The 72,089-nt window shown below is 35.4% G+C and overlaps 1 pseudogene; it reads right to left on the reverse strand.

Moving 5' to 3' along the window:
* Window positions 1-21,416: 21,416 nt before the first annotated feature.
* On the reverse strand, window positions 21,417-59,529 carry LOC149235429 (O-fucosyltransferase 23 pseudogene; annotated as a pseudogene).
* Between the last annotated feature and the right edge of the window lie 12,560 nt (window positions 59,530-72,089).

The following is a 72,089-nucleotide window of genomic DNA, read 5'->3' on the forward strand; positions in this document are numbered from 1 at the left end:
TATTGGCGATGAGCACCACTAAGCCAACTATTCAACTTAGAGGCACTCAGAGGTGGTTTTGTACCATGTGCATAGTCTGAATTATTACTAACCCACCAAAACCACTCATAGGCCCTAGGATGATAATGGTGTTTCTCCTTAGATGATGTCCCACACCCCAAAAAAAGCCATCCTTTTGGGGCAAAATTATCCTCACATTAACACCCATACAACATCTATATACCTATGGTTTATAATGATGGCAAATAGAGCTGCCCATCACCTAATTGTGCAAAAATCCCCAACTAACCTAGATGCCATGTCAAACATGTCCTTGATATTAGCATATCATCCTATATTATCCATTATCTCATGGAGATAGAGGGTTCAAGGACTCTCACATGACTGTTGGCGACTATAGTCCATCGAGAGGTCAAATTTCAGGCTAACTGTATTAAGGACACCTCAAGATCAACCAACACCAATGAAATGTATTAGTTGTTGGTACATTGACCTATTAAAATGTCACAATATTGGGTAGTAGACATTAGTAAGTAGGACACTAGCCACCAACAAGAAACCTTGATATTGGCGATGAGCACCACTAGGCCAACTATTCACCTTAGAGGCACTCAAAGGTGGTTTTGTACCATGTGCATAGTCTGTATTATTACTAACCCACCAAAACCACTCGTAGGCCATAGGATGATAATGGTGTTTCTCCTTAGATGATGTCCAAGGCCCCAAGCAAGGCCATCCTTATGGGGAAAAATTATCCTCACATTAACACCCATACAACATATATATACCTATGGTTTATAATGATGGCAAATAGTGCTCCCCATCACCAAATTGTCCAAAAAGCCACAACTAACCTAGATTCCATGTCAAACATGTCTCGATATTAGCATATCATCCTACATTATCGATTATATCATGGAGATAAAGGGTTGAAGGACTCTCACTTGATGGTTAGGGACTGTAGTCCATCGAGAGGTCAAATTTCGAGCTAATTGTATTAACGACACCTCAAGTTCAACCAACACTAATGCAATGTACTAGTTGTTGGTACATCAGCCTATCAAAATGTCACAATATTGGGTAGTAGACATTAGTAAGTAGGACACTAGCCACCAACAAGAAATCTTGATATTGGTGATGAGCACCATTAGGCCAACTATTCACCTTAGAGGCACTAGGAGGTGGTTTTGTACCATGTGCATAGTCTATATTATTACTAACCCACCAAAACCACTCGTAGGCCCTAAGATGATAATGGTGTTTCTCCTTAGATTATGTCCAAGGTCCCAAACAAAGCCATCCTTGTGGGACAAAATTATCTTTACATTAACACCCATACAACATCTATACAACTATGGTTTATAATGATGGCAAATAGTGCTCCCCATCAACTAATTGTGCAAAAAGCCCCAAAAAATCTAGATTCCATGTCAAACATGTCCTCAATATTAGCATATCATCCTACATTATCCATTAGCTCATGGATATAGAGGGTTCAAGGACTCTCACTTGATGGTTGGGGACTATAGTCCATCGAGAGGTCAAATTTCGAGCTAACTGTATTAAGGACACCTCAAGGTCAACCAACACTAATGAAAAGTATTATTTGTTGGTAGAATGACCTATCAAAGTGTGATAATATTGGGTAGTAGACATTAGTAAGTAGTGCAGTAGCCACCAACAAGAAACCTTGATATTGGTGATGAGCACCACTAGGCCAACTATTCACCTTAGAGGCACTGGGAGGTGGTTTTGTACCATGTGCATAGTCTGTATTATTACTAACCCACCAAAACCACTCGTAGGCCCTAGGATGATAATGGTGTTTCTCCTTAGATGATGTCCAAGGCCCCAAACAAAGCCATCCTTGTGGGGCAAAATTATCCTCACATTAACACCCATACAACATCTAGATACCTATGGTTTATAATGATGGCAAATAGTGTTGCCCATAACCTAATTGTGAAAAAAGCCCCCACTAACCTAATGCCATGTCAAACATGTCCTCGATATTAGCATATCATCCTACGTTATCCATTATCTCATGGAGATAGAGGGTTCAAGGGCTCTCACTTGATGGTTGGGGACTATAGTTCATCGAGAGGTCAAATTTCGGGCTAAATTTATTAAGGACACCTCAAGGTCAACCAACCCTAATGGAATGTATTAGTTGTAGGTACATTGACCTATCAAAATGTCACAATATTGGGTAGTAGACATTAGTAAGTAGGACACTAGCCACCAACAAGGAACCTTGATATTGGCAATGAGCACTACTAGGCCAACTATTCACCTTAGAGGCACTCAGAGGTGGTTTTGTACCATGTGCATAGTCTGTATTATTACTAACCCACCAAAACCACTTATAGGTCCTAGATGATAATGGTGTTTTCTCCTTAGATGATGTCCAAGGCCCCAAACAAAGCCATCCTTGTGGGGAAGAATTATCCTCACTTTAACACCCATACAACATCTATATACCTATGGTTTATAATGATGGCAAATAGTGCTCCCCATCACTTCATTGTGCAAAAATCCCCAACTAACCTAGATGCTATGTCAAACATGTCATCGATATTAGCATATCATCCTACATTATCCACTAGCTCATGGAGATAGAGGGTTCAAGGACTCTCACTTGATGGTTGGGGACTATAGTCCATTGAGAGGTCAAATTTCAGGCTAACTGTATTAAGGACACCTCGAGGTCAACCAACCCTAATGCAATGTATTAGTTGTTGGTACCTGGACCTATAAAAATGTCATAATATTGGGTAGTAGACATTAGTAGGTAGAACACTAGCCACCAACAAGAAACCTTGATATTGGCGATGAGCACCACTAGGCCAACTATTCACCTTAGAGGCACTAGGAGGTGGTTTTGTACCATGTGCATATTTTTTATTATTACTAACCCACCAAAACCACTCATAGGCCCTAGGATGATAATGGTGTTTCTCCTTAGATGATGTCCAAGGCCCAAAACAAAGCCATCCTTGTGGGGAAAAATTATCCTCACATTAACACCCATACAACATCTATATACCTATGGTTTATAATGATGGAAAATAGTGCTCCCCATCACCTAATTGTGCAAAAATCCCTGACTAACCTAGATTCCATGTCAAACATGTCCTCGATATTAGTATATAATCCTACATTATCCATTAGCTCATGGAGATAGAGGGTTCAAGGACTCTCACTTGATGGTTGGGGACTATAGTCCATCGAGAGTTCAAATTTTGAGCTAATTGTATTAAGGACACCTTAAGGTCAACCAACACTAATGGAATGTATTAGTTGTTGCTACATCGATCTATCAAAATATCACAATATTGGGTAGTAGACATTAGTAAGTAGGACACTAGCCACCAACAAGAAACCTTGATATCGACAGAGTAATGATGTGGTGAGTGGATGTGGACCCAGGGATGCCGCATGTCAATTGTTTGGCAGTCGATTTGACATGCTAACATCTCATTATGATGTGGCACCAATGTGGGTCTAGATACAATGGCATACTAGTGTGGCAAGTGAAGTGGCATGTTGACATGGCAATAGAAGGTTGACTTGGCATCGAGGTGATGTTGAGGTGGTAACCATATAGCGACGACATGGATGTTGGGTTTTTGGATGTTAATATATCAGCTAATTAGTATCAATAACACTCTTTAACCTCTTCTGAGGGCCTGGTGGCTTGATAGCCCGACCATTGGCCTTTCAAGATATCAGGTATTGAGACATTAGGGCTTCAATCTACAAGCTCATCTGTATGTTCGACCGAGTAAGCAAGTTTTAAACTAATGTGATATTTCCCAAGTGGCTGATAGTGGATATCATAGCCAAATTAATTGACTAGGTAAGCTACTGTGGAAGTTGATAGGCCATTTTAAAATGGTGACATGTGGGCAAAGGGCTGCCATGTCCTTGACAAGAAGCAAATAAATATATATAGGAGAGAAGTTACAATATAAACATAAATAGTACCAAAGTTCAAATAAAACACCTTTTATTAGACTATCCAAAATGAGAATTTCTAAAGAATATACTAGGATCCCATCTTATTGTTTATATCATTGCTAAAATGAACATGGCTTGATTATTCAATATCTCTTGTATCGAACCAAAGTTATGTATCACATGAGTAGTTGTAGATAAGAATTCCCATAAATGATCTTGATTACTATGTCACATATTGAAATATTTAATTTGACAAATAGTTTCATTATTTGTAATAGATCAAATAACTATGACTTTAGGCAACACTTTTGATGGATTTTACTCATTGTTAACTAGATTTATTATTTCTTTGTGACTGAAGTTGAAAAGTGGAAATACAAAATATTTAATAAATGAGAGTAAATATTATTTCAAGGGTGTTACCAAGCGTATTCCTTGAGGTTTTATATGAGACAAGTATATATTGATAGAAAAATAGAGATAGAGAATAATTAATAAATTTTTAAATTCCTTATTTGAAATAAAGAAAAAACTCTACTTTTAGTTTTTTTTAATAATTACTAAATTATTTATTTGAACTAATTCCTTATTTGAAATAAGGAAAAATCTCTATTTTTTTTTTCTTTTAGTAATTACTAAATTCCTTATTTGACATAAATAAAAAATAGAAAATTATGTTTTTCATTGCATGCAATCAAATCGAACTTTTACTTACAATTCCATTCCAAATACCATTTTTTCCAAAAATAGAAATTATACATGATTTTTTAAAATTTCTGATTTGTCATTGATATCATTTACAAATTCACAAGTAGGATATCTACATGCATGATTTTGTCAGTAAATACATGCATGATTTTTTCAGTAAATATAGGCTGTTGAAGTAGGTGAAAGTAGTTAGTAAGAGTAAGTCGCTCATAGTAAACTAAGTTTTGACCCCTCCCCATCATCTGATCTCATCAGTCAGTATAAATAGGGTAGTTCTGATCCCATGATTGATCCCACCACAAATGAGCTGTTAAACTTACTTTCATGCATGATATTGTCTGATTTTCACAAGAACAAATCTTCAAATTTACAAGCAGGACAAGTTTTTGGTTCATATTTTTATCTTTTGGAGGCTAGAGTTCATGCAAAATACAGGTATTTTCCTACTTCTAATTTTAATTTTGATTACCTTTGTGCACTTCCGCCATGCCTTTTTAATATACTCTCTTTTTTTGTTAATGAAAAATACCTTTAGACAAAATTTGTCCATCCTGGGCTGTAAGTATTTGCAATTTTCTTAGTTGATATAGGTTGGTTTGATCGCTTTGTTGATACATTAATTATCAGCTCAGATTGTGTTTAATCCTCAAACAATACAATACATATGCACAAAAAAAATTTGTGATTGGTTCGAGTCTGTTGTCAAATTATCACTTGGCTATAGGCTTGTAAGTACATTGTACTGGGGGCTTTCCTCTTATTTCATCATATGCTTTAAGGCTTCCACTCCACCTTTTTCATTCACAAACACCTATGAAATCCCCCACTCAACTTGTTTGAGTGGTATTCATTTCCTTCACATACATTTGTCCTATCTGTAGATGAAGTCCTCCCTGATTTATTTTGTTTCCAACAGGTATCCTAAGTTCTTCTAGGTATTTTATTTTTCTATCATGGTGTAATTGATCAAGTTATTGGAGCCATATTACACTAGAGAACATCTGATATAGTTGATTGTACAATGACTGGCATTTTACAGACGTGATGTCTTAATTTTGGTTGATAAATGCTCTTGTTTTTGGTATATATATCATCAATTTGTGTAGTACGTTTGATAATTTCATTGAAAATTGATTTCACATTGGTTGGTTAGTTGCAAATTCATTTTCCTACAATATGTTTTTTTTAGGAGTGGACTGAAGCTGTCTGAATTTAGTTTTTGTTTGACATATACTGATATAGATCATCAGTTCGAGTAGTATTTTTTATAGTTGCATTGAAAATGCATGATTTTCTCATTAGTCATCTTGTAACAAGTTTGTTTCCCTACAAAGTAAAGTTGTTCCACTTTGGAATCTAAATTGAGTCTCATTTATCAAATAATTTCACATTGTTGTACAGGAAATCATATATTCTAATGTGGCATGACTAAATGGTTGAAAGCAGACCCGTTTTTTCTCACAATTGAGAGATCTCAAAAGGATGCAAGTGCTCGTAGAGGCTTCATACATATCATCAAGAATTTGGAATCTTTGGAAGATTTTTGATCTAATAGGGGGCTCTAGTATGTATTGTTTGAAAAGCTAACTAGGATTTCCTCTATTCATGATGACTATTTCTTTGAATCTTTCAACTTATCACCACAATAACCTCATAACACAGTTTCAAACAAATTTTTTCACAGGATATGCATGACAAATGACTATGATACACCAATGCAGGAAAGGGAAAATTCACTTACAAACACTGATGGGGGGCATTTTCTGTTTGGACCATTGGAAAGATATTGACAAGGTCTACAAGGTAGGGGTATTCAAGGCATGCCCCCATATTTGTCGTTTAATTCAATGATGAATATTGACTATAGCTATAAAAATTCAACATGTCAAGGGAATTATTTAGCAAAGTTACAAAAGAGAGAGAATTGGCATGAGAATGATGATAATCCCTCATCTTTGCCATGAATATATCTATCTAATTAGTGAAAAATGAGTGATCAATTTCCCAACAATAGGCATCTACTGTAAATGCCACCCCCAAACTAGGTTATGAGACCACAGGGATGAAGGATGGTTGTTGGATTTATTTCTCATACATACCAACCCACAATACTAAAAAATATATCCACAACTAGACACCAACAATGTTTTCCCTCATTGAAAGCTTCTCTAGGTATCTCACCTAACATTCAAACAATGACAAACCTCTTCCACTTAGGAAAACATAATGCAAGGTAATGATCTCCATTGAATCCATCCCCTCTAGTTCCATAGTGTTGGCATAAAGAATTTTAGCTATTGGCTTCTCTTTGGGAATCCCTTAAATTTGTATACCTCGGCTCATTATAGTGATGAATCAGACAAGTGGATAATGTGATTTCAAAGATACCTTAGCTCATTTGCAGTGAACATTGATTTAAACAACTGGGTAATGAGATTTCATGTTGCTTACTCTACAACTCTCTCTTCAAAGTTTAAACATAATGCTTTCCTTCCATTTCTACCACAACACCTCTAGCTTGGCACAGACTCACACATCTTTCAAGATCAATGGCTTCTTGGGTTGGTTATATGGAATGGCAGCTATGGAGGCATATGTTATTTCAACATGAGGAAGAATGTAAGAATGACAAGGAAACAACCTCTCCAAGAAAAAACATATGTTATGCCTCCGATGCATGAGGATCATGTGTCTTCCATATAACATTTTGAGTTTGTACTTGGAACATATGATCAACAGGGTAGGTGAAAGAGATTTTAATATTGTGTGGTCAAAATATAGAACCTTTGCAAGGGATACAGGGCAGCAATGATATATTGGGTTATGAGAGGAAGCCCATCCTTTGATAAGAAAACACATGTGATATTTTTGTATGGGGTTTCTAGATAACTCATGCTAGATCTTTCAAGTAACTCCCTTCTACTAGCTCCATGCAAAGGACCCTCTTTTCCTTATAGAGAGACTTATCCTAGACCAAATCCATCTCTTTTACCCATCTTTCTATCCAGAGCCTGAGATGGTAGGATAGCTTCCGTTTCGGCTTTAGAGGAATACCCTCTGTTTAATAGTGGGAATTTGATGCATTGAGGATTCTCTTTTACTTGGCTCCAAATATTTGTATTTCTTCTTCTTAGCATTGTGATAGTCATGCTTAGATATTTTTGAGTAGGACTGGTTCTTGCTTTTATAGGGGCGACCTTTGAAATCCCACTTTGTACTGCCACTTATGAACTGAGAAGTCTCGTTGATGTAATTTTGGTCATTTGTTGGACATTAAGTAACCTATCTTACCTTCCAAAGACTCCCTTTCCTCTTCCTCTCTTGGATTCAGCTCCTGTGTTGCTTCTCAAGCAATATTTTTAGTGCTTATTATGGTTTTATAACAGTTAAGCATAACATTCAACATTAAAAAAAGGACAAACCTCTTCCACTTAGCAAAACACAATGCAAGGTCTTGATCTCCATTGAATCCATTCTCTTTAGTTCCATAGTGTTGGCATAAAGAATTTTAGCTACTGGCTACTCTTTGGGAATCCATTAAATCCGTATACCTCCGCTCATTACAGTGATGAATCAGACAAGTGGATAATGTGATTTCAAAGATACCTTAGCTCATTTGTAGTGAACATTGATTTAAACAAGTGGGAAATGAGATTTCATGTTGCTTACTTTACAACTCTCTCTTCAAAGTTTAAACACAATGCTTTCCTTCCATTTCTACCACAACACCTCTAGCTTCCCACAGACTTACACATATTTCAAGATCAATGGCTTCTTGGGTTGGTTATATGGAATGGAAGCTATGGAGGCATATGTTCTTTCGACATGAGGAAGAATGTAAGAATGACAAGGAAATAACCTCTCCAAGAAAAAACATATGTTATGCCTCTGATGCATGAGGATCATGTGTCTTCCATATAACATTTTGAGTTTGTACTTGGAACATATGATTATCAGGGTAGGTGAAAGATATTTTAATATTGTGTGGTCAAAATATAGAACCTTTGCAAGGGATACAGGGCAACAATGATATATTGGGTTATGAGAGGAAGCCCATCCTTTGATAAGAAAACACATGTGATGTTTTTGTATGGGGTTTCTAGATAACTCATGCTAGATTTTTAGGTAACTCCCTTCTACCAGCTCCATGCAGAGGACCCTCTTTTCCTTATAGAGAGACTTATCCCAGACCAAATCCATCTCTTTTACCCAGCTTTCTATCCAAAGCCTGAGATGGTAGGATAACTTCTATTTCGGCTTTAGAGGAATACCTCTGTTTAACAGTGGGAATTCGATGCATTGAGGATTCTCTTTTACTTGGCTCCAAATCTTTGTATTTCTTCTTCTTAGCATTGTGATAGTCATGCTTAGATATTTTTGAGTAGGACTGGTTCTTTCTTTTATAGGGGTGGCCTTTGAAATCCCACTTTGTACTACCACTTATGAACTGAGAAGTCCTGTTGATGTAATTTTGGTCATTTGTTTGACATTAAGTAACCTATCTTACCTTCCCAAGGACTTCCTTTCCTCTTCCTCTCTTGGATTCAGCTCCTGTGTTGCTTCTCAAGCAATATTTTCGCTGCTTATTATGGTTTTATAACAATTAAGCATAACATTCAACATTCAAAAAATGAAAAAACCTCTTCCTCTTAGCAAAACAAAACGTAAGGTCTTGATCTCCATTGAATCCATTCCCTCTAGTTCCATAGTGTTGGCATAAAGAATTTTAGCTACTGGCTGCTCTTTGGGTATCCCTAAAATTCGTATACCTTGGCTCATTGCAGTGATGAATCAGACAAGTGTATAATGTGATTTCAAGGATACCTTATCTCATTTGCAGTGAACATTGATTTAAACTAGTGGGTAATGAGATTTCATGTTTCTTACTATACAACTCTCTCTTCAAATTAAAAAAAAATAAAAAATTCCTTCCTTCCACTTATGCCACAACACCTCTAGCTTGGCACAAAATCACACATATTTCAAGATCATTGGCTTCTTAGGTTGGTTTTATGGAATTCCAGCTATGGAGGCATGTGTTCTTTCAACATGAGGAAGAATGTAAGAATGACAGGGAAAGAAACTCTCCAAGAAAAAGTATATGTTATGTCTCCCATGCATGAGGATCATGTGTCTTCCATATAGTATTTTGAGTTTGTACTTGGAACATATGATCAACAGGGTAGGTGAAAGAGATTTTAATATAGCATGGTCAAAAGATAGAACCTTTGTAAGGGACACAAGACAACAATGATATATTGGGTTATGAGAGTGCACCCAAACCTTGATAAGAAAACCCAAGTGGTGTTGTCATATGGGGTTTCAGGATAGCCATTCGAGATTGGTAGGAAATTCCCTTTTACCCAGATTTCTATCTAGAGAATGAGATGGTAGGATAGCTTCCCTTTCGACTTTAAAGGAATACCCTATATTTGACAGTGGGAACTCGATGCATTGATGCTTCTCTTGTACTTGTCTCCAAAGCTTTGTATTATTTCTTCTTAGCATTGTGATATCCATGCTTAGATATTTTTGAGTAGGTCTAATTCTTTCTTTTATAGGGGTGGCCTTTGAAATCCCACTTTGTACTGCCACCTATGAACTGAGAGTAGATTCCTAAGTATGAACTACTCAACCTTCATGATAAGGCCTCAGCAAAGTATGAAGCCACATGGTGAACTGAACTCCCATATGGTGAGAAAGCTCATAAATATAGGGTAGGATATTGTTTTCCTCTTCATGATTGTCCTCTGAAACAGCCTCTACACACTGTAGAAGAAGAGCTAGAAGATGCAATCCTTCTTCTTCAAAACAAGAATTTGTAGTTGGACTATTAATGTTCCTGAAGCTTCCTTCCCTGTTACATTTGATTCATTGAATCTCTCATCCTCCCTTCTTACCAGAGTTTCTTGCATTTTGCTTATCTATATATATATATATATATATATATATATATATAATATTATATATATATTTAGATATATATATATATATATATAATTATATATATCTATATATATATATATATATATATATATAGATAGATAACTCACCTAATCTATAAGTAAATTTTGGTTGAATGTTTATCTAATATCATATGGAATGTAAATAAAATTTGAATTTAACATTTTGCAAAGCATATTCATTAGAAAACACTATCCATCAGTTAAGAATCATTCAATTAAATTTGCATAGGTGAGGTATACCCCTAACTCACGTTTTGATTGGGTAATACAAACGTTTTTTTATACATCGATTGAAAAACCAAGAGTTTACCCACCCCTTATAAAGTGAACATCCAGAATAAAATGTTGAATCCTCAATGGTATAGGTCAGACCACTCTAAATTATTGGATAAGTCTGATTAACGTTTCTGAAATTGATGATGCAATGGAAATGATGGCATATTTAGTCTTTGTTCTTCTGTCGAATGTTCATTCTCTTTTGAAATCCCACTTTGTACTGCCACCTATGAACTAAGAGTAGATTCCTAGGTATGAACTACTCAACCTTCATGATAAGGCCTTAGAAAATTATGAAGCCACACCCTTTGAAAACCCACTTTGTACTTCGACCTATGAACTGAGAGTAGATTCCAAAGTATGAAATGCTCAACCTTCATGATAAGGCCTTAGCAATGTATGAATCCACACGGTTAACTAAACTCCCATATGGTAAGAAAGCTCATAAATATAGGGCGGGATACTATTTTTCTTCATGATTGTCCTCTGAAACAACCTCTGCACACTATAGAAGAAGAACTACATGAAGCAATCCTTATTCTTCAGAACAAGAATTTGTAGTTGGACTATGAATGCTCTTGAAGCTTCCTTCCCTATTACATCTGATTCATTGAATATATCATTCTCCCTTCTTACCAGAGTTTCTTGAATTTAAAATTTTGCAAAGCATATTCATTAGCAAACATTATCCATCAGTTAAGTATCATTGAATGTTGTAGCAAGCTAGTTGTTCACCATTCAATTAAATTTGCATAGGTGAAGTATACCCCTAACTCATGTTTTTATTGGGTAATGCAAATGGTTTTTTATACATCGATCGAAAAACCAAGAGTTCACACACCACTTATAAAGTGAACATCCAAAATAAAATGTTGAATCCTCAATGGTATAGGTCATACCACTCTAAATGATTGGAGAAGTTTAATTAACATTTCTGAAATTGATGATGTAATGGAAATGATGGCATATTTAGTCTCTATTCTTCTGTTGAATGTTCATTCTCTTTTGAAATCCCACTTTGTACTACCACCTATGAACTGAGAGTAGATTCCTAAGTATGAACTGCTCAACTTTCATGATAAGGTCTCAGCAAAGTATGAAGCCACACCCTTTGAAATCCCACTTTGTACTACCACCTATGAACTGAGAGTAGATTCCTAAGTATGAACTGCTTAACCTTCATGATAAGGCCTCAAAAAAGTATGAAGCCGCACGATGAATTGAACTCACATATGGTGAGAAAACTCATAAATATAGGGTAGGATACTATTTGCCTCTTCATGATTGTCTTCTGAAACAACCTTTGCACACTGTAGAAGAAGAGCTAGAAGATCCAATCCTTATTCTTCAGAACAAGAATTTGTAGTTGGACTATTAATATTCCTGAAGCTTCCTTCCCTATTACATTTGATTCATTGAATCTCTCATCCTCCCTTCTTACCAGAGTTTCTTGAATTTAACATTTTGAAAAGCGTATTCATTAGCAAACACTATACATTAGTTAAGTATCATTGAATGTTGTAGCAAGATGGTTGTTTACCATTCAATTAAATTTTCATAGGTGACGTATACCCCTAACTCACATTTTTATTGGGTAATACAAATGGTTTTTTATACATCAATCGAAAAAGCAAGAGTTGACACACCACTTATAAAGTGAACATCTAGAATAAAACATTGAATCCTCAATGGTAGTGATCATACCACTCTAAATGATTAGAGAAGTCCAATTAGCATTTCTAAAATTGATGATCCAATGGAAATGATGGCATATTTAGACTCTGTTCTTCTGTTGAATGTTCATTCTCATTTGAAATCCCACTTTGTACTACCACCTATGAACTGAGAGTAGATTCCTAAGTATGAACACTCAACCTCAATGATAAGGCCTCAGTAAAGTATGAACCCCAACCATTTGAAATCCCACTTTGTACTGCCACTTATGAACTGAGAGTAGATTCCTAAGTATGAACTTCTCAACCTTCAAGATAAGGCCTCAGCAAAGTATGAAGCCACACGATGAATTGAACTCCCATATTGTGAGAAAGCTCATAAATATGGGGTAGGATACTCTTTGCCTCTTCATGATTGTCCTCTAGAACAACCTCTGCACACTATAGAATAAGAGCTAGAAGATGCAATCCTTCTTCTTCAGAACAAGAATTTGTAGTTGGACTATCAATGTTCCTTAAGCTTCCTTCCTATTACATCTGATTCATTTAATCTCTATCCTCCCTTCTTACCAAGTTTCTTGCATTTTCCTTAGATATATATATCTATATATATATATATATATATATATATATATATATATATAATATAGATATATATATATATATATATATAATATATATATATATATATATATATATATATAACTCACCTAATCTATAAGTATATTTTGGTTGAATGCTTATCTAATATCATATGGAATGTAAATAAAATTTGAATTTAACATTTTACAAAGCATATTCATTAGCAAACACTATCCATCAGTTAGGTATCATTGAATGCTGCAGCAAGCTTGTTATTTACCATTCAGTTAAATTTGCATAGGTGACGTATACCCCTAACTCACATTTTCATTGGGTAATACAAATGGTTTTTATACATCGACCGAAAAACCAAGGGTTGACCCACCACTTATAAAGTGAACATCCAGAATAAAACGTTGAATCCTCAATGGTATAGGTCATACCACTCTAAATGATTGGAGAAGTCCGATTAGCGTTTCTGAAATTGATGATGCAATGGAAATGATGGCATATTAGTCTCTATACTTCTATTGAATGTTCATTCTCTTTTGAAATCCCACTTTGTACTGCCACCTAAGAACTGAGTGTAGATTCTTAACTATGAACTGCTCAACCTTCATGATAAAGGCTCAGTAAAGTATGAAGCCACACGATGAACTGAAATCCGATATGGTGAGAAAGCTCATAAAATAGGGCATGATAGAGTTTGCCTCTTCATGGTTGTCCTCTGAAACAACCTCTACACACTGTAGAGGAAGAGCTAGAAGATGCAATCCTTCTTCTCCAAAACAAGAATTTGTAGTTGGACTATTAATGTTCCTGAAGCTTCCTTCCCTGTTACATCTGATTCATTGAATCTCTCATCCTCCCTTCTTACCAGAGTTTCTTGCATTTTGCTTATATATATCTATATATATAGATATATATATATATATATATATATATATATATATCTATCTATATATATATATATTATATATATATATATATATATATATATAATATATATATCTATATATATATATATATATATATATTTATAAATATATAACTCACCTAATCTATAAGTATATTTTGGTTGAATGTTTATCTAATATCATATGGAATGTAAATAAAATTTGAATTTAACATTTTGCAAAGCATATTCATTAGAAAACACTATCCATGAGTTAAATATCATTGAATGTTGTAGCAAGCTGGTTGTTTACCATTCAATTAAATTTGAATAGGTGATGTATACCCCTAACTCACGTTTTCATTGGGTAATACAAACATTTTTTTATACATTGATTGAAAAACCAAGAGTTGACCCACCATTTATAGAGTGAACATCCAGAATGGTATAGGTCATATGACTCTAAATGATTGGAGAGGTCCGATTAACACTTTTGAAATTGATGATGCAATCGAAATGATGGCATATTTAGTCGTTGTTCTTTTGCTGAATGATCATTCTCTTTATAGTTATTCTTGGGTTATTGTTCTCTCTAAGGTTGCACCCCTTTCAATCCTCTCTCTTTTGTGAATATCATGAGTATAAACATCATTTTCCTTTGCCCATTTGATTTCCATGACCTTACATCATTAAAGCATTTTTTTTCCAAAACTAGCAACCTTGGTCAAATTCAATAATATCTAAAATTGATAAGTCTCTTATATTTCCTTAAATGTTAAGGAAAATTTAATTATTCTTTCAATTTATTTTAAGTTTTTATATAGTACTTGATCTGGATTTGCATTCACACTAGGTTATTCATTTTGTGAAGAGTTAGGAGAAAATTGTGAATTGTAACCATTTTCCCCAATTGTAGAATTATCAAACTAATCAATTTTATATTGCTTATTATATTTGAGAATAAGATTACATATAATTTTTAAAAAATATGTTTTCAATCAATTTTATGTTTTGAATTTTTTTTAATTAGAAATGTAAAATCATAAATTTAATTAATTATATGTTTTAATTTTATTTTATTTTTAAATTAAAAATATAAAATCATAAATTTAAATGGTTCAAATTACATTATAATGCACTTAATATTTATAATATAGGTAGCCTTTTCTGAATTTATACTTTCCATTATATATTAAATATTATCCATTAAAATGAAAATAAATATCTACAAATTTTAGTAATATTAAAGAATTTGGTATGTTAATATTTTTTTATTAGTAATTTTAAAGTTATAAATTACAATTTTTGAAATTATATTACATTTTTCATGTATTATTGTATATAATATTTATAAAATTAAATAAAATAACCATATATTAATAACTTTTTTTATTATTATCAATTTTATGGTTTGAAATTTTTCTAAAATAAAAATATAAAATTATAATTTTAAATTGTTCAAATTTCATTGTAATTCACTTGATATTTATAGTACTTATATGCTTTTCCAAGTTTATGTTTTCTATTTTATATTAAATATTATTGGTTAAAATGAAAATAAATATCTACAAATTTAAATAATTGCATGGAGAGACTTTAGTCCAACATGAATGATTCCATGGGAGACTTTAGCCCAAAGTGAATGAGATGTTGTAAGGTTATGTAATGTTATTTAAACATGTTAATTTAGTCAAATTACATAAATATAAAATAAAATAAAATAAGAATTATAATTATTAATAATTAAACCATTTTAGATCCATCTTAACTCTAGATTTAGATAGCCTACAAAGGGATCAAATTTCTCAAGGTGCAAGCTTTTCCTCTAGATCCATCTTAACTCTAGATTTAGTGAGCATAGAGAGGGAATTTTTTTCTTGATGATAATGTTAGAGTTTGTTCTATTTGCAGAGTTTGGGAATCTTACAAAGACCCAGGATTTCACACGAGTGAGAGAGACAATTTACTTGATGTGGTTTATAAACATGTATATGCATCTCCTAGATGGGGAGGAGCAAGTGGAGAGAGAAAATTGTGAATTGTAACCATTTTCCCCAATTGTAGAATTATCAAACTAATCAATTTTATATTGCTTATTATATTTGAGAATAAGATTACATATAATTTTAAAAAAATATGTTTTCAATCAATTCTATGTTTTGAATTTTTTTTAATTAGAAATGTAAAATCATAAATTTAATTAATTATATGTTTTAATTTTATTTTATTTTTAAATTAAAAATATAAAATCATAAATTTAAATAGTCCAAATATAATGCACTTAATATTTATAATTTGGGTAGCCCTTTCCGAATTTATACATTCTATTATATATTAAATATTATCCATTAAAATGAAAATAAATATCTACAAATTTTAATAATAATAAAGAATTTGGTATGTTATTATTTTTTTTTAGTAATTTTAAAGTTATAAATTACAATTTTTGAAATTATACTAGCAATTGTCCCAAAAGGTACAAAGAGAGGCCGATAGGATTATTAATTTGGAATTGTAAAATTTAGTAGCAAATATTGCATAGGGAAATCCCATGATATTACAGAATGAAATCCCATCCTATTACAAGTAAAACTGAGAAATTTCATATACCACAATACAAGTAAAACTGAAACCAATCTTGTAGAGTGAAATCCCATCATATTACAAAATGAAATCTCATTATATAGGATTTGTTAGGGTCATTACAGAGAAAATTAGCATAAGTGGAGAGCTGATTCAGAAGGTATGACATGGACTCTGTAGAGTGAATCCCCTAATCTTGTAGAGTGAATCCCATCATATTACAGAATGAAATAGAAGTCTAAAGGATTTATCAGAGACATTACAAAGAACGCTATCACAGTGGAGAGCTACTTCACAAGGCAGGACATGGATTCTACTTATTCACCACAGAAACTCTTGTTGTTGAAGATGAGAAGCAGCACTAAAGTAAGTCATTCCACAACTACTACAAACTTACAACAATATTAACATCCTGCAAATATTCTCATCTATGAGGAGCTTTGGGGGCCTATAGATTACAAGAGAAATAGCGTACTGATCATCTTGGTGGTTGGAGACAGAACTGGTGTTGAAGCTCTCTTTCCTCACAAACCCAGCAGGGGCTTTCCTATCATAATTCTGAGTACAAAATTTGACTGTCATTTTCTACATCCTTCTATTTATATACATTGTTTGAACTCCTGTACAAAATTTCCCACAGAAGAGAAACAAAAGATATTACAATCATATTGTAAGGAAACAAAAGATATTACAATCATATTGTAAGAGAAATGATCTGGCTACTAACAAATGAAAACCAACATGAAATGATGATTCAAGCACTACAAAGCTAAATCCTAGTTTTCAAAATACATTTTGTATTAACTGCATGTGGGCATTAGACTGTCCTTGTACAGTGACTTAAGCTATTTGGCTAGCAAGAAATGAAAAGAATTCAAAACAAAGATGTTATTACTAATCAAGTTTGACACAAGAATAGATATGCATATTAAGGGACACAGCCACCTTTAAAGGAAAAGAAACAAATAATACTAAGATCCCCAGATATATATATAACAATAGTGTGGAGTTGTTGATTGTCAAGGTAATCCCAGCTATTGTGGATCATGAGGCATTACTTTAAGAGACAATTACGAGATCAGTTTCAAAGGAGACCTGTAGGAGATGGATCAAACAACAGAGCAGAACTTTATTCTTTTTGGTAGATTCTGAAAATAGCAATAGAGAAAGGCTTAAATTGTCTACAGGTGATAAGAGATTCCAAACACATTGCAGAGAGGTCAAATGGAAATTTCAATCAGGAAAATTTGTAGCTGGCCCATCATTGGACGGAATCAGAGAAGCAAGGAAAAATTCCATGTCATTATCTTTTCACCATGTTTGTAAGGGATAAATATGAAGGCTGATATATTGTCCAAGTAAGCATTGAGGATGCAGAACAGATGGATGGAGATGATTGAATACCCCATCTGGACTTTCTCATTCAATCTATTTCTAATCAAGCTATTATAGTAATGACCTTTTGGATGGCTATTTTGGAAGCAGTGTGTTGTAAAATTTCCATGTTTAAGAAACTGATCGTAAGTAGTTTTCTTTGGTGTCTTGAAAACCCTGGAGGATTGCATTAGGTGAAGGCTTTTGAAATTTCTTTAGAGTTCATGTATGGAACAACACACACACACATATATATGAGAGCACTGGATTTATCAGAGGGTTGGTGGATGGGAGATTACTGAAGAAGCTGTGGTCTCTTTCCCAATTTCCCTGTGATCCCAGTTTCTGTGGGAAAACTCTCAACATCCAATAAAGGTTTCCAACTACACTCAAGGGAATCAAGATTTTCTTAAACTCTCAATGAAATTTTGTTTTTTACTTCTAGCAGAACCCTTTCATTCAGATGTGCTTTTGCATGCTGCAATCTAGAAAAACTTCTTGTCACTTTCATCGTGCCAAAACATGAAGAGTGTAAGTTTCAGACAATAATCACAGACAATAATCTAAAAAGATTTTGCGAACAATTTTTGTCACGTTTATCAAGCCAAAGCATGAAGACTCTAAGCTTCAGAGAAAATTCCATCTTTCAAATTAAACAACATAACATTACAAAACATGCAAGTCCAGAACATAATTTTTTTTAAACTCACAAAACTAATTTCATTACTAATAATTGGGCAAAAGTTAAAACATTGCTTCCTGGAAGAGGGCACATATAGATATATATTAAAGAAAGGGTTGACACGAAAATAAAACACAAATCTCTGTTCTTAAAGTAGTCTTAAGCATGGAATACAATTCAGATTATTTTTTCTGGCTGACTACCAACCTTAAAGAGAGGGGAATTAGTTTTAAAACGTTTTGCCTGCTAGAAACCACATTGAGCTAGCACAGAATCCAAATACCAATTAACTCATAAAGTCACATTTAACTTCAGATACAAGGCATCGCACTAGATATATGGAAGCTTATGTAACAGAAACTACACATAATGATTTGATCTTAGAGAAAAGCACAACTCAGCAAAACATAGTATGTAATTGTACCTCAGCCAAGGAATTGTGCAGATTGAGCTCCTCCTCAGTCGCTTTTCGTAGCTCACTGATTGATGATTTATCATCGTCATCATCTGCGCAATCCTCTGCCATCTTGTACCTATATGCAACCCATGAAAGCATCCATTTAGACAGACATTTATATTCAATACAAATCTATGGCTTGGTGTATAAAGAAAGAAAAGTCAACAACCAGAGTCGTGTTTCTTTGTAGCATACAGCTTACAAAATAATGTTACAGAAAATCACCTTGTTGAGATTCAAGCCTGAATCTGCTTAAAATTGAACAATCTGGTTCTAGTCTTTCACTGGCAAGAGACCTCATTAGATCCATAGCTAATAGCAGCAAGGCTCAAGTCTGACATGTTGGTTGCCCATCTTTTAGGTCCTCCTGCTGGGCCTTCAATGTTGTAAGCATAAGAAGCCACAGTTGAATCTTTACAATCCTGCGCCCTATCCATTCTCATGGTCCTCTGCAACACTATGAGACTCGTAAATGTAGAAAAGCTATTCCCCTCAAATGTATCAGCCTGCAGGCATACTTCATAATCAATTGCAGATTGAATGAGATAGGGATACTTTGAGTAGATATGCAGCACACCCAGGTAGATTCTGAAAATAGCAATAGAGAAAGGTTTAAATTGTCTACAGGTGATAAGAGATTCCAAACACATTGCAGAGAGGTCAAATGGAAATTTCAATCAGGAAAATTTGCAGTTGGCCCATCATTGGATGGAATCAGAGAAGTAAGGAAAAATTCCATGTCATTATCCTTTCAGCATGTCTGCAAGGGATAAATATGAAGGCTGATATATTGTCCAACTAAGCATTGAGGATGCAGAACAGATGGATGGAGATGATTGAATACCCCATCTGGACCTTCTCATTCAATCTATTTCTAATCAAGCTATTATAGTAATGACCTTTTGGATGGCTGTTTTGGAAGCAGTGTGTTGCAAAATTTCCATGTTTAAGAAACTGATCGTAAGTAGTTTTCTTTGGTGTCTTGAATAACCTGGAGGATTGCATTAGGTGAAGTCTTTTGAAATTTCTTAAGAGTTCATGTATGGGACAACACACACACATATATATGAGAGCACTGGATTTATCAGAGGGTTGGTGGATGGGAGATTGCTGAAGAAGCTATGGTCTCTTTCCCAATTTCCCTGTGATCCCAGTTTCTGTGGGAAAACTCTCAACATCCAATAAAGGTTGCCAACTACACTCAAGGGAATCAATTTTTTCTTAAACTCTCAATGAAATTTTGTTTTTTCCTTCTAGCAGAACCCTTTCATTCAGATGTGCTTAGCAGAACCCTTTCATTCAGATGTTCTTTTGCATGTTGCAATCTAGAAAAACTTGTCGTCACTCTCATCGTGCCAAAACATGAAGAGTGTAAGTTTCAGACAATAATCACAGACAATAATCTAAAAAGATTTTGCAAACAATTTTTGTCACATTTATCAAGCCAAAGCATGAAGACTCTAAGCTTCAGAGAAAATTCCATCTTTGAAATTAAACAACATAACATTACAAAACATGCAAGTCCAGAACATAATTTTTTTTAAACTCACAAAACTAATTTCATTACTAATAATTGGGCAAAAGTTAAAACATTGCTTCCTGGAAGAGGGCACATATAGATATATATTAAAGAAAGGGTTGACACGAAAATAAAACACAAATCTCTGTTCTTAAGGTAGTCTTAAGCATGGAATACAATTCAGATTATTTTTTCTGGCTGACTACCAACCCTAAAGAGAGGGGAATTAGTTTAAAAACATTTTGCCTGCTGGAAACCACATTGAGCTAGCACAGAACCCAAATACCAATTAACTCATAAAGTCACATTTAACTTTAGATACAAGGCATCGCACTAGATATATGGAAGCTTATGTAACAGAAACTACACATAATGATTTGATCTTAGAGAAAAGCACAACTCAGCAAAACATAGTATGTAATTGTACCTCGGCCAAGGAATTGTGCAGATTGAGCTCCTCCTCAGTCGCTTTCCGTAGCTCACTGATGGATGATTTATCATCGTCATCATCTGCACAATCCTCTGCCATCTTGTACCTATATGCAACCCGTGAAAGCATCCATTTAGACAGACATTTATATTCAATACAAATCTATGGCTTGGTGTATAAAGAAAGAAAAGTCAACATCGAGAGTCGTGTTTCTTTGTAGCATATAACTTACAAAATAATGTTACAGAAAATCACCTTGTTGAGATTCAAGCCTGAATCTGCTTAAAATTGAACAATCTGGTTCTAGTCTTTCACTGGCAAGAGACCTCATTAGATCCATAGCTAATAGCAACAAGGCTCAAATCCGACATGTTGGTTGCCCATCTTTTAGGTCCTCCTGCTGGGCCTTCAATGTTGTAAGCATAAGAAGCCATAGTTGAACCTTCACAATCCTGCGCCCTATCCATTCTCATGGTCCTCTGCAACACTAGGAGACTCGAAAATGTAGAAAATATATTCCCCTCAAATGTATCAGCCTCCAGGCATACTTCATAATCAATTGCAGATTGAATGAGATAGGGATACTTTGAGTAGATATCCAGCACACCCAGTTTCTTCTTTTAGTAAGGGGCTAAGAAGTCACTCCATCCCTCTAATAGCACCCTGTCCTCTAAAAGATCGTCGGAAACAGCCAGATAAACAACAGAGGGCTTCTCCAGTCCAGGAATGTGAGCAACCCTCTTCACTATTTCCTCCTTACTACTGCAAATTTTCAAGTCCTTGCCATTTCTAGCTCTGGACCTCATCTCAAGCTTCTTGCAATGGATCATCCAGTCTTTCTCAATTCTCATATGAACCGCCACATATTTGGGTTGAAATATGAATGGGCTCATTCTGATTTTATTCTGATCAATTCCAGTTTGAGAGCTTAAGCTCTTTAGCTTGGATACAACTCTAGAGACTTTGGCAGACAAATTATCAACAAGAACCAGGCATTCAAAGACTCTGGCATAATCAAGAACAGGCCAATGGTCGTGCCAAAGAAAAGGGTGTTTACCCTCCAATTTAATAATGGTATGCCGATCGCTTTCAAGGGTATTGCATTGTTCCAGCTGCACCATATCCCTTTCCACTATCCATCGCCACCTACTCCCCTTAGCCACAACGAAAACATCGGAAAAATTACGGGAATTCATGCTGCTTATGCGAACGAAGCCGTTGCAGAGGGAATTGAAACGATGGAGCGAGAAGAGGCGATTGACCAGGTGTCGAGAATCAAGCCTGAAGAAATACTAAGCAAATCACATAGTCCGCCAGGTGTCAGCGTGAGAATCAAAAGGACGACGAAAGTCCCGTTCAAAGGAAGGCCTATCAGCCTAATTACATTTCTCACGTATTATCGTATATAATATTTATAAAATTAAATAAAATAACCATATATTTAATAACTTTTTTTTTTATTATCAATTTTATGGTTTGAAATTTTTCTAAAATAAAAATATAAAATTATAATTTTAAATCGTTCAAATTTCATTGTAATTCACTTGATATTTATAATATTTATTGGCTTTTCTAAGTTTATGTTTTCTACTTTATTTTAAATATTATTGATTAAAAGAAAAATAAATATCTACAAATTTAAATAATTGCATGGAGAGACTTTAGTCCAACATGAATGATTACATGGGAGACTTTAGCCCAAAGTGAATGAGATGTTGTAAGGTTATCTAATGTTATTTAAACATGTTAATTTAGTCAAATTACATAAATATAAAATAAAATAAAATAAGAATTGTAATTATTAATAATTAAACCATTTTCAATTCATCGTAACTCTAGATTTAGATAGCCTACAAAGGGATCAAATTTCTCAAGGTGCAATCTTTTCCACTAGATCCATCTTAACTCTAGATTTAGTGAGCATAGAGAGGGAACTTTTTTCTTGGTGATAATGTTAGAGTTTGTTCTATTTGCAGAGTTTGGGAATCCGACAAAGACCCAGGATTTCACACGAGTGAGAGAGACAATTTACTTGATGTGGTTTATAAACATGTATATGCATCTCCTAGATGGGGAGGAGCAAGTGGAGAGAGAAAATTGTGAATTGTAACCATTTTCCCCAATTGTAGAATTATCAAACTAATTAATTTTATATTGCTTATTATATTTGAGAATAAGATTACATATAATTTTAAAAATATATGTTTTCAATCAATTCTATGTTTTGAATTTTTTTTAATTATAAATGTAAAATCATAAATTTAATTAATTATATACATTTTAATTTTATTATATTTTTAAATTAAAAATATAAAATCATAAATTTAAATGGTCCAAATATAATGCACTTAATATTTATAATTTGGGTAGCCCTTTCCGAATTTATACATTCTATTATATATTAAATATTATCCATTAAAATGAAAATAAATATCTACAAATTTTAATAATAATAAAGAATTTGGTATGTTATTATTTTTTTTATTAGTAATTTTAAAGTTATAAATTACAATTTTTGAAATTATATTACATTTTTCACGTATTATTGTATATAATATTTATAAAATTAAATAAAATAACCATATATTTAATAACTTTTTTTTTTTATTATCAATTTTATGGTTTGAAAATTTTCTAAAATAAAAATATAAAATTATAATTTTAAATCGTTCAAATTTCATTGTAATTCACTTGATATTTATAATATTTATTGGCTTTTCTAAGTTTATGTTTTCTACTTTATTTTAAATATTATTGATTAAAAGAAAAATAAATATCTACAAATTTAAATAATTGCATGAGAGACTTTAGTCCAACATGAATTATTACATGGGAGACTTTAGCCCAAAGTGAATGAGATGTTGTAAGGTTATCTAATGTTATTTAAACATGTTAATTTAGTCAAATTACATAAATATAAAATAAAATAAAATAAGAATTGTAATTATTAATAATTAAACCATTTTCAATTCATCGTAACTCTAGATTTAGATAGCCTACAAAGGGATCAAATTTCTCAAGGTGCAATCTTTTCCACTAGATCCATCTTAACTCTAGATTTAGTGAGCATAGACAGGGAATTTTTTTCTTGATAATAATGTTAGAATTTTTTCTATTTGTATAGTTTGGGAAATCTTACACAGACCCAGGAATTCACACGAGTGAGAGAGACAATTTACTTGATGTGGTTTATAAACATGTATATGCATCTCCTAGATGGGGAGGAGCAAGTGGAGGGATATGGAGATGAGTATGAGATTGTTTTGTGTGAGAAATCCATCACAACTTGTTAGATTTCTCACTCTACAATGTTTCTATGTGCTTGAATTTTACGCTAAAAGGAAATCTAACACATGTTAGATTTTCTTTTACATTGCAATGTTGTTAATCTAGCACACATTATACTTATTTAGTCCTAAAATGTTGTTATGTTCTTGTGTTTGTGGTAGAAGGAAATATAGCATGTGTTAGATTTCTTTCAAATTTAAATGTGCTTGTGTTTGTGTTGAAAGAAAATTTAACACAACCTAGATTTCTTATACTCTACAATGTTGTTGTTGGCAACGTGTGTGTATTTGTGGTAGACTTAAATCCATCAATTGCTATATTTCTCACTGTACAATTTTTCTATGTGCTCAAGTTTGCGCTAAAAGGAAATCTAACACATGTTAGATTTTATTTTACAATCAATGTTGTTAATCTAGTACACATTAGACTTATTTAGTCCTACAATGTTGTTATGTTCTTTTGTTTGTGCTTGAAGGAAATATAACATGTGTTAGATTTCTTTCAAATTACAATGTGATTGTGCTTGTTTTGGAATAAAATTTAACACAATCTAGATTTCTTATACTCTACAATGTTGTTGTTGGCAACGTGCTTGTATTTGTGGTAGACATAATTCTAGCACTTGTTAGATTTCTCACTCTACAATGTTTCTATGTGCTTGAGTTTGCGCTAAAAGGAAATCTAACACATGTTAGATTTTCTCTTACATTTCAATGTTCTTAATCTAGCACACATTAGAATTATTTAGTCCTAAAATGTTGTTAAGATCTTGTTTTTGTGCTAGAAGGAAATATAGAATGTGTTAGACTTCTTCCAAATTTAAATGTGCTTGTTTTTGTGTTGGAAGAAAATTTAACACAAGGTAGATTTCTTATACTCTACAATGTTGTTGTTGGCAACATGCTTGTATTTGTGGTAGACATAAATCTAGCACTTGTTAGATTTCTCACTCTACAATGTTTCTATTTGCTTGAGTTTGCGCTAAAAGGAAATCTAACACATGTTAGATTTTATTTTTACATTGCAATGTTGTTAATCTATCACACATTAGACTTATTTAGTCCTAAAATGTTTTCATGTGGTTGCGTTTGTGCTAGAAGGAAATATAGCATGTGTTAGATTTCTTTCAAATTTAAATGTGCTTGTGTTTGTGTTGGAAGAAAATTTAACACAAGCTAGATTTCGTATACTCTACAATGTTGTTGTTGGCAACGTGCATGTATTTAAGGTAGACATAAATTGAGCACTTGCTATATTTCACACTCTACAATGTTTCTATGTGCTCGAGTTTGCGCTAAAAGGAAATCTAACACATGTTAGATTTTATTTTACATTGTAATGTTGTTAATCTAGCACACATTAGACTTATTTAGTACTACAATGTTGTTATCTCTTGTGTATGTGCTTGAAGGAAATATAACATGTCTTATATTTCTTTCAAATCAAAATGTGCTTGTGTTTTTGTTGAAAGAAAATTTAACACAATCTAGAATTCTTATACTCTACAATGTTGTTGTTCACAACATGCTTGTATTTGTGGTAGACAAAATTTAGCACTTGTTAGATTTCTCACTCTACAATGTCTCTATGTGCTTGAGTTTGCGCTAAAAGGAAATCTAGCACATGTTAGGTTTTCTCTTACATTGCAATGTTGTTAATCTAGCACACATTAGACTTATTTAGTCCTAAAATGTTGTTATGGTCTTGTGTTTGTGCTAGAAGGAAATATAGCATATGTTAGATTTATTTCAAATTTAAATGTGCTTGTGTTTGTGTTGGAAGAAAATTTAACACAAGCTAGATTTCTTATACTCTACAATGTTATTGCTGGCAACGTGTGTGTATTTGTGGTAGACATAAATCTAGCACTTTCTAGATTTCTCACTCTACAATGTCTCTATTTGCTTGAGTTTCCACTAAAAGGAAATCTAACACATGTTAGATTTTATTTTACATTGCAATGTTGTTAATCTAGCACACATTAGACTTATTTAGTACTACAATGTCGTTATGTTCTTGTGTTTGTGCTTGAAGGAAATATAACACACCTTAGATTTCTTTCAAATTAAAATGTGCTTGTTTTTGTGTTGGAAGAAAATTTAACACAATCTAGAATTCTTATACTCTACAATGTTGTTGTTGGCAACATGTTTGTATTTGTGGTAGACATAAATCTAGCACTTGTTAGATTTAACACTCTACAATGTTTCTATGTGCTTGAGTTTGCACTAAAAGGAAATGTAACACATGTTAGATTTTCTCTTACATTGCAATGTTGTTAATCTAGCACACATTAGACTTATTTAGTCCTAAAAATTTGTTATGGTCTTGTCTTTGTGGTAGAAGGAAATATACCATGTGTTAGATTTCTTTCAAATTTAAATGTGCTTGTGTTTTTGTTGGAAGAAAATTTAACACATGCTAGATTTATTATACTCTACAATGTTGTTGTTGGCAACGTTCTTGTATTTGTGGTGGACATATATATATCACTTGCTAGATTTCTCACAGTACAATGTTTCTATGTGCTCGAGTTTGCGCTAAAAGGAAATCTAACACATGTTAGATTTTTTTCTACATTGCAATGTTGTTAATCTAGCACACATTAGACCTATTTAGTCCTACAAGGTTATTATGTTCTTGTGTTTGTGCTCGAAGGAAATATAACATGTGTTAGATTTCTTTCAAATTAAAATGTGCTTGTGTTTGTGTTGGAAGAAAATTTAACAAAAGATAGATTTCTTATACTCTACAATGTTGTTGTTGGTAATGTACTTGTATTTGTGGTAGACATAATCTAGCACTTGCTAGATTTCTCAATCTACAATGTTTCTATGTGCTTGAGTTTGCGCTAAAAGGAAATCTAACACATGTTATATTTTATTTTACATTGCAATGTTGTTAATCTACACACATTAGACTTATTTAGTCCTAAAATGTTGTTATGTTCTTGTGATTGTCCTAGAAGGAAATATAGCATGTGTTATATTTCTTTCAAATTTAAATGTGCTTGTGTTTGTATTGGAAGAAAATTTAACACAACCTAGATTTCTTATACTCTACAATGTTGTTGTTGGAAACGTGCTTGTATTTGTGGTAGACATAAATCTAGCACTTGTGTTAGACATAATTATAGCATGTGTTAGATTTCTTTCAAATTTAATTGTGCTTGTGTTCGTGTTGGAAGAAAATTTAACACAACCTAGTTTTCTTATACTCTACAATGTTGTTGTTGGAAACGTACTTGTATTTGTGGTAGACGTAAATCTAGAACTTGCTAGATTTCTCACTGTACAATGTTTCTATGTGCTCGAGTTTGCACTAAAAGGAAATCTAACACATGTTAGATTTTATTTTACATTGCAATGTTGTTAATCTAGCCCACATTAGACTTATTTAGTACTACAATGTTGTTATGCTCTTGTGTTTGTGCTTGAAGGAAAAATAACATGTGTTAGATTTCTTTCAAATTAAATTGTGCTTGTGTTTGTGTTGGAAGAAAATTTAACACAATCTAGAATTCTTATACTCTACAATGTTGTTTTTGGCAACGTGCTTGTATTTGTGGTAGACATAAATCTAGAACCTGTTAGATTTCTCACTCTACAATGTTTCTATGTGCTTGAGTTTGCGCTAAAAGAAAATCTAACACCTATTAGATTTTCTTTTACATTGAAATGTTGTTAATATAGCACACACTAGACTTATTTAGTCCTAAAATGTTGTTATGTTCTTTTGTTTGTGCTAGAAGGAAATATAGCATGCGTTAGATTTCTTTCAAATTTAAATTTGGTTACGTTTGTGTTGGAAGAAAATTTAACACAAGCTAGATTTCTTATACTCTATAATGTTGTCATTGGCAATGTGATTGTATTTGTGGTAGACATTGTTAGAGCCTATATCGACCTCAGGCTGAAGGGAGGCAATCCTAGGATAACCACAAACCACGCTTAACCTGGTAGCTAGCCCTACTAGGTCGAGAGAGGGCTCTCTCCTTGTCAATCTTAGTGGGGATGACTGAAATAAGAATAGATTTTAGGTATAGTAGCTCTAGGTTTTTTCATTGATTTTGATGGTTTTATTTCTGGATCAAATGGCGCAAGCAGTTTTGGGTCTGGGAAATCAAGTCAGAATTGCAGGGTGTTCTGTGGAGCGAGGTAGGTAGGTGTTTTGGCACTTAGAATTGAGTGATATGGGAGGTCTAAGACTTGTGAGGGGCTAAGGAGGGCATGCAAATGTCATGAATCCTCTTCAAACAGTAGAAAACATTAAAAACTAAATGTATTCCCAAGGCAGAGCACTGACATCAATGTATTCCACCTATCTATATTGATTCATTTAGTTAAGAAGAAAGAAATAGACGTTGGCACATATAACACATGAGCGAAACGGATAACAAAAATGAGAAACAATGCCAAGACACATTACCACAAGAATCCAACAAAAATAGCTGCAAACCCTGGTTTATTTCCTTGCCAACTGCTGTAGTGATGTACAATGAAGCTCACGGCATCCACAAGAGTCCAACCTTTACAAATGACTAAGAAAGTACATAATATAGGCATTAAAACCACCTGAGATAGCCATCAGGGGTAGAATCCAAGAGATCAGGAGCTGTTTCAACCACATCTAAACTAGGAACAAGAAAATAGGTTGTGGAACAACTTGCCTCTAAAACAAAGGAAACTGATACATTCACTTCCAAACCACTCGTAACTGATGTATCTACCTCGTCAAGTAATTTTACATTCTTATTTACATTGCATTACATCATTTACAATCACAAATTTACCAAGAATGAGAGAAAAAGTCAACTGGTAGTCAGACTAGGAAAAATTTTGGAGTTCTGGGCAAAACTAGAAAAATTAGCTATATGTGAAGTGCCATCTCCTGTATGTGCAGCGCCGCTTCTAGCCAGTTTTTGAAGGTCTTATACTCTAGCAAATCAAACCTAAGATAGCTTGTTAGAAAGATCTATCTGTCTAGCTTCTGAAACATCTTGAATTTGATGATTTGGAGGTCATTTGCCCCTTCAAAAATGAATTTTCCCAAGACTGCTTCCTGTGGGTGCAAAAGGTGGCAGAGAGGGCAATTTTTGAGTGTTTTTTGCCCTTTAGATGACCTAGTTTTGCTCCAAATGAGATGAAACTTCCAGGGATCAATGTCCTCTTGATGCTGAATCCAGATCTATATGCCATTTCTGCTACGGATGCACCAATCAAATGCATAGCACTGGTGGTGTTGTGCATATACCACAATTTCCTGTGTTGCATAATTCAAAAATTTGAAATTGACAAAATTGTTTCAAAATTTACCTAGTTTTGGCTCAAAGCTACTTCATGGGTTTCTTTATTGGGCCAATGTAACATCAGCCAAGATATTAAGCTTATCCTCCTTCTTTTTTCGTTTTAAGGCCCTCCTTAATCTTGTGTTAAGTTGCTTAATCCTCATGTTGCATATCCTATTCCAGGTCAAATAATGATAAGCCATATGGTGAAGCATTTTCTTTTCTTTATTTGCCTTCTCTAGCAACTTCTCAAGGTGAATGTTCACCCTCTCTAACCAAGTTTCTCGGTCATCTTCAATTTCTTGTTCAATGAAGGTCAACTTGACCTTTGCCTTTCTTATCTCTTGCCTCTCTTCTCTAAGCATTTGCAACTCCATGATAACCTGCTTGTGAGTTAATTTCTTTTTTTCCTACTCAAAGTAATTAATGATCCATTTTTCTCTTTCCAAATTGACTGATAGGGCTTGAATGTCAACCTTTTTCTACTTGATGATCAAATCTTTGACACTCCTTCGATTTTGAGGACCTACGTCCATGACATTCACTCCTTGTGTCTCTTCATGGTCAACAAGGACAAAATCTCTCTCTTGTCCATCACTAGGATCATCCTCTTGCAACTTTTTCTTTCCTTTATCTCTGCACTTCTGTTGCTGCCCAACTTGTACCTATTTAGTTGGAGAAGAAGGCAAAGCCCCTTCGACTCTAGGTGGAGATAGCATCTGTCTGTGGTCTGTAGATGAAGGTGAGACCCCTTCCACTCCTTATGGAGATAATACTCACTTGGTAGCTTCAAAAAGCCTCCTCCTAGTGCCTCTCTCATAAGTGACAATCACGGGCACCCCAACAGTTTCAATTTGTTTGGCTTGTTCATGTCCTAAAGGTCCACCTTCCTCCTGATGTATTGATGAAAATATTTGAGGGCCTTTGAACACATCATGAGAAATGAATGTTCCCATGGCATTCCAAACTAATTTAGCTGATGTAAAACAACAATTTTAATTATAGAGAAATGATAAATACTTTTGAGTTACTGTGGGTAGGGTTTCTTCTTTGCAAAAAGCGTCATCTTCTCTATGTTTTTGCATATGAAGTAGGGGATACTCATGATTCTCACCTTGGTAAAGTGCATCAGCAATCTAATATGGTAAGCAAAAAATCTAAAGAACCTACCCTCACAAGTAAAATACTTGATGACGACCTTCATCAGTGAAGCTAACCTGTCCTCCAAGAATTTGAAAGGAAACATTGCTGATTTTGTTATGGTATTTAGCCTTAATGTAAGGCTCATAGTACTCCCAGGCAATATTCTGTCTTTTGTTCCATTTCTCACCTACATCTAGAATTCCTATAGCCTCTGAGATAATAGTAGGTGACAAAGTAAATGTGACTCCAGCAAGATTTACTACATTGTTTGCAAGCAAGTAGTTCGCTCATACTAATGGGTTCCTCCCTGATAATCTTACCCCCTTTGTGAGGTTTCCTCTACTGCAAATTCCTGTCCCTAGAAGTGTCACTGAGGGTCTCCTCCCTAGTTTCATAATCAATGTCCATTGGTTTTATTAACTGTAAATGCTAGTGAGGAAAGAAGGCATAGTGTGGGTGAGTGATGAGTACAAAGATATTTTCAAAAATAAAGAGAATGAGTGGGATGGAATAGGGATATGAATGAGATTTGATGGAGTGAAGGGTTTGAAGGATTAGGGTATAAGGGGAATGAGTAGGGTTTTGAGAATTTAGGATATAGGGGTTGTGTATGTGAATAGGGTTTTTGGTAGTATTATGTGTGGGAATGGGTAAACATGAAGGGAATAAACCTTAGGGAAGCTTGTGTAGGAGTTGGGAATCAGCAACCAAGTAGAGAAAAGGACAAAAAATTGAGCAGTGAACTGTGGAGAAACTGTAATTCATGAGACAGCTAGGGTTTAGTTTTTCAAGAGACAAAATCTAAGTGAAAGAATTCTTTTAGCAAGAGTGGCAAAAATACTTACTTGTGAAAGGGGAGGAATCTTGAAGATTGGAAGAAATTTGAAGCAATTTTGGCGATTTTGAGTGTTTTAGCAATCTGTGTGCAGCATTCAACAAGTGCACAACACCCTCCAATAGGTGTGCAATGCCGATTATATGTGCAGTGCCAGTGTAAAATTATACTAGCATAACTCCTCTAATGCATAGCGCCAACCTCCCAATGCACAGCGCTTGCCAATTTTCTTCAAATTTCAATTTTTCTCCCTCTTTTGCTCAGAAATCGCGATTTTTGCTCTCCACTTCACCTTTTCACAATGAAATGGATTTCTACCAATGAACTAATGCTTTGATATTTTTCTTTTGTAGTGGCAGGAATTGGCAAGATGACCAGGAGAAGTTGAATAATACTTATTACATACAGGAACCATAAAATTAAATCAAATTACTTGGAAATAAAACAATAAAATACAAATGCTATATTTTACCTCAAAACAAGTTTTGAGGTTAAAGAGCTTTATTTAGCTTACAAAAAGGAAATTTATGATTTGTTGAACTTTATTTACCCCCTCATGTGTCTACTAACATTTATTACTCTTTTGAATGACCATGGTGAAAAACCCTAAGACCTAGTGAAACTAAAGTCTAATACTGATTTTTATAAATGATGTGAATAGGAATGACTATGAATGACTGAAAAAATATGTGAAATAGGCCAGCAGGTATATAGCATGAGGGACAAATGAAATGAAACCATACCATCAGCTGATCCATGACATAATGGAGTGCAGCTCATCAGAATGGGACACCTAATATGAAATGCAAAAGACAAATTTGATCACTGATGGCAGTGTGAAAGCACTGACACCAACAAACATAAATCTAGAACTTTCTAGATTTCTCAATCTACAATGTTTCTATGTGCTTGACTTTGCGCTAAAAGCAAATCTAACACATGTTAGATTTTCTTTTACATTGCAATGTTGTTATCTTCTTGTGTTTGTGCTAGAAGGAAATATAGCATGTGTTAGATTTCTTTCAAATTTAAATGTGCTTGTGTTTGTGTCGGAAGAAAATTTATCACAAGCTAGATTTCTTATACTCTACAATGTTGTTGTTGGCAACGTGCATGTATTTGTGGTAGACATAAATCTAGCACTTGCTATATTTCTCACTCTACAATGTTTCTATGTGCTCGCGTTTGCGCTAAAAGGAAATCTAACACATGTTAGATTTTATTTTACATTGCAATGTTCTTAATCTAGCACACATTAGACCTATTTAGTCCTACAATGTTGTCATGTTCTTGTGTTTGTGCTCGAAGGAAATATAGTATGTGTTAGGTTTCTTTGAAATTTAAATGTGCTTGTGTTTGTGTTGGAAGAAAATTTAACACAAGCTAGATTTCTTATACTCTACAATGTTGTTGTTGGCAACGTGCTTGTATTTGTGGTAGACATAAATCTAGCACCTGCTAGATTTCTCACTGTACAATGTTTCTATGTGCTCGAGTTTGTGCTAAAAGGAAATATAACACATGTTAGATTTTATTTTACATTGCAATGTTTTTAATCTAGCACACATTAGACCTATTTAGTCCTACAATTTTGTTATGTTCTTCTGTTTGTGCTCGAAGGAAATATAGCATGTCTTACATTTCTTTCAAATTTAAATGTGCTTGTGTTTGTGTTAGAAGAAAATTTAACACAAGCTAGATTTCTTATACTCTACAATATTGTTGTTGGAAACATGCTTGTATTTGTGGTAGACATAAATCTAGCATTTGCTAGATTTCTCACTCTACAATATTTCTATGTGCATGAGTTTGCGCTAAAAGGAAATCTAACAAATGTTATATTTTCTTTTACGCTGCAATGTTGTTAATATAGCACACACTAGACTTATTCAGTCCTAAAATGTTGTTATGTTCTTTTGTTTGTGGTAGAAGGAAATATAGCATGTGTTAGATTTCTTTCAAATTTAAATTTGCTTGTGTTTGTGTTGGAAGAAAATTTAACACAAGCCAGATTTCTTATAGTCTACAATGTCATTGTTGGCAACGTGCTTGTATTTGTGGTAGACATAAATCTAGAACTTGCTCGATTTCTCAATCTACAATGTTTCTATGTGCTTGACTTTACGCTCAAAGGAAATCCAACACATGTTAGATTTTCTTTTACATTGCAATGTTGTTAATCTAGCACACATTAGACTTATTTAGTGCTAAAATGTTGTTATGTTCTTGTGTTTGTGCTAGAAGGAAATATAACATATGTTAGATCTCTTTCAAATTAAAATGTGCTTGTGATTGTGTTGGAAGAAAATTAAACACAACCTAGATTTCTTATACTCTACAATGTTGTTGTTGGCAACATGCCTGTATTTGTGGTAGACATAAATCTAGCACTTGCTAGATTTCTCAATCTACAATGTTTCTATGTGCTTGACTTTCTGCTAAAAGGAAATCTAACACATGTTAGATTTTCTTTTACATTGCAATGTTGTTAATCTAGCACACATTAGACTTATTTAGTCCTACAATGTTGTTATGTTCTTGTGTTTGTGCTAGAAGGAAATATAGCATGTGTTAGATTTCTTTCAAATTTAAATGTGCTTGTGTTTGTGTTGGAAGATAATTTAACACAATCTAGAATTCTTATACTCTACAATGTTGTTGTTGGCAACATGCTTGTATTTGCAGTAGACATAAATATAGCACTTGCTAGATTTCTCACTCTACAATGTTCCTATGTGCTTGCGTTTGCGCTAAAAGGAAATCTAACACATGTTATATTTTCTTTTACATTGCAATGTTGTTAATCTAGCACACATTAGACTTATTTAGTCCTAAAATGTTGTTATGTTCTTGTGTTTGTGCTCGAAGGAAATATAACATGTGTTGGATTTCTTTCAAATTAATATGTTCTTGTGTTTGTGTTGGAAGAAAATTTAACACTATCTAGAATTCTTATAATCTACAATGTTGTTGTTGGAAACGTGCTTGTTTTTGTGGGAGACATAAATATATCCCTTGCTAGATTTCTCACTCTACAATGTTTCTATTGCTTGAGTTTGCTCTAAAAGGAAATCTAACAAATGTTAGATTTTATTTTACATTGCAATGTTGTTAATCTAGCACACTGTAGACTTATTTAGCCTTAAAATGTTGTTATGTTCTTGTATTTGTGCTAGAAGGAAATATAACATGTGTGATATTTCTTTCAAACTTAAATTTGCTTGTGTTTGTGTTGGAAGAAAATTTAACACAAACGAGATTTCTTATACTATACAATGTTGTTGTTGGCAACATGCTTGTATTTGTGGTAGACATAAATCTAGCACTTGCTACATTTCTCACTGTACAATGTTTCTACATGCTCGAGTTTGCAAGTTTGCGCTAAAAGGAAATCTAACACATGTTAGATTTTATTTTAAATTGCAATGTTGTTGATGTAGCACACATTAAACTTATTTAGTCCTACAATGTTGTTATTTTCTTGTGTTCGTGCTCGAAGGAAATATAGCATGTGTTAGATTTCTTTAAAATTAAAATGTGCTTGTGTTTGTGTTGGAAGAAAATTTAACACAATCTAGAATTCTTATACTCCGCGATGTTGTTGTTAACAACATGCTTGTATTTGTGGTAGACATAAATCTAGCACTTGATAGATTCCTCACTCTACAATGTTTCTATGTGCTCGATTTTGCGCTAAAAGGAAATCTAGCACAAGTTAGATTTTATTTTACATTGCAATTTTGTTAATGCTAACATGTTTTTGTTTAGACCAAAAGGAAATCTAGCTTGTGCTATATTTTTTTGTTCATGTAATGTTGTCATTGGAAATATTTATATGTTTGTGTTAGAAGTAAATGTAACACAGACTAAATTTTTCTCACCCTACAATGTTGTTATGTGATTATGTTAGCATTAGAAGGAAATATATTATGTGTTATATTTCTTTCACCTTGTAATGTTGTTAATTGCAACATTCTTGTGTTTTTTATAGGAGGAAATCTTTGTACACTATCTCATTCTTAGACCACATATTCCTTATGAAGGGCCTTCTAATAATTTGAGGGTTTAACATTTTTTATATCGTAACAATAGTATATGTAGGCATGGACTAAAACCTCATAGTCTCTAAACGACAAGGTCAAATGTCATAAGCATGGAGATGTCCTAGGAAATATTATTATTGCAATGTTTTTATTGACATTGTGTTTATGTTTGTGCTAGAAGGAAATTTAGCATGGACTAGATTTGCTTTACAATGCAATGTTGTTGTTGGCAATCTTCTTGTATGCGATAGAATATAGTCTATCATGGGTTACATTTCCTTTGCCTTGCAATATTTTTAATGACAATGTGTTTGTGTTTGTGGTAGAAGGATATCTAGCATGTGCTAAATTTATTTTCCTTTGCAATCTTTTTCTTCGAAATATGATGTGTTCATGCTAAAAATAATTTTAGCACGTGCTAGATTTCTTTCACCTTACAATGTTTTTTCTTACAATATCCATGCATTTGTAATAGAAATAAATCTAGGATGTGAATATTTCTTTTTCTTTGCAAGATCCTTGTTGGCAATATGCTTTTGTTTGTGCTAGAAGTAATTCTCACATTATATATTTCTTTCACCTTGCAAAGTTGTTATGTGTTTGTCTTTATGCTAGACGAAGATCTAGAAGAAAATCTAATGATTGCCATAGTTAAAGTTCTTTCATTGTGTTTTGCTTTTATTTTTTCTAAAGCAAACTAAGAATATACATGACTATAAGAGATAAATTTTGTGTATATATGATGTTATTGTAGTCTCTACAATTGTTTTTATTTATTCACAATGTAATGTCTTTTGGAAATGTGCTTATGCTCATGCTAGAAGGAAGCCTAGTAGATGTTTGCTTTCCTATATTCACGATTAAAAGAACATAATAAATTATTTGGGGGTGCCCTTTTTCTAACCTTTATTAGCTATTATTGTGAGTTCTACACTTGTTATTGTTCTTGTTCATTTTGTTACACATATAATGATGCGAATTCTTATAGTATTTATAAATTCATATTTTCTTCAATAATTTGAAACAGTGATAACCATTTTTTACTTTATTTTCAGAAACCATGGACTATGAAGCTAGTGAGAATTCAAAGGAAGCATCCAAGGAAAAAGGAGGTTCAAGAAACACGACACCAAATTCTTTAAATGGTGTGACAATTTTAGTTTATACATTGTTACAATCTTTAGAAATTGTGTTAATAACTGGTTCTTGATTAATAAAACCCATGGAAATAGCGTTAGGAGTGGGGTTTTAATGAGGAAAACCCTTACTAACATGGGTATTTTATTTTCCAAGCAATTTTAACTAGGTGATAACTTTTGGTGTCATATCGTAAACTTGCATAACATATGTACGCATTTATTATTTTGTGTGTAAATGGAAATCGTGTATTATAAGGTTGTTTAATACTATTTTTTATTTCATGTCTTCCATATTTTTCTTTCTAGAAACTGTGGAAACTAGTGTGCGTGAAATTCGAAGTAAAGTAATGAAGATAAAAAGAAAAACAAGTGATTTACAAATGATGCCCCCTTCAACTGGTATAGTGGTTTTATATTTTATGCACTCTTTTAGAAATGGTTGGATTAGGTGGTTTCTTTTCCTAGCAATTTTACCTAGGTGATAACTTTTTGTGTCATATACTAAACTTGCATAACATATGTACTCATTTTTTATTGTGCATGTAAATGGAAATCATGTATTATAAGTTTGTTTAATAATATTTGGTATTTCATGTATTCCATATTTTTTTTTTTCTAGAAACTACAGAATCTGTTGTGCCTGAAATTCGAAGTAAAGTAGTGAAGAACAAACAAAAAATAAATGATATACAAACGATGCCTCCTTCAACTGGTGTGGTGGTTTTATATTTTATGTAAACTCTCTTAGAAATGGTTAGATTAGGTGGTTTTTCAATATTAATAAGAACATTATGTGACAATATTTGAAATTATATTTTCATTTTGATTAATGCAAATATTTTTTTGTTGTTATTTTCAGAATTGGTTGGCCCAAAAGAAAATGAAATGTTACAACCATCACTTAAGAAAAAGAAAAGTTATTCAACTCAAATGGCAGTATCAATAACACCTTCTACTTCTACTTTTGAAATGATTAAAAAATACAATACATCTAATAAATATGAGTTTGTGCAAGATTGGTAAATCCAAATAGAATCTCCCATGGATATGTTTCCTGATATGTATCTATTTGGATCAATAGATGGAAACGAACTAGAGACATTAGAAATAATAATTAATTGCTATGCTTACAATGAAAATGACATTGACATTTAAGTGGAAATGATTAAAGAAAATGAGGTAAAATTAATTTCATGTCAACTGGAGTATACAAATTTTAGACGAGATTTGATTGAAGCTTCGAGTACTGATTCAACAAATACGATAAATAATTCAATGTTCAAGTTGGATAACTATGAGAGCTTCTCTAAATCCGGACCAAATAGTTGTGCAGATCTTTTAAAATGCATCGCCACCGTTCTGAGATATCGCTATGTAAGAAGTTAAAAAACATCATTTGTACTTCTTCATTTACAACAAAAAGGTAAATTTCTTGATAAAATACCAGATGATAAAATTGATTCTAAATTACTTTCTTTGAGAAGAGTATATTTATCTGATTTGGAGGAGAACATAACAAAAATTGATTTCAAGCCTACTACAGAATTTCAAAAAACTAGGAAAGTTAAATTTGAGACAACAAACCTTGCAAATCAATGTGATGAGATTCATGAAGCCTTCAAGCATTGTTATCTATTTTCAAACTCCTTTAATAGAAAATTGGCTGTTGAAATATGTAAAGAAGCCCCCAAAGTGTTGAAATTAAGATCATGAGATGATTTAAATGTTCAAGTACAAGTGAAATCATTTCTAGAAAAATTTCATACCTCATTCCCCGATGCTCTTCTAATTCCATTTGACATCAATGAGTCTGATCCATTGGTCAACTCTATCAAAATTATAAATGAGACAGATCTAAATTATAAGAATATCAATTTTTGGATAGTTGATGGTCAACATACCATTCAAGCAGCGAAAGAAATTTTAACAAATCCTAAATATAATGTATCGACATAAGCGAAAAAAAATATAAAAAATGTAATGCTCGATTCTTGCATCCATCAGTTGAACCCAGTGAGGTGATCTGCATTTGTTGTCAATTAAATTCTCCAAAGAGGGTATTCTTCACAAATCCATTTATTGATTGTCTGTGCTCGGCAATACATTTTTAATTGCCAATGAAAAATTAAAGAAAAGGAGGATTGGATGTTCTAAGACAGCTAAAGACAAGGTATGTAATTTTAATTATTTTTACATTTAACATTTTATTATTGTATCTATTTTTATTTTAGAGAAATGACTAAAGCTGAAACTATAAGTCATATTTTCTCATATTTATAATGATTTCTCATTAGTTTATAACACCTTATTTAGTTTCATTTTTACATTGAATTCTTATTAGTTTATATTTATTATTTTATCAGGATCATGATGAAATGTTGTGCTCATTCTTCGACTGTTCAATTACAAATTTTTCTGATAAAAAATTCTCTTATATCTTGATGAACCTATTTGGGATAAATGGGACACTGTTTTTAACTGTTACCAACTAGCCACATTGAAGTTTTCTCCAAGCCAACCTGATTTTGAGAACTACAAGAGAAATAGTCTACACAGTTTGACAACAGCTTCTCTTCGGCCCCTTCAGGGATTAACCATGGAAGAAATTGCTTCAATAGCAGATAAGCTATTGGATGGAACCATTTGGTTTTCTATTCCACTTAATCATCCAACAAATGCCATAAAATTAAAAGATTATTGTTCTAAATTGAAAAAAAAAAGAACAATATTGGATGCAATGGTTACATATTGTCAAAGTCATGATCAAAACTTGAATGAGATTACTCTTACTAGATTCAACATTCTTGAGCATTATGAAATTAATGATATCATACTTACCAATTTTTGCAACATGGTGGAGTGGTCTACTTATGTCAAAGGAACACATAATACAAAGATAGAGTCCCTTTCTCAGCAAGCATGTGGAGTCCTTGACATAATGATAAATGGATCAACAAGTGTTCAACAGGTTGATAACAATTTTGAATTTGGTTGTCATTTTGGGGCCCTGATCTTTTGTCAACACTTTTGCACTCTTTTCCATGTCCATTGCAACCAGTTTTACATACTAACCTTGTTGTTTGGGATAGACTGGCTTTGAAAAAAGAACAATTTCACTTGGGATATTATATTGAATTTTTTTCATTTCTTATCGAAAAAAATGAGTTGAATGACTTTACTATAGTTCTCTTAGTAGAACTTCGGTTTTGTAATGATGTACGCTAGTCTTTGGAAATTTCCATAAAGAACTCTAAGTTCAACTATAAAATGACTAGTGGCATTTATGAATATAAGTCCCAAAACAATTATAGTTATGATATACTTCTTACTATACATTTCTATACTTTATAATAAAAAAAAATTGGAGGCCATAAAACACTCTTACACATTTCAAGACATATTTGATGAAAATGACAGAGATTATGATTTCTAGATGGATTTATTGGAAAAACACCAACAATGTAGTGATGCAAAAGTGGTTATTTCTCTTTATGCAGGGAAAATTTTAATTAAGGCATGTTGTACATATGGAAGGAGAATTTCATGTGTTGTGCAAACAGAGTCAGAAGGGACAATCATGTTAAATAATTACAAATCTTTTCAACTATCAAATCCAGGATCCATTAACTTCTTGGAAAATTCAGGTACTACAATTCATTTATTTTTTTTCTTATAATACTTTGGATACTATTTTTTTCATATTTCTTGATTGTCAAAGTGTTTACTAAAATGAGTAATGATGGAGATTCTAAAATAGAGAATGATGAAAGTTGGAAGAAAAAAGATAATCAACATAGTGCTTATGTTGTTGAAAAAAGTATGGACATGGAAACAGGAGGAGAAGGAGGAGAGGAAGAAGTTATCATACTAGGTACATAATTTTTTTGGTTTTTGCTCTTTATAATTTTTCAATTTATTTAATTTCCATATTCATAACGTTTTTGGATGACTATTATAGGGAATTATGAGATGAATGAAATTAATCAAGACAATGACCATGGAACGATGGAGATAGAAATGGGTATTAATCATTGTAACTCTATGTTTTTTTATTTTATTATTATTCTAAATTATTATTTTTATTATTGTGATTCATATCATTTCATTTGTTGATTATATTTGGAAATAAAGAGAATGAATATATGACCAGGGGACTGTCCCACAAAACTATAATCAAGACCAAAATATTATTATGGACGATTATAGATGATTCCTTTTTTGTATAGTTGTTTAATGAATTTTGTTCATTGTCACAATTTATAACATTTTTTTATGTTTATTATAGTGACAAGCAAGGAGAACCAGTATATTGATCAAATGAAAGTTAAACAAAACTTTAATCATGAACAAAATATAACATCAGGTACTTATAATTTGTCCATTGGCTTTCCTTGTTATTTAATGATTCTATTCATTTTCATAATTCAAAATATTTTCTATGTTTAATTTGGATACAAATAAAGGTAAAAAGGATGATGATGATGTGCAACATTACAAATATGAAGATAATGTCATATCAAATACTTATAACTTATCTTCTTGTTTATCTTATTATTCTTCAAATTGTAATGCTTGTAACTACCATAATGTTGTATATATTTATTATACAAACAAATAAAAAGATAAAATTAACAATCAAAATAATGTTAAAGGTGTGTGTGTGTCCTTTTAAAGGTTTCATTACTAATGTTTTTCTTGGTATTGGTATCTGATTGAAGGTTTAATAAGAAGTACAATTGGTATTTGATTGAAGGTTTAATATATTTACTCGAGGTTCTATCAAGATGATAAAAGGAATTATTATTTCATCTATAAATAGTGCAAAAACCACTCAAGTTAAGTGTATCGTTTCAACAATTTTTTTAGTAATTTTTGTAACATGAATAAAATCATTTGACTATATTATTTTCCATTGTGTTGCAGCCAAAATAACTGAAAAGAAACTAGTTATTTTTTAACTAAAGGACATTTTTTATCATAGCATCGATGATGAAGCAACAAACAAAGAACACATATTTCATTAAATTTGGAATTAAATGGTGGATATAGAATTTCAAAATAACCAAAAATCTCAATTCTAGTCATTGTCCTTGTAATAAAATATTTCCAAATTTAATGAAATATGTGTTAAAGGGAATATTGAGAAAATGGGAGCCCATGTTGATTACACAATAGAGGAAAAATTATTATGGATTCATCCACATGAAAAATCATTTTTTGAAATGTGTTTCAAAAATGAATCTTTTGACATTGCAATTTGGACGACAACTTTGAAACAAACCACAAAAAGATTTCTAAAAAAGTTGGTTTCAGAAACATTACAAGATAAACTTGTGTTTAAGTGTACTGCTTCAGACTGTAAAGCACAAAAGGGACATAAGGTCATTGACAATCCAACGAAAGTTATACACACTAAATCATTGAAAAAAGTGTGGGAAATGCATACCCAATATGATGCAACCAATACTATTATAGTTGATTGTTTAATTGAGAGAGTGAAAGAGAATCCAAAAGAAAATGTGATTCTTGCCCCTCCATTCATTGGAGAAAATCAAGGGGATAATTGGTTGATCAATGAGCTATGGAGAATATTGCATAAACTCAACAAGGCTACAGATGTGCGAGCTATTTTGAAGGATGTTCAATTACATTTAGAAGTACCTTAAGATTATAGATGTCTATATCATGCTATTATATGTATGACATCATGAATTATTACTTTTATTTCACAACACTAATAAAAGAATTGTTGATTTGGTTTGTCATTACTAAAAATAAAATATTTTTATTTTCTTTATTTTTGGTGAGATGAATGGTCATGTAATGTTTTCATGTCAAAATTTCCATGCTATATTTTTTTTTTACAATGGATTACATTGTATGTAAAATTAATAGATAACTAGTCTATTTGTTTTAATTAGATCATTACAATTATTTGCTTTAAATGTGGTTTAAGTTATCGTTATACCTCTTAGAAATTAGTAATGTGAAGGATGATCCATTGCATTCTTATAACCCTTTTTATTCCATATAAGTTGAAAAACTATATTAAGTTGTATGTAGCACCGAAAATAAACATACAAATTGTACTAAAAGAAGCACAAAAAAAACTAAGGTAGAAACTCTATAAATTAACATATAATTAATTAGGTTTGAAATTTAAAAATTGTATTATATTGTATGTGAAAATTAATATATAATTAGTTTGTTTACTTGCACTAGACCATTGTAATTATATTTTTCAATTGCAATTAAATAAATCATTATAATTCTTAAACTCAATGATTTAAATGGTGGGTCAATGCATTCTTATAAGACTTTTATTCCATACAAATTAAATAAAGGTGTTAGGTTGTATGTATAAAGTAAACATATTATTTTTTTGTTCATTTTAATGGGGCAATTGCATTTGTATTTTGTGATACTCTGAACTCAATGTAAAATTACCTTTGCATACAAATGGAAATAATTCACAATAAATATTAACATCATTTTTAGAATGATAGGTTTTTATGTCCTTAAGCAATGAAGTGTTGAAGTGGAGATATGTTAATATCATACCTATGGTTGCAATGCAGATGCGGATGGAAATTACTACAAGTCAAAAGATGTTGTTGACAATTGAAATGGAAGGAGTATTCTTCCAATCATACACCAATGATGAACAAAATTTTCATATTCAAAGAGAACCAGATTGGCAGTTTGGTGATAGGTCCTACTTTCTAAGGCCTTTTCATTCAAAAGTATTAAAATATTGTTTAAGAAATTATGATGTTGCAATATGGACATTAAATTTCACTGACAAGTACATCTGAAAAGTTCTTGAAAAATCAAATATTGATATAGAGGACTTTAAATTTGCATGGGACAGGTCTAATTGTCATTTGCAAACAAAATTGGAAGTAGGGAGAACAAGACAATTTTATGAGAAAAAGTTGATTGATGTGTGGTCCCAATATGGAGATAATTATGAAGAATCAAATGTATTGCTAATAGATACATAAAAGCATACTTCTCAATTCATTGAATATTGATCAAACCACATCTTAATAAAATCATATACAGGAAAAGAGCAAGATACGTGGCTTATGCAAGTTTTATTCCCATTTCTTAAGACACTTCATCGTATCAAACAAAAACATGAGTACATTCGAATGTTCAATAGAACATGTACTTCATTGTAGTTCATGGAGATAATTTCCTTTATAAATTCATTGAAAAGTACATTCCAATTTTTCAATACATTTTGGACATAGTTTTTGTTGAATCAATTTGTATGATTTTATATTTTTTGAAATATATGGGAATTGCCAATTATATTAATATGTGTATTTCTTATTATTTATAAATGTTTTTGCAATGACTTTGTTGTATCGATTTTTTTTCTAAGATGTATATGTGCGCACGTGTGTGTTCTTAAATGAATTGTTTGCCATTAAAATGATCTTGCATGAACCATTGAGGCATGTTATTTTTAATCACTTATGTTCACTGATATGTATCAATAATCATATATAAATGTGAAATATAAGTTTTGAAATAAAACTCCTTGCAAACAAAGGTTCTATTCTTACTAAATAAATTACAATAATTTAATTGATAAATGTTATGTGCATTATTCACTATTCACAATGCATTGTTAACTATTAAGGCTAATGAGAAATGTGTCATAGGTAAATGATTTGATCTTTTTGAAGCATAAGATATGATTTCTCAATCGATAGTTTTCATAAATTTATATGGTTAAATCAATTAATGGTTATAACTGCAATCATATCATATTGAAAATCAACAAGGCACAAAGTCAGTTATTCATTGTTTATATATAAAATGCACTAATATGAGTGTGTAAATGTGATATGTAATTTTTGAGATAAAAATATATTGTAAGTAATTTTGCATTTCTTAAAAAAACATATATATGATGATAATGATTGATAAGTGGTTTATCAAGGTTTGATTAGATACTATCATGAATGAATTATGTCATTGAACATTTTGAACAGTAAGGCATCTAATTTCATTATTTAAAGTCATTTTTTTGTAAATTTGTATTTTAAATCAACTAAAATCATATCACTTGAGCTATAATTATATTAATGACTTGTGCTTAGTTATGTCCACTAATATGAGTGTATAAATGTGATTTATAATAGCCATATACTATGATGCATTTTTTCGAAAGATAAGTCTTTTAATTTCTTGATAATAAGTATTAAGTGGACTATTTAGGCTAATGGGTGATGGCTCATAAGTGAATACTACTCGTTAAATTGTAGGGCATTCAATTTTTAACCCATATTTTTTTTTCATATATTCTTGAATCAACTATTTGTATATGCAATCATCTCATCTCATTTAATTTAATAAGGAATCCATTTATTGACTTTTATTTGTCTACCACGTAATTTATTAAGACTGTATTAATCTCATAATGTATTGTTTTCAAACAAAACTCTATGAAAAAAAAAGTCTCCTCTTAATAAAACATGGAATAATTAATTAACAATGTGTTAAGTGGGCCATTTAGACTCATTAAAGAGATGGGTAAAAAATGGTTGTACTTAATCTTTTTGCACCATAAGACATTGATTTTCGAATCCATATTAGCATTTTGCCATTTTCAATTCTTAAATAGTTTATTTGTGGCTTAAATAATTTCATAGAATCCAATATGACTTGAAGAATTCTATTTGGCTATCTGCATTGATAGAAGTTCAAAAATGTGATGCATTTTTTAAATGTAACTCTTAATGTGTGTGTGTGTGTGTGTGTATAGATTACAAAACAAATCATAATTAACTAATTATGAGTTTTAAGTGGTCTATATAAAGCCATTTATCGACTTTTATTTTCGTATCATGAGGTTTAATCTAAGTGTGTAAATGTGGCACTTTTTTATTTTTTTTAATAAAACTCCATGTAATATGAAATGTTTTTCCTAACAACACATGGTATAATTAATTGGTAATGAATGTTAAGTATATTGTTAAAGTTATTTCAAGGTACGGGTCATAAATAAATGTATTTAAACTTTATGCAACATGTGGCATTTTCTTTTCCCACCTTTATTAACATTTGTTAAATTTCAATTCTTAAATAAATTATTTGTAATTGAAATAATCTCATAGAAACAAACAAGACAAGTATGTATTAAATTATATTTAGAATGTATGTACATATAAATGGAATTTATTTTTGAAATAAAGATCTCAATGTAAGTAAAGATATATTTTTTAGAAAATTAATAATTTAAAATCAATTATTTATGAGTTCTAACTGGTTTATTCTATTTTGAATTGAAAACTTTTTCTAACTATGCATTATTGAATAAATTATTCCTATATGTAATCATGTCATATAATTCAATAAGTCAAGAAAGCATTAATTGATTTTTATTTAACTATCATATGGTTTAATATGAATGTATAAATGTGAAATTGCTATTTCTAGAATAAAAAACCATGTAAAGAAAATGAATTTTCTAATAAAACATGGATTAATGAATTCACCATGAACATTGGGTAGAGTATTTAAGCTCATTCAAGAGATGGGCCATAAATGGATGCCTTTAAAACTTTTACACCATATGACATGCTTTTCCCATCAATATTAGCATTTTTTAAATTTCAATTCTTAAATAAACTATTTGTGCTTAAAATAATCTCATAGAATCCAACAAGACACAGAAGTTATTTATTGAACTTCATTTAGTTATATGTATTCATATAAGTTTATAAATGTAATTTATTTTTGAAATAAAGCTATTAATGTAAGTAAAAATATATCTTATACAAAACTAATTAGAATTAATTGATAATAAGCTTTAAGTGGTTTATTTGGACTACATCAAAAATCAAGTGTCATAGATGAATGCCTTTTAACACATATTTAATCTTCAAAATCAATATCTTAATGATAATTTATTTGTATTTACATTAAGTATTTAATAATTAAATAACACAGGGACTTATATAAATTTCAACTAAAATACATGAGTTATGTTTCACATTTATTTCTTCCCCATTAAAAATTCTTATAATTTTCTTTTCTTAGTGAAAGTAATGGTCAATCATGGTTTTCCATACAATTGGTTGACACTAAATTTACATTGAGACTATTATTGGTTTTGACAATGTTGACAAGGAGAGATCAATATCCACACTACCATCAACTGTGCTAATATTTGAAAACCCTTGCATACACTACTTACAAGAAGTCACCACTAAAGTTTCTTGTTTACCTCAATTTGTGACACTGTCCATCATAATGGAATGACTTGAATACCCATTTAAGAACTCTCATTTGATGTACTTCAATTTGAGTGGAGATAGATCAATGGTGCCTAACCTTCTTGAAATACCTATATCAACAATGTATAACTTTTATAGTGGATGCTTGCATGCTATGAAAATGAATGATGACCCCCTCATTAGTGCTTCATAAAGGCACAAAGGGACCGTAGGAAATTGAGCACAAGAGCATTTTACTAAGGTTTTAGTAGACTAGTTTCAATGCAATGCAATGGATACATATCCTTCTCATTTACAATAAGATCCTCACATCACCATCATTTAATCAACAAATCCCCCATAGGTTGGGGAAAAGGGGGTTAGAGTTGCCACACATAAAATTTAAACATTGAGGAATTTAGTATGTTATCCATAACTATAATATCTTTATTGGATGTTTGACATACTAATATGATTTAGCTTAAATCAATTTCTTATAAGAGTTTGATTTCACACTCCTATTGTGTATTGATACTATTGTACATAACAAACCCATGTTTGACCTATTCTTGATCTCTAATTGGTTTCAAATTACATGCAAATTATTTTAATGTTGAATCAATTTAATATGGTGATTTACAAAAGAATGAATGTTGTTGAAAGCCCTGTAATAAAATACTTCCAAATCTAATGAAATATGTGTTAAATGCAAAATATCAATTTGATAATAAAATTAAATGAATGACATAATTTCTTCTATTAGAAAAAAAAGTATTCTATTTACACATTAAAATATTTTATTATGGTTAGAGTGAGAATGAAATATTTTTACACATCTTCTTCATAATTTGTTGGGAGTAAAATTTTTATAATGTTTTTAATAAAAAAACAAATATCTGTACTTATTTTTGTTTTCATTATATTCTACATTGTTTTTCATTTAAAAAATATTTAATCTTATTTAAAAAATAGAGAAGAAAAACATTACACATTTCCCTCCTATTAACTTATTTTCCCTCATAGTAACTTATAAAATATGATTTTAAGTACAGTAACCATAACATATTTCATTATTATTTTATATAATTTTGAATTTTACAAATTCTCTTCAAACCAACCTGGAAGGAAAAAGCTGCGACCAGCGCAAATGGTCATTATAATTGGGGATCCACCATTGTAAGTAACATTCACCAAAAAGCATTGGTTTCAGTTATAGATTCTCATGTAATTCATATTACAACGAATGCAAGAAACTTTTTCCAATGAGATTTAAGGATTATTCACAATACCTACTTTCCCATAGCCGAGGGAAGCTCGGAGCTCGGATTCCATGGTGACCTTGTATGCAACATTATGCAACCACCATACACCATGAAGGGAACCCATATTTGATGCAGGTGCAAAAAAACCTTGCTTTTCATATCATTTCACCCAAAATCTCATCTTATCTCCACTCACACCAAGTATTTAAATCTGTAATATATTATTGCACTTGACTACAAAATCAACGTGGCATTGCACGACTTTTAGGGATTTCTTGGATTTTGTGAAGGGTTTTTTGGAATGTCACCCATAGATATTGGCACTAGGGATGGCCAAAGTAGGGGAAAGTTGGGTGAGATATTAGAAGCATTCTCAACAATAATTTTTAACTATTAAGATTTTTAATTATATAAATTGGCAAGGAAATAAACTAATTGGAGTATTTATTCCCTAGAATTTACTAGGGGACAAACCGTTTTGGAAAAAGAAATAATTTTTAACTATAAGATTTTTAATTTTTAATTATATAAATTGGCAAGGAAATAAACTAATTGGAGTATTTATTCCCTAGAATTTACTAGGGGACAAACTGTTTTGGAAAAAGAAATTCTATGGTAAGTTGAATGTAGAAATGATGGACGAAAAATTTAAGAAAATAAAAAATAATAATAGAGGAAACATTGAAGAGATATTGATAGAGGAAAAAGAAATTCTATGGTAAGTTGAATGTAGAAATGATGGAGGAAATGTTTAAGAAAATACAAAATAATAATAGAGAAAACATTGAAGAGATATTGATTGAGGAAATGTTGAGGATGGAAGTAGAAAATGATGAAAGAAATATTAAACAGATCAAGCTTAAATAAAAATTAAAACAAAGTGTAGTTTTTGCGAAAACACAATTTCAATTTTAGTTGGATATATCATATTATTATATCTTCCGAAGAGATAACAAAATCCAAAATACATTACCTGAGCACCATCTCAACTCTATTAATTATTAGTCCATGTGTACGACAGTGCAGGGTCTATAGCAATTAGTCCATGTGTACGACAGTGCAAGGTCTATAGCAATTGATTCGACATTGAATACATATAAATTTGCATTGACCTATGCATTTAACCAATGTTTTTGCAAAAACAATTTCTTTTATCCAAAGTTTCATATTTTTCATATTTGAGGTCATATTGTTGGGCTATAGAATTTGCAATCTACAAATAGGTTTTTATCCAAAGTATGCATTCACTTTGCCATTCGGCTATGTTAATTTTATCCAAGGATATGATCGCTCATAGTGGAGCCCATGGCATCCAAAGTATGGATTCACTTTGTGATTCAGCTATGTTAGATTTACTACGAGCCCATGGGGTTCAAAGTATGGATTCACTTTATGATTCGGCTATGTTAATTTTATCCAAAGTCCAAAGTTTTGATCACTCGTAGTGGAGCCCATGGGGTGGGAATGGTCTTTCCTCATTTATCCAAAGTTTGGATTCCCTTTGAGATTTGTCTTTCTTAATTGTTAATTTTATACAAAGCCTAGTACCTTTATCCAAAGTTTGGTTTGATGCTCATGACCCATGCCATCACTTCTACTTGCCTTTCTACTTGCCATATCACTTGCCATATTTTTGATAGAAACTTTTGCCACTATTTCATTTTACCCCCTTCCACTATTTCATATTTTACTCCCTACCACTATTTCATTTCAGGGCCAGCACATATATTCTTCACACTTTTTCATTTTACCCCCTACCACCATTGATCTGAATTGGATCCATGAAGAATAATCAAAAGAACCTTGGTTGTACCAGCTCGGGATAGACTTCTAAGAATTGAGAGCAACGATCAAAAACACCTCTAAAAACAATGGTAGTTAGTAGCCAGCATGGAACGACGAGGACCTCGGTCAAAGCGCATTGATCGAGGTCCATGGAGACTGTGCGGGAGGCGAAGCTAGTCCCTAGGGAGCCCGGATCGGGAAGCGGAGGGAAATTTTCATGCACGCTTCGCTGGTGAAAACCCTCGAAATGGAGAAGCCCCGAGCACTTGGTCACATGGAGAGCCAGAGAACCATGGGAAAAAAGCTAAAGGGCAAGGTAGGACCCACGCTCTGAAAAACCAGCGGTATTGATCGGGGGCACCCTGAAGCAGTAAGTGGAATTAACGAAAACGGAGTGATTCCACTCAGCGGACAACGTGCGGCAAGTAGAGGAGAGAGAAAGCCACCGCTCATCGTGCGCTAATGGTCAAGCAAATCAACCGCACAAAATGAGAGGATGGTGTTGGATCTGGGGGATCTAGATCTGACGGTTGACATCACGCCCGATGACAAGATCAGAATTAACGAGGGAATAAGCCATGATTTAGAAGAATTTGAGGTCCACTTTGACCGCCACGGTGGTGGAAGACTCATTCCACGACATAACCAAAGAATTGAACCGACGAAGTAGGCTAGCGCAGTTTACATGAGGACATGTGGCCACTCCCTGTGAGCTTAATGATGACGCTAAACAGGGAACTCCAAGTGCACCTGCAGTAGGTGATTCGACGGAGGTGGAAGGGAACCAAACGACCATGAGCTTGAATGGCCTTAAAGCCATGAACAAAAAATAGAAGACACATAGAGAGGAAGACGGGAAGGAAAAGGAAGAAGACAGAGAAAAACCAAAGGAGGACAGTGAAGCAAAAGAAAAAAGAAGACAGAGGGCTGAGCTGACCAAAGGTAGCATCAAGAGCCAGATAGCTTGAGAGATTCAAGCCATCCCCAAGAGGATCTATCAGACCAGAGAGGTCACAGAGCTGGTAAGGAAAAGAGTTGGTGTACTCTAGTGGCTTGGGGCATCCAAGAACCACCCTGCCAAGCAAAGTTGTTTCAGGAGTCTCATATTGAGTTCCTGCATTGTAATTCTCTGCTTAAGACACAATAAAAAAAGGCCACCACTGAGAGCTGGACTAGAGGTGTAGCCCTGGAGGATAGGGTGAACTCCTTATTAATTTGTTGTGTTCTTGTCTTTGCTTGCTATATTTTTCTGTTGTCTTTCCATTTCAAGTGTCTGTGTATTTTCAATCTGATCGATCCGTTGCCTAAATAACATAGACACACACACCAGCACATGAGTCTGTAATACCTTCATGTAATAAATCTTAACTGAGGTCACTCATAGGGTGATTATCAGATCAAGTGGTATCAGAGCTTTAGGCTGTAAGGTTAGATGAGCTTGTGATTGGTTTAGCTGTTGAATGCTCACTAGATCAAAGGTCAAATTAGGAGAAGGAGAGTTGGTCTAAACTAATCCTGAAATTGGGAGAGTCTATCCTCGGCTGACAATGTCAGAGGAAGGTTCTATGGGGCCAGACCCTCAATTCATAGAAAGTTTCCTAGCTATAAAGTCTATGGTAGAAGAAATGTATAGGGACTTTAGAAAGCATAAGGATGAAGATTCATCAGGTTCTAAACAAGATAAAGAAGAAGATGAGTCTCACTTCCAAGACCACTCCAAAGGAAAGGGGAAAGAGGAAAGCTTTCTCACACCTCCTAATAGTCCTGTGCATAATAAGAAAGCATCTTTGATCAAGCTAGATGTTAAATTTGACTTGCCTATATATGAGGGAGAGCTAAATGTCGAAAAGCTGGAAAATTAGATTAGACAAATTGATGTGTATTGTAGAGTACAGAACATCGACTCAAACAAGAGCAAGATTTAGCCGGCAAGACTACACCCAGGAGGCACTGCCTTGGTTTGGTGGGAAGGCAAAACCCAAGCTGATATGAAAAGACATGGTAAGACTATCTCTATCTAGAGTGACTTTGTTTTTGCAATCAAAAAGAAGTTCCATCCATTGGCCTACATGCAACAAGCCATGATGTTATGAAACTGGCTCACAAAAAGATAGAAAATATAGATCAACGCCTTAGAATTCAGCCTCTTTGAGGGGGTAACCTCCTTTACATTACATAAATGAACAATTCTTGGATGATACAAATGAAAAGACCTCCTTTCTATATATAGGAGTCTAAGGGGTCATAATCAGAGCCGACATAACAATAATAATGTAAGGGCACAATAATAACAATAGTGGGCTTATATGGGGCACAATAGTAACAATATGGGCACTACACTGGTACATCAATATAATAAGTGGGTTGTACTAATAACAATAAGGGGTTACACTAGTAGTATCTAACATGCCCCTCTCCTTCAAAAAGCGTTGTCCTCAATGCTTGAGTAGTTCTTGATGCTTCTGTATAAAATTCTTGTCCTCCCATGTGGAATCTTCAGTGGGTAAGTTCTTCCACTTGATGAGATACTCTGAAATTGATCGATTTCGTAGCTGTCAGGTTCTTGTTTCTGTGACTGCTCCAGGTTCCAATATGATTTTTCCTTCCTCTTCAATTTCTAGCAATATTGTTTGAATTGGGATCTTTTGCAACTTTTGAATAAGTGGCCATACTTCTTCGTCCTTCTTCCATTCATCCCTTGCTTCGTTTATCCAATTTGGTTGGATAATAGAAAAAGCACAAAACAATGCTTCCACATCCTCATCCTTGAAGAGTCTTCCCATTCAGTAAGGTCGCCATTTTTTAAGTGCATGTAGTATTGCCAATGTTTCCTTCTCATAAATAGCTTGCTTGAGATGTAGTAGTAAAAATACCCAATCACCTACATCAAATTTCTTTTCACTACAATGTTGATCTACCTATTGTTTCATTTGATTTTGCACCGAAGTGGCATTATCCTTTAAAAATTGGAGAACTTGTTGTTGATGCTTGATGTGATCTTTCACTACTTGAACCTTTTTCTTCTTGATATGTCCTTTTATCTCTAGAGTTTGAGGAGTGGTATTTTCTTCCAATCCTTTACAAGATATGGCCAGATTCATTTCTTGATGCTCGATGTGATCTTTCACTTCTTGAACATTTTTCTTCTTGGTATGTCCTTCTATCTTGATAGTTTGAGGAGTGGTAATTTCGACCAATGAATCACAAGATATGGTTGGATTCATTTCTTCTTTCTCGGTGTGATCTTTCACTTCTTGCACCTTTTTCTTCTTGATATGTCCTTCTATCTTGAGAGTTTGAGGAGTGGTAATTCTTGCCAATGCTTTACAAGATATTGTCTGATTCATTTCTTCTTTCTCTGGGGTGGGGTCCCGGTGTCTATCTTCTTCTCTTGATGTTTCTTGATCCTTTTCTTCCTCCTCTTCATATTCTATGTAAAATAATTTCTTTTCAGCACACTTATGACCTTTAGTGCATTTGCTATCACAATTGTAACAAAGCCCCTTTTCTCTTTTTTCTTCCAATTGTTGTGGTGTAATCCTTGTAGGTTGTGGAAGGCTAGGAGAAATAGCACTTCCATGTTTATAATTGTGAGGGGTATGCTTCCTGGTTTCCATAATTTTTCTTTCCACTATGTCACAAAGCCCCTTTACTCTTTCCAATTGTTGTGGTGTTGCTCTAAAGAAGGTGTTGCTCTTTGTATCCTTATAATGTGCTATCATTTCCTCCGTGAAAATTGACCACATAACAAGTTGTTTACGAGAACAAGCCCTTCATACCATAAAAATTGATTTGGTTCTAAATATGAAGATGCAATACATATCTTTTGTAACAGTGGTACACCATGTAGATCAAAATATTGCTCCATCTGAAGTATCCAATTTACTAGATCCTTGCCATCAAACTTCCTCATCATGCTTTTTCTTGATTTTACGAGCTCAATCTTGAAACAACTGTAACTTTGTACTTTCAGATCTTTAAGTTTTGAAATTATGACCTATAGTAGTCCTCTGTGTTCTCTTTCCAATGCCACCAATCTGATCCAAATTGGATTCTCCAAAAAAGAGTTATGCACAATCTTCCAAGATGACCTGATTATAGACCTTTCCAGAAGAGTGAACTTGTATGAAGTTCCACGTGTCATTGTTTCAACCTTTGTCTCTAAAAAATATACACAAGAAACTGCAGTCTGTCCTCTTTCTATACCTTCTTACGAAATTTCAATTTGATGCTCAGAGAGAAATTTATGACGATTTTCCCCAGGTCATCTGTTTGGAATGTAATTCAGGAGTCTGCAAAAAGACCAACTTCCTCTGATCATATCTCTGGAAATAATGCGCAAAAAGATCTAAAATTTGGACTGAAGGTTCAACACGATTTCTTCTCAAATTGGTTTATTTTTTAGCTTCTGAAACTTCATAGAAAAAGAGTTATAGCGAAAATTCCACGATGACCTGTTTGGAGTAGCGAAACCCTAGAATCCAAAGCTCTGATACCAAATGTTATGAAACCAGCTCACAAAAAGATAGAAAATATAGATCAACGCCTTAGAATTCAGCCTCTTCAAGGGGGCAACCTCCTTTACATTACATAAATGAACAATTCCTGGATGATACAAATGAAAAGACCTCCTTTGTATATATAGGAGTCTAAGGGGTCATAACATAATAAGAGCCGAAATAACAATAATAATGTAAGGGCACAATAATAACAATAGTGGGCTTCTATGGGGCACAATAATAACAATATGGGCACTACATGGGTACATCAATATAATAAGTGGGTTGTACTAATAACAATAACGGGTTATACTAGTAGTATAGGGGCCTAACACATGATGAGTTGTCAAACTCTTCAGCAGTTGAAGGGGAAAAGTGTGCAAGGGTACACTCAAAATTTATAAAGAGAGCATTGATTCTAGGAATCTCACTAGACTCACCAGAAACTCTTTTGAAGTAAATTGGTGGTCTACACAGCTACATGAGGCATACCATCCTTATGTTTAATCCCACTAGTATAGATGAGGTATCTGTACAAGCTACTCATCTAGACGCTAGAGGAAAGAATGGAAATCCAGAAGTTGGGGGACCAACCCAACCCACTGCAAGCAAGAGAAAGGAGAAAAGAAAGCAGAAGTGGAAAGCAAGGAAGGCTAACACTGCACAGAAAAGCAAAGCTTCATGCACTCACTGTAAAAGGGATGGGCATCATGATGAGCATTGCTAGATTCTGTATCCAGAGATGAGACCTAAGAAATTTGACGGCAAGAAGAAGAACACTGCTACAGCTATTCAAAAGGATTTGGGGTCAGACTCGGGAGATGAAACAACTATTGCAACCACAGGTATAAAAGGTAAGAATTCTAAAGCATCTACCAGTAATTTTGCTCAATCAGTTATTGATGAAGAAAATGAGAGAAAAATACATGAGCTTTTCCATATTTGAGTTGTTTCCAAATATCAAAAGATTGATACTTTGTTTGATAGTGGCTCACAAGTAAATCTAATTTCCAAAGCAATTGTAAATAGATTGGGATTAGAAACTACACCTCACAAGAAACCATACCCATTAGGATGGTTGAATGATAAAGCACAACTACAAGTGACTAGACAGTGCAAACTCAAGTTTTCTTTTGGGTTAGAATTTGTAGATGAGGTTGAGTTAGACATAATTCCTTTGGATATATGTGGAATTGTCTTAGGAAGCCCTTACTGGTATGATAGGATGGCTATCTTATATAGAGTTGAGAACAAGTATCTACTAGTTAAAGATGGAATTGAATACTTTGTAAGAGCTCATAAGCTCAAGAATAATTATACTCTCATAAACTCAGGGCAAATGAAAAGAATGATAAATTTATGCAAACAATTCTTACTGATGGTTGTAAAGGAAAAGAAACCTAATAAAACCAATGTATTTGAGGGATGTAATCTTGAACAGCAAACTGATATAGAAAAGGTTTTTTTAGAGTATCATGTCTTATTTCAAGAACCTAAAGGTCTACCACTCCAAAAAGGAAATAGTACATGATATTATTTTGCAGCAACATGTTCCATTGCCTAACATTGGAATGTATAGGTTATCTGCTTTAGAGAATGCTGAAATTAAGAAGCATGTGCATGAGTTGCTCAAGAAGGGGTTCATCAGGCCTAGCACATCACCATGTGGGTCACCAATCATTTTGGTGAGAAAGAAAGATGGTTTGTGGAGAATGTGCATTGACTACCGAGCACTGAATAAGATAACAATAAAAAATCGTTATCCCCTTCCTCTCATAGATGATCTTTTAGATCAATTGAAGGAAACTGTTTATTTCACCAAGCTAGATTTGCACAGTGGATACCATCAGGTCAAGGTTGCAGAACAAGATGCATGGAAGACTTCTTTCAAAACAAAGCATGGATTGTATGAATGTCTGGTTATGCCTTTTGGCTTAACTAATGCTTCAACTACTTTCTTGAGATTAATGAATGATGTGCTCAGACCTTTTCTTGATGATGGATCCCAGTTGGGATTTGAAATGTTGACGGAAAATAAGTTTTTATTGTGGATTCTCCTGTAACTATGTCTAAAGATTTTGTTATTGTGTACTTGGATTACATTTTGATTTTTAGTAAAACATGGGAAGAACATTTAAAGCATGTTAAGCAGACACTAGATGTTTTGAAAAGACAAAACCTTTATGCTAAACTCTCAAAATGTGAATCTGGAAAAACATCCCTAAATTACTTGGGTCATATAGTAGGGAGTAGTGAATTGAAAATAGATCCCTCTAAAGTGGCAGTCATTGTAAATTGGCCTAAACTCAAGTCTGCTACAGAAGTAAGAAGCTTCTTAGGAGCAGCACAATATTGGAGGAAGTTCATTTCTAAATTTTCCTCAATTGCAGCTCCCTTACATGCTTTAACAAGATTAAACAAGGTGTTTCAGTGGGGAGGGAAACATCAGAAAGCCTTTGACACTTTGAAAGAAAAAATTAGTACATCACCTGAACTAGCACTGCCTGATCTACAAAGACCATTTGAGATCCAAACAGATGCCAGTGACTATGACATGGGAGCATTGTTGACACAGCACGGTAAACCCATATGCTATGATTCTGAGACTTTTAATCATGCAGTAGTTAACTATCCTACATATGATAAAGAATTGTATGCATTAGTTCAAAGTGTGAAAACTTGGAAACGTTACTTAATGGGCAAAGAGATAGTATTACATACTAATCATCAACCACTTCAATATCTACACTCCCAAACTAAGTTGCAGCAATCAAGACATTACAGATCGATGGATTTTCTACAACATTTTCATTTAGTCATCAGATATAAAAAAGGCATACATAACAAAGTTGTAGATATGTTATCTAGACCCATTATAAATGCATCTACCATACTTAAGCATAATTTTGTGCTACATGAAAGCTACATTGAACAAAATGCTCAAGATATGGACTTTAAAGATGTATATGCAACTTTGAGTCAAGGTAAAAGAATAGAAGAATTGAATTATCATGTGAAGGACCAACTCTTATACCATTGTGGGAAACTCTGTATTCCACAAACTGAGAAAATAAAGATAATTAGGGAAGCACACACTTCTCTAATATCAAGTCACTTTGGGATAAGTAAAATAGTTGCATAGCTACAAAGGTTTTGTTATTGGCCGAAAATGAGTGAGACAGTTTCTAGATATGTAAGAGGGTGTGCTATGTGTGCTAAAAGCAAGCCCTGTAATAGAAAACTAGGCTTGTACACTCCATTGCCAGTTCCTTCTCACCCTTGGGAAAGTGTTTCCATGGATTTTGTTGGAAGACTGCCTAAATCTAGGAAAGGTCATGATTATCTATATGTTGTTGTGGATAGGTTCATCAAAATGTGTATTTTGATACCTTGTAATAAACAAATTACAGTTGAACAGACTGCAAATTTGTTCTTTGAACATGTATGGGTTCATTTTGGATTACCCACTTCTATTGTATCTGATCAAGACACCCGATTTGTGGGGAATTTTTTGTCAAGTCCGTGGGAACTAATGGACACCAAACTGAATAAAAGCACAATTTTTCACCCACAAACTTATGGCCAGACAAAAGTGGTTAACAAGATAGTGATCTAGTTACTGAGAGGATATTGCAGCAAACATCCTAAGCTTTGGAATGAACATTTGTGTTATGTGCAGCATGCTTACAACAGAGCAAAGCATTCTTCTACACAGATATCTCCTTCTGAGACCTGTTTTGGTTTCACACTAAGGACTCCTTTGGATTTTGTCTTTGGTAAAGATACCATGGTTGATAGACACAGTGACGTGGACAAGGCAACTAGGTTCATTGAACAGATCCAGGGGATCCACTAGGCAGTACAGGAACAACTGGAAAAGAGCCAAGCTAAATACAAGGCTAGGCATGACAGGGATCAGATGGAGCATAGTTTTCAAGTTGGTGACCAGGTCTGGTTGTATATCATCAAGGACAGGATGTAAGGTGAAGGTAAAAAGCTAAAGCCTATCAAGTATGGACCCTTTAGGATACTTGAGAAGATTGGTGAACATGCTTTTCGCCTTGATCTACCAGCTTACGTGCACATCTACTCAGTCGTAAATGCAGATTGATTGAGATTGTTTGAACCTTCAATGATTGAGGACCCTGAAGAGCAAAGTCAATTGCCTTCTATTGATGACCTGCTACGTGAATATCTTAATGAATTGCAGGAAGACACAGTGCTGGATAGGAAGGTAAGGACGATGCGCAGGGGAGATGTGGAGTACCTCAGGATTGGGCTCAAAAGTTTAAAGCTGAGCAGTGCAAAGTGGATTGAGATTAGGCACGTGAGAAAACAATACCCTCACTTAGTCGATGCTTAAAAACCAACTTTTGGTGGTCCAAAATATTTTCAGTGTGAAGGCTATGATTTGAATTGGATCCATGAATAATAATCAAAAGAACCATGGCTGTACCAGGTCAGGACAAACTTCTAAGAATTGAGAGCAGCGAACAAAAACACCTCTAAAAATAGTGGTAGTTAATAGCCAGCGTGGAACGATGAGGGCCTCGGTCAAAGCACGCTGACCAAGGCCCATGGAGACTGTGCGGGAGGCAAAACTAGCCCCTAGGGGCCCGGATCGGGAAACGGAGGGAGTTTTTGATGCGCGATTAGCAATACCACTAAGTTCTAATCACACATTGTTGGGCGAAAACCCTCGAAATGGAGAAGCCCCGAGTGCTTGGTCACATGGAGAGCCAGGAGAACCGTGGGGAAAAAGCTAAAGGACTAGGCGGGACCCTCGCTCCAAAAAACCAACAGTATTGATCAGGGGCACCCTGAAGCGGTAAGTGGAATTGGCAAAAACAGAGTGATTCCACTCAGCGGACGACGCATGGCAAGCGGAGAAGAGAGAAAACTACCACTCATCGTGTGCTAATAGTCGAGCAAGTCAACTGCGCGAAATGAGCGGATGGCATTGGATCTAGGGGATCCAAATCTAACGGTTGACATCCTGCCCGATGGCAAGACCAGATTTAAGGAGGGAATACGCCACGATTTAGAAGAATTTGAGGTCAGCTTTGACCGCCACGGTGGCGAAAGACTCATTCCACGACGTAACCGAAGAATTGAACTGACGAAGCAAGCTGGCATAGTTTACATGAGGACATGTGGCCACTCCTTGTGATCCTGGTGATGACGTCGAACAGGGAACTCCAAACGCAACTGCAGTAGGTGACCTGATGGAGGTGGAAGGGGAACTAAATGGCCATGAGTTTGAATGGCTTTAAAGCCATGAACAGAGAAAAGAAGACACACAAAGAGGAAGACGGGAAGGAAAAGGAAGAAGACAGAGAAAAACCAAAGGAAGACAGTGAAGCAAAAGAAGACAGAAGATAGAGGGTCGAGCTGACCAAAGGCAGCGTCGAGCACTTGTTATGAAACCAGCTCAAGAAAAGATAGAAAAGATAGATCAACAACTTAGAATTCAGCCTCTTCGAGGGGGAAACCTCCTTTACATTACATAAATGAACAATTCTTGGATGATACAAATGAAAAGACCTCCTTTCTATATATAGGAGTCTAAGGGGTCATAACATAATCAGAGCTGACATAACAATAATAATGTAAGGGCACAATAATAACAATAGTGGGCTTCTATGGCGCACAATAGTAACAATATGCGCACTACATGGGTACAACAATATAATAAGTGGGTTATACTAATAACAATAAGGGGTTACACTAGTAGTATAGGGGCCTAACATGCCCCTCTCCTTCAAAACGCGTTGTCCTCAACGCTTGAGTAGTTCTTGATGCTTCTATATAAAATTCTTATCCTCCCATGTGGAATCTTCAGCGGGTAAGTTCTTCCACTTGATGAGATACTCTGAAATTTATTGATTTCGTAGCTGTCGGGTTCTTGTTTCTGTGATTTCTCCAGGTTCCAGTATGATTTTTCCTTCCTCTTCAATTTCTGGCAATATTGTTTGAATTGGGATCTTTTGCAACTTTTGAATAAGTGGCCATAATTCTTCGTCCTTCTTCCATTCATCCCTTTCTTCGTTTATCCAATCTGGTTGGATAATATAAATAGCACAAAACAATGCTTCCACATCCTCATCCTTGAAGAGTCTTCCCATTCGGTAAGGTCGCCATTTTTTAAGTGCATGTAGTATTTGGTGAGCTCCAGTATTGTAGCAATAATGCTACAACTACTGGGGCTTCCTGTCTCTTAATTTTATCAACCCGGTAGTTCGTACAAACTTGGAAGCGACGGTGCTGTATGCACAAGTACTAGCTCTTGTCGCAGCTGTCACTTGGCCAGCTGGCACAAGTCCGCTAGGGCTCAAGCCAACTTCTATAGGCTCACAGAAGAAGCTTTATCAATGATGGACGAAAGCTAGCTCAAAGAAGACTAATCTACTTGGCAAAAATGAACTGAAAGCAAATCAAAACATGGAAACCCTAGGAAACCCTAATTTAACTAGTCTAACCTCTATGATGCAAAGAATGTGAAGGAAACTTCTACCAATGATGCCATTACTTCTAATAAGTGAAAATGCATGAATCTAATCTACTTGCATCTTAAAAGACATGTTTTTGTATTTTTTCTTTAAGTGGATGGAGTGATTGTGATTTTGTGCTTATTAGGGTTTGGTTGTGCAGATGTGATGCGGAAGGAAGGAAAGCTTGGGAAAGGTTGGGGAGGCTAGGAGAGGTCCCCAGAGATCCTTAGCATCAATCCACAGAGGTTCCTCACGTTCAGAGGCTCAGCAACCGAGTGAGTGGCCTCCTACAGGATGTCTGCAGGGGATTCTACAGGAAACGCAGGGGTTTCTACAGGAAGTCTACAAATTGCTACAGGATGACCTACCGTGGGTGTTTGAAGTGATGGAGGAGTGATGGAATGGTAGGGGGAGATGTGTAAGGTAGGAATAAGGCTGGTGATGGCTCAGGAGTGGAGAAGTAGGATGGAGAACGAGTGTGTAAAGTGGGTTGATGGATGAAAGGTTATGACAACGAAATGTCTAAATGATGGAGTTATGTGAGGAGTGGAGGAGTTTGGGAGATAACAGAGCATAACAGAGGTCAAGAATGTGGTTGTATGCATGATCAAGACGAAGAAGGAGGTAATAGAATGACGAAAAGCAGTGTAAATGAAACAAATGGCTTATGACTGTCACCAAGATGAAAATTCATTAACCTAAGCTACCTGAACTCAATGAATAGCAAGATAAAGCGTGTAGAGGAATGTGCATGAAGCAGTGATGAAGGTGTATGGTGCAAGAGTGAAGTGCATGGAAAGATCTATCATAAACGAGACTATGTTGCAGCATGTATAACGTGAAGAACTGCGTATTTTTGTGGCTGGTATGGGCTGCACTCCAATCTCCAAACAGAGATGGCAGTGGAGACCTTCTCAACCTTTTTGCTGGAGCTCCAATGTATTATCAACCTGCTAATCTAACTAAACAACCGAAATCAATTCAACCATAAACTAGTCCTATCTATGCTCATGAAAACGACTAAATTACCAAACTGTGAATTCGAATTCCATGTGAAAATAAACAAACTCAAAGTGCTGGAACGAAATGCAAACACATTACAACACTGAGGAGATCTATTGCTCTCAGGTTGGGCCCTAACCTGAGAGCTATAGCTCCTTGAAAAAAACTCAGAACTAGATCAAAATCTGCCTTCTTTATTCATAATCTGATGTCATGCCAAATTGGCTTACAAAAAGGAACAAAGACCGAGCTGTGCTCAAAAATTACAATAGTAATGCGAGAGTTTCAACAACCTATCAAAGGCTACAGCCTCCATACTTATGAAAAACGATCATCCAACAGGTGTCCTTGATTTTAGGAGCTCGGCTGTCCAACTGAAGTTTAGACTGCTGATCCTGTAGGACAGTCATAATTGCTGTTCCTGTAGAACAGTGATAGCTGCTGTTCCTGTAGAACAGCTGGCTGCTTCTAAGCTTGGTGGGGAGATGGATTGGAGCTCGGAGCTATGGTGGGAATCACGAGGAGGGTCCCAAGACTGTGGACATCCTCTCCTAAAAACCAGCAGTGCCACCTCATTGTCTCCTTGTCTCCTTTTCACGTGGTCTTTTCTCCCTTTTAATGCAAAAACCTGAAATCATAATGCATTAGTCACGTAGATAAAGTGTCTACCCTTCTTCCTACAAAGAACATGAATAAACTAAGAAATGCATGCATAAGCAGTAAAAAGTGAATGGTTTGAGCAAAACAAGTAGGCCAAATGAGCCCAAATTATACCAAAAATTGGGGCTCATCATCACCCCCCAGCTAAACTATTTGCTCATCCTTGAGCAACTTAGTCCAAGTCCTCATCTTTCATTACTTTCACTACTTCTCTTGCATCCCAAGGCTCTGTGGTAGGGTCCTCTCTGTAGATGTGAAACCCTGCTTTTCTGTTTACCTCTTCCCATTGTTGACTGTCATCTTCCTTTGTATTTCCTTCAGTCAATCCTAGCAATAGTGGTGGACTGAGTTTAAGGCCAATCCAGTTGGCCTGGAGGCTTTTCATGGACTTCTTGTAAAGGTCAACCCTTGCCAAAGCTTCTCTCATCCGGATGGGGGTATGGTACTCCCGAATTTTCAAGCTGTGGGCCATGGTATTCCATCTGCGTGCACAAGCCTGGGTAGCACTTTCTCCCAACAACCTTTCCATGTCTTCAAAGTGAGCTATGGCCTGGGCTTGTTGGTCCATAAACCTCAAGGAAGCTGTGGGATCCGTAGCCAACTGTTGGTGGGTTGAGATGAGTGCCACCGGGTCCTCTAGTTCCGGCCTAATGAACAGTGGTTCCATCACTTCTTGGTTCATGACCAATTTTGCTTCAGCTGCTCTTTGATCTTCATGGTTGAACCATGAGGCAAGGGCCATCAATTGCATATCACCCAAGGCAATGTTGGGATCGCATGAGACTTCATCAGGCAAAGCCAAGTTGTGGAGGTAAAACTCTGCCAATTTGGCTTTGTCTTCTGCCGAACTAGTAGTGCATAATTCAGAAAATTGTTGTGGGTTTTCGATGTGTGCAATACCTCTTTGGGCCAAGGTGTTTATTTGGAACTGAAGCCACTAATCTTTTAAAAACAATCCATAGGATTTTGTGAGCGTTCTGCACTGAATTGCTTCCATGGCCCAACTGGCCATGCAGGCCAATTGTGCTTCCTTTTGTTGCAACTGTTCCTTTAAGGCTTGCACTTCAATTCTTGTCTGTTGTTCTGCTTCCTGTAGAAGTGTCATTGGCTCCTCAAGACTGGTGGTCAGCTCCTTTTTGCCTTCTTGTTCATTTGTGATGTCCTTGGAGGATGTTCCTGCCCCTGCCTTTAGTTCTTGTAGCTGCAACCGTAACTTTTGATTTTCTTCCTGTAGAAGTGCCTGCTGGAAACTAGCCACATGTTTAGCCATGGTGAATTCACTCCTGACCTCCCTGAGTTGATCCTGTAGAGGGCCTATGTCTGCCACACCCTTTGATTTGGCGATCTGCATCCATGTGTGGGAACGGACTCTTTCTTTCTCTATTTCAAAAAATAGAGGCACGGTGAATTTTTGCGGTATGATTTTGCCCGCCTCTAAAAAGGTGTAATATGAATTCAGATTGGGCGAAGGGCTAGGTTCTGGTATGTGTTCTCTTGCTATCTCTTCAGGCAGTTATGCCTCACCCTCCCTTGGTGATGAGGGTCCTTCTCCTTCCCTCTTTTCTGTTTCCTGTAGCCGGGCCAGAGTATCCTGTAGAACGTTTTCTGCTTCCTGTAGCTGAGTTTTTTCTAACTTTTCCTGCCATGTATTTTTCTTTGGACTCCCCTTCTCGTAGGTGACTGTGACCTTGGAGGGTGACTTTTCTTTGGGAGAAGTAGGTGTATCTTCGATGACGATCGGGCTGCTGGATTGCGCCTGTGGCTTGCCCGTCTTTATCCTAACACTTCTCTGAGCCTTAAAGTACAGAGGAGTCTCCCTCTTCCTCTTGTCTTTCGGCTTAGGTGGCGTATTGAGGCCAGCTAATACAGCTGCTGCCTCCCGTGCCAGAATATCCACCTCCTTTTCTTTGGTTTTTACCTTTTTGGGGCTTCCTGTAGAAGCCTGTTTCTGCAATTTCGGGCTTCCTGTAGAAGCATTTTCCTTCAGCACTTTTGGGCTTCCTGTAGAAGACCCTTTCTTGACCGGTTTTGGGCTCCCTGTAGGAGCCTTTTCTTGAGTCTTTGGGCTTCCTGTAGAAGCCTGTGTCTTTGTTTCCGGACTTCCTATACAAGTCTGTTCCTTAGTGATTTTCGGGCTTCCTGTAGAAGCCTGCTTCTATTTTCCTATAGGTACAGGTGTGTCCGTCTTTGCTTGCTTACCTGCCTGAATTTTTCTTTTTGCTTTGGTTGCAGGTGCTGTTGAGGTACTTGGGCTGACGTGGACTACCTCAACTTTGTCCATTCTGCCTTTCATCCTCTTTTCCCTTGCTGACAGGATCGGTGTGCCACCCTTTTCTTCGTCCTTCTTTTCCTCAGCCACTGCTTCCTTGTCTTCACTGCTGGAGGAGCCACTATCTTCGATCAACATTTTAATGTACCCATCTCGTGTTAGATTCCTAAATGACTCCCAGGAGAGGGGAACTTTATATGAGTGCAGTGCATCCTCCACAAGTAATTTTATCAACCCATGGTGGGCTATCTGATCAGGTATGCCCTCTCTTAGCTTTGTAGCACACTCCATTAGGGACTGCAGGAGATAATGAGGGATGCTCAGTTTTTGCTCTACAGGAAGGTCAATTCGGTGCCTCAACTCAGTGAGTAACCGAAAGTGATATGCATACACGATGCTGAACCGGCCTTCACAAGTAATATATTTCATGATTTGCAAACTGACTTCATTCCAAGGTGGTGATAAACTCGTTCTTCTCACCCCGTTTTTATCCTCCGAGAATTCTTCCTCAGGTGGAAAGAATTCTTTCTTTGCTTGCTGGCTCTGCTTTCACTCTTCTTTATCCCACGACAGACCCATAGGGAGTTCTGTGATCCGACTGATATGTTCTGGGGTGAGTTTGAGGCTTAAACCTCTGAAGCTTATTGTGGCCAGTGTCTGGGATTTAGGCTTCAAAGCCTGCAAGAATTCCTCGGCTACTTCATCATCGTAGCCCTGCAGCTTATCACAAAAAGGCATCCATTGTGCTCTGGTGAAGAGCTCTACCACTGCCGGGTTTCTCCTTAATTTGGTGGAATCTGTGGGTTCTCGCCTGATAAACCCACCCAGCATGATGAACACGGGGGTTTTGACTAAATGTGGCAAATGCAAAGGAGATTCGGTCTATTTTAGGCGGAGCATGCATACAATTCACAAAACACAGTCTAATTATACTGCTATCCTGTAGAAGCGATAGTATAGGCACAGCAATCCGATATTTTTATGAGCAGACTGTGAATAATGATCTTGCCACCTTTGAAAGCCAATTGCGGAAGGAGTTTCAGGGTTACCTTTTTTCTGCCACCTTTTCTTACGTGAGGAATTCACCTTCCTGTAGAACCGCGTTCCTGTAGAGACTACTTCCTGTAGGACTGCGTTCCTGTAGGAGTAGTGTGCAAACTTCGGGGAGGACTGTAGTTGGCCAGTGGTCGAGAGGTGCTTCACCGGTGTTCTGGTAGCCGAAAGCTCGGCGTATCAACGTTTAGAGGAAATCAGAAGAGCCACTCGAGTTTTGAAGTGGAGGTTGATGAATACATGCGCATAATCTAGCCGATTAGATTTTGAATCGGCGCAGCTCGTGGCGCGGGGGTGAGCTATTCCCGACGAACCGTTGGGCGACGTCACCCATCATTCACCTGCATATTCACTCGCTGCCGCATTCATTCCCACAGATCTGCCGCCGCCCTTTTCGGTTAAACTCGTTTCTCGGTTGACGGGACTATCCTCACGTGCGTGCTGCGTATTTTCTTTGTCGTGGCTGCCACCCAAGCATCTGACTATACCATAACTAGCCGACGTGGCCAGTCAACTGGCCATACGGCCGCTCAACCATTCATTTCTACGCCATGCAAAACAAATCAAAGTAATACTCATGCGATTTGGTGGAAGGAAGGGTTGAGACACTTACCTGCGCGCGACTGCACACGATTTTTCGGTTTTTGGACGACGGGGAGTGGATCTACCTACTGCATGCGGCTTACACAGTCCCGGAGGCTCATGGTTACAGGATGCTGGCGATGGAGTGGATGCTCTGGTTGCCTGCGCCCGTGTTTTGCTTGCAGAGGGCGGTGCTGTGAATGGTATCCACTCATGCAGGTTTGACTGTTACAGGATTCCTGCGGGGTGCCTTGTAACAGTCTCGCCTCCTTGGGTGCATGCTGCACGACGATGGATGGAATCTTCTGATCACGCTCCCGGAGCTTCTGATGCTCGACATGGATGTGGTATGAGCTCTCGGTGCTTGCTTTTCTTTGACAAATGGCTTTACCACAAGAACTCATTGATCTGGTTTGCTGGTGCAGGGATCTTAGTTGCATGGTGACGAGGATGGTGGAGCAAGGTTACAGCAATGTTCAGGGGTGCCAATCAGTGGCATGCATGCATCCAACCCATTCCTCAGCCGCTAGATCTCCATTTGAAACAAATTTTTGGCCGTCCCAAACTTCTACAGGAAGTTTCCTGTAGAACACAGAGCTTCCTGTAGAAAGTTCGGCCTTCCTGTAGAAAGTCTGCACTTTCCTGTAGAAAATCTGCGCCTTCCTGTAGAAAGACTGCGCCCTCCTGTAGAAAGACTGTGCCTTCCTGTAGAAAGACAGTAGCTTCCTGTAGAAGATTCAAACCATGATAAAATTGCACATACCTTGAAAAACATGGGTGCTCTTGGAGGAGGTACTGATGAGGTTCCTTGACAGCATGATAAGGACCCTTGGCTGTGATTGAAGAGGCTTCTTCTCCTCCATAGAACATCTGCAACCTGCATGCAATTTTCATATTGTGCTTATTATTTTTTTCTTTTTTCTTCCTTTTTTTTTTTTGAAAAGATAACAGGGGCGCCCCAAAGGGGTTTTCACCCTTGCTACCTGCCCTGAGCGCCTCAGAGAGGTTTTCACTCAAGGATCTTTTTCAACCTTTTCTCTTTTTTTTTTTTGAAAAGGCAATAGGAGCGCCTCAATGAGGTTTTCACCCCTACTACCTGCCTTGGGCGCCTCAGAGAGGTTTTCACCCAAGGATCTTTATTTCTTTTTTCTTTTTTTTTCTCTTTTTTTTTTTTTTTTTTTTTTTTTTTTCAGATCTTCTTTCAGGGTGTGCCAGAGGCAGAGGCAAAACCCTTCTCTATGACCAATACAGATTTCTCCATAGTTTTGATAAACTCTTGTCTTGAGAGAGGTCTCCTGTAGATCTTCAATCGATGCCCATTGACAAGCATGGGAATGGCTTCCTCATCAATGGTTCGAATGAGGACAGATCCATTGTCATGGCACTTCTCCACTGTATATGGTCCTAGCCATCTGGTTCTCAACTTCCCCTTGAAATCTTTGTATCTGGAATCATACAATAAAGCCCAATCTCCCGGCTGAAATTGCTTGTCATGGAGATGTTGGTCATGCCACACCTTCCTCTGAAGTTGAACCACTTCTGAGTGAAGGAGGGCCTGCATGCGGTGCTCATCCAGGCCATTCAGCTGCAGCAACCTTTCTTGTTGTGCATGGCTAAGATCTAGGTCCAGCTGAGCTGCCATCCTCAAAGTGTTATACTCAAACTCAATGGACAGCAAAGCTTTCTTCCCATAGACCAGCTCATAAGGTGTGAAGCCGGTGGTGGTCTTCCAAGTGGTGTTGTAAGCCCATGTGGCCTCAACCAGGCGATCTGCCCAATCTTTTATGTTGTTGCTCACCACTTTGGTCAAGATCCCTTCTAATGCTCTATTGGTGACTTCCACCTGCCCATTTGCTTGAGGATGATAGGGAGTGGAAGTCCTATGCGTGATCTTGTGATGGGCCAGTAAGTCTTCAACCAAGTTGGATGTGAACTGGCTCCCTTGATCGGTCACCAGGTCTCTTGGGTAGCCAAACTTGTAGAAGATGTTCTCTCTTAAGAACTCGACCACCTTCTCTTCTGTTGCTGCTTTGATTGCTTTAGTCTCTGCCCACTTTGTCAAGTAGTCAGTACACACAATGATGTAGGATCTTTGCCTCGAAGAGGGATTGATTGGACCCACAAAGTCCATGCCCCACTTCTCAAGTGGCTCAAGAGTCACTTGAGGTTGGAGAGGCATCTCATCCCTTTGGGTTGCTTTCCCCATTCTTTGGCATTGGTCACACTGACTGACATATCTTCTGACATCTTGATGAAGTGCGGGCCAATAGTAGCCTGCCTGTAGGATCTTGAAGGCAGTTCTCTTTGCTGCAAAATGGCCTCCACAAGGCCCGTCATGACAAGTGAGGAGGATATCAAAGACTTCCTCCTCCCTTACACAATGCCTTAAGATCTGATCGGGGCCAAGCTTGAACAGGTTGCCCCCGATCCAAGTAAATGAGGCACTTTTTCTGATGATTCTGCTCTTCTCTTTTGAAGAGAGATGCGGAGGGAACTGAGCTGAAACAAGGTAGTTTGCTATATCAGCAAACCATGGAGAGAGTACTGAGATAGCAAACATATGCTCATCAGGCATCTGGTCATCCACCGTCCCATCTTCCTCTGCAGACAAATCCAATCTAGACAAAAAGTCAGCAACAACATTTTCTCTACCTAGTTTATCAACAATGGTTAGATCAAACTGCTGCAATAAAAGTAACCATCTAATAATACGAGCATTCACATCTTGTTTATTCATCAAATATCTAATAGCAGCATGGTTAGTATGTACAAAGGTCTGGTAACCAGTAATATAATGTCGGAACTTGTTCAATGCATGGACCATAGCCAAGAATTCCTTCTCGGTTACAGTGTAATTCAGCTCAGCTTTGGACAAGTTTTTGCTAACAAAGTAAATGGCATATGGAAGTTTCTGCTCAACTTGTCCTAAAGCTGCACCTATGGCTTTGTTCGAGGCATCAGTGTGGATGTGGAAAGGTAGGGCCCAGTTTGGACCTCTCAGGATTGGGGCTGACACCAACTTGTCCTTTAACTCATTCAAAGCCCTCTGACAATCGTCAGTCCATTTAAACTCCACATCTTTTGCCAATAGGCCAAACAATGGTGAGGCTAGCTTGCTGAAATCTTTAATGAATCTCCGGTAGTATCCTGCTAATCCCAAGAAACTCCGGACATCCCTTACCTTTTGAGGAGGTGGAACCCTCTTGATGAGAGCAATTTTGTTAGGATCCACCTGCAATCCTTGGGAAGAAATGGTATGGCCTAGCACGGTCCCTTCAGTCATCAAGAATTCACATTTTTCAGGACTGAGGGATAGGTTCATCTCGGTGCATTTGGTTAGGACTTTCCCCAGGTTGGACAATGCTTCCTGGAAGTTGGCCCCATATGGAGTAAATTCATCCATGTATATTTCCACTGCATCATGGACCAGCTCCGAGAAGATGCTCAAAACAGCTCTCTGAAAGGTAGCAGGAGCATTGCATAGCCCAAAGGGAAGGACTCAGTAGGCAAAGGTACCCCAAGGACAAGTGAAGGTGGTCTTATCTTGGTCTTCCGGGCTGATTTGGATTTGATTGTACCCGCTAAACCCATCCAGGAAAGAGAAGAACTTCTTTCCTGCCAGTCCATCCAACACTTGATCTATGAAAGGTAGAGGGAAGTGGTCCTTCTTGGTAGCTTTGTTCAGCTCACGGTAATCCACACAGATTCTCCACTTCCCATTCTTCTTGGGAACCAACACTAAAGGGGACACCCATTCACTATCTGAGATGGGGTAGATGAATCCGGCATCCAACAGTTTCTGCAATTCTTCCTTGACAATGTCCTTAAGGGCTGGATTCATTCTCCTTTGAGGTTGCCTAACCGGTTTACAATCCTCTTTGATGTATATATGATGGGTACAGACCGAAGGATGGACTCCTTTCATTTCCTTATAGCTCCAAGCAAAAGCATCTAGGTGGTTGGCCAACAGACTACACAGCTCCTTTTCCTGAGAAGGAGATAAGGAGGAGCTGATCTCCAATGCTTTCTCAGGGCCGAACTCCACATTCTTGACTCTGGGAGTAACAGGGTTGGTTGTACAGAGATCCACTAAGGTGCTAGCTTGGGAATCCTCCACCAATTCCTCTAAGGGTAGTGCACTAGAAGGTGGATTCTGGATCAAGGTCTCGATCAAGTCATCCTCGGTTGGAGGGTCTTTTCTAGTGGTATCTAAGGTGCACAGAGGCACTGAATACACCTCATCTTCTTCTCCTTCTTCCAACCAGAGTGGTAAATCATGCTCTAAAGAAGGTTGGGCAGGAGGGTATAGGACTAGTTGCTTGGACATGGGACCATTTTTGATGGTCATGTTTCCTGCCCGACAACTTATGTAAGCATCTGCAGTAGCTAACCAAGGCCTTCCCAAAATGAGAGGATATCCAGTAAGCTTGGCCTTTGGTTGCAGAACCAGTAAGTCAGAAGGGTATTCCCAGGAATCGATGGAGACCATGACATCCTCCACAATCCCTTCGGGAGTCACGGTGGAGCGATCTGCTAATTGCAGTACTGTCGAGGTCTTCCTCAAGGAACCCTGTAGATTGAGTTTAAGCATGGTATCCCTGGTCATCACATTAATGGTAGCCCCCAGATCAATCAAGGTGTGAGGTATGATGGTGCCATTGATGTGAACATCTACTACAGGACTTCCAGGATCTAGGTACTTAGGGCAGATGACTTGTCCTAGCATAAGGTCAGACAGTTGTCCTATGACATTGATAGTTGAGGCATCTTTCTTCCGTCTGCCTGGGTGTTTGAAACACTTCTCCTTAATCAGCTTATTATATATTGGCACATCCTTGATGGCTTGGAGAAGTGGGATTTTTACACACAACTGCTTGAGCTCACCCAAAAGCTCATCTTTTTCTGGGTTAGGTTGTGTGGTGGCTGTTAGTCTCTCAGGAAAGGGTGGAATAGGCTTTGGTTCACTCTCCTGATGGTCTTCCTCATCCTCTGGGGGAGGAGGCTGGCAATCTGGAAGAGTCTTTCCAGATCTGAGATTGATCTCCTGAATCTCCACAGCATAGGTAGGGCATGAGGTTTCCCCAGTGTATACCTGCTGGGCCTGTCTATTGTTGGGGTTCGGGTTCGGTTGAGCAGGCATTTGAGGTTGCCTTGGAGGAGCAGGAGGTAATGGTTGAGGTTGCACTAGTGGTGGAGGCAAAATGGCAGGAGGAGTGTTGTATTGGGGCCTCCACCCCGACTGAGGTGCATTCCATTGAGGCTGTGGCTGGGTATGTGAGTGATATGGATGAGAAGTAGGTTGAGTGGGGTACTGAGGTGGATAAGACCATGGAGGAGGCATGGACCATGAAGGATAAGCAGGGGGACCCCAGGAAGGCATAGGAGTTGACTGGTTGGGGTTGTAATAAGCTTGA

The sequence above is a fragment of the Pinus tabuliformis genome, chromosome 8, assembly GCF_031772625.1.
Source record: "Pinus tabuliformis cultivar Carrire ecotype Pingquan chromosome 8, CPIR1, whole genome shotgun sequence".
Lineage (NCBI taxonomy): Eukaryota > Viridiplantae > Streptophyta > Pinopsida > Pinales > Pinaceae > Pinus > Pinus tabuliformis.